Raw genomic sequence first — 72,089 nt, 5'->3', positions numbered from 1 at the left:
GAAACTAGCTCAGCATCGTGCAGATAATCGTTCTGTCAGACGAAGGGAAAATGTCACTGAGACAGTTTTTTGTTTGAATCAGCCCAGTGAATCAGAGATTCTGTTGAAACAACTCCCATTTACAAAGCTGTAGTGCAAATGCTCATATATCCCATTTGCCCATCTTTTTGGGAAGACAGGCTCATGTTACAAGATGCTATCGAAGTGTCTACATTTCTGCATACTGAAACCTGGGAACACATCCTTCCATGACACTGTCTCTCAGTCTTCCCCTCTCTGTCTATACCCCAAGCCCCTCCCATGTGATGATATTTAAACTGATTCCCCCGCCTGGTCTCTCTGACAGTGATGTTCACATACACAGCACGCCCTTGTCAGGGCAACAATGGAGATATGGAGCTGTAAATGGGTGGGAGCTGTACATCCTGTCAGTTCCAGAACGGGCTGCAAGTTTCCCCACACTGGGCAGGGATATAACATAGTGTTGCCGATAAATGCACTGGGGTGGGGTACACAGTCCTACATGCTGGGAGGGGAACTGCTCCTGGGTTACAGATCAATGTACTGGGGTGGGGTACACAATCCTACATGCTGGGAGGGTAACTGCTGCTGGGTTACAGATCAATGCACTGGGGTGGTGTACACTGTTCGACACGGTGGGAGGGTAACTGCTCCTGGGTAACAGATCAATGTACTGGGGTGGTGTACACAGTCCTACATGCTGGGTGGGTAACTGCTCCTGCGATACAGATCCATGCACTGGGGTGGTGTACACAGTCCTACATGCTGGGAGGGGAACTGCTCCTGGTTTACAGATCAATGAACTGGGGTCGGGTACACAGTCCTGCATACTGGGAGGGTAACTGCTCCTGGGTTACAGATCAATGCACTGGGTTGGGGTACACAGTCCTACATGCTGGGAGGGTAACTGCTGCTGGGTTACAGATCAATGCACTGGGGTGGTATACACTGTTCGACATGGTGGGAGGGTAACTGCTCCTGGGTTACAGATCAATGCACTGGGGTGGGGTGCACAGTCCGACATGCTGGGAGGGGAACTGCTCCTGGGTTACAGATCAATGCACTGGGGTGGGGTACACAGTCCCACATGCTGGGAGGGTAACTGCTCCTGGTTTACAGATCAATGTACTCGGGTGGGGTACACAGTCCTACATGCTGGGAGGGTAACTGCTCCTGGGTTACAGATCAATACACTGGGGTGGTGTACACAGACCACATGCTGGGAGGGTAACTGCTCTGGGTTACAGATCAATTCACTGGGGTGGTGTACACAGTCCTACATGCTGGGAGGGGAACTGTTCCTGGGTCACAGATCAACGCACTGTGGTGGTGTACACAGACCTACATGCTGGGAGGGTAACTGCTCCTGGGTTACGGATCAATGTAGTGGCGTGGGGTACACAGTCCTACATGCTGGGAGGGTCACTGCTCCTCGGTTACAGATCAATGTCCTGGGGTGGTGTACACAGTCCTACATGCTGGGAGGGTAACTGCTGCTGGTTTACAGATCAATGTACTGGGGTGGGGTACACAGTCCTACATGGTGGGAAGGTGACTGTTCCTGGGTTACAGATCTTTGTACTGGGTGGTGTACACAGTCCTACATGCTGGGAGGGTAACTGCTGCTGGGTTACAGATCAATGCACTGGGGTGGGGTACACAGTCCTACATGCTGGGAGGGTAACTGCTCCTGGGTTACAGATCAATGTACTGGGTTGGTGTACAATGTCCTACGTGCTGGGATGGTAACTGCTCCTGGGTTACACATCAGTGCACTGGGGTGGTGTATACAGTCCTACATGTTGGAAGGTAACTACTCCGGGTTTACAGATCAATGCACTGGGGTGGTGTACACAGACATACATGCTGGGAGGGTAACTGCTCCTGAGTTACAGATCAATGCACTGGGGTGGTGTACACTGTCCTACATGCTGGGAGGGTAACTACTCCGGGTCTACTGATCAATGCACTGGGGTGGTGTACACAGTCCTACATGCTGGGAGGGTAACTGCTCCTGGGTTACAGATCAATGTACTGGGGTGGTGTACACAGCCCTACATGCTGGGAGGGTAACTGTTCCTGGGCTACAGATCAATGTACTTGGTGGGGTACACAGTCCTACATGCTGGGAGGGTAACTGCTGCTGGGTTACAGATCAATGCACTGGGGTGGTATGCACTGTTCGACATGGTGGGAGGGTAACTGCTCCTGGGTTACAGATCAATGCACTGGGGTGGGGTACACAGTCCTACATGCTGGGAGGGGAACTGCTCCTGGGTAACAGATCAATGCACTGGGGTGGTGTACAAAGTCCTACATGCTGGGAGGGTAACTGCTGCTGGGTTACAGATCAATGCACTGGGGTGGTATGCACTGTTCGACATGGTGGGAGGGTAACTGCTCCTGGGTTACAGATCAATGCACTGGGATGGGGTACACAGTCCTACATGCTGTGAGGGGAACTGCTCCTGGGTTACAGATCAATGCACTGGGGTGGGGTACACAGTCCCACATGCTGGGAGGGTAACTGCTCCTGGTTTACAGATCAATGTACTGGGGTGGGGTACACAGTCCTACATGCTGGGAGGGGAACTGCTCCTGGGTTACAGATCAATACACTGGGGTGGTGTACACAGACCACATGCTGGGAGGGTAACTGCTCTGGGTTACAGATCAATTCATTGGGGTGGTGTACACAGACCTACATGCTGGGAGGGTAACTGTTCCTGGGCTACAGATCAATGTACTTGGTGGGGTACACAGTCCTACATGCTGGGAGGATAACTGCTGCTGGGTTACAGATCAATGTCCTGGGGTGGTGTACACTGTCCTACATGCTGGGAGGGTAACTGCTCCAGGGTTACAGATCAATGCACTGGTGTGGTGTACACAGTCCTACATGCTGAGAGGGTAACTGCTCCTGGATTACAGATCAATGCAATGGGGTGGTGTACACAGTCCGACATGCTGGGAGGCTAACTGCTCCTGGATTACAGATCAATGTACTGGGGTGGGGTACACAGTCCGAAATGCTGGGAGGGTAATTGCTCCTGGTTTACAGATCAATATACTGGGGTGGGGTACACAGTCCTACATGGTGGGAAGGTAACTGTTCCTGGGTTACAGATCAATGCACTGGGGTGGGGTTCACAGTCCTACATGGTGGGAAGGTAACTGCTGCTGGTTTTCAGATCAACGTACTGGATTGGGGTACACAGTCCCACATGCTGGGAGGGTAACTGTTCCTGGGTTACAGATCAATGCACTGGAGTGGTGTATACAGTCCTACATGCTGGGAGGGTAAATGTTTCTGGGTTACAGATCAATGTTCTGGGGTGGGGTACACTGTCCTACATGCTGGGCGTGTAACTGCTCCTGGTTTACAGATCAACGCACTGGGGTGGTGTACACAGACCTACATGCTGGGAGGGTAACTGCTCCTCCGTCACAGATCAACGCACTGGGGTGGTGTACATAGTCCTACATGCTGGGAGGGTCACTGCTCCTGGGTTAATCATCAATGTCCTGGGTTGGTGTACACAGTCCTACATAGTGGGAAGGTAACGGTTCCTGGGTTACAGATCAATGCACTGCGGTGGTGTACACAGTCCGACCTACTGGGAGGGTAACTGATCCTGGTTTGCAGATCAATGTACTGGGGTGGGGTACACAGTTCTACATGCTGGGAGGGTAACTGCTGCTGGGTTACAGATCAATGCACTGGGGTGGGGTACACATTCCCACATTCTGGAGGGAAACTGCTCCTGGTTTACAGATCAATGTACTGTGTTGGTGAACACAGTCCTACATGCTGGGAGGGATACTGTTCCTGGGTTACAGATCAACGTACTGGGGTGGGGTACACAGTCCTACATGGTGGGAATGTAACTGTTCCTGGGTTACAGATCAATGCACTGGGGTAGGGTACACAGTCATTCATGCTGGGAGGGTAACTGCTGCTGAGTTTCAGATCAATGCACTGGGGTGGGTTACACAGTCCCACATGCTGGGAGGGTAACTGCTCCTGGTTGACAGATCAATGCACTGGGTTTGGTGTACACAGTCCTACATGCTGGGAGGGTAACTGCTCCTGGGTTCCAGATCAATGTACTGTGGTGGTGTCCACAGTCCTACATGCTGGGAGGGTAACTGCTCCTGGTTTACAGATCAATGCACTGGGGTGGTGTACACAGTCCTACATGCTGGGAGGGTAACTGCTCCTGGGTTACAGATCAATGTACTGTGGTGGTGTACACAGTCCTACATGCTGGGAGGTCACTGCTCCTGGGTTAATGATCAATGTCCTGGGTTGGTGTACACAGTCCTACATAGTGGGAAGGTAACGGTTCCTGGGTTACAGATCAATGCACTAGGGTGGTGTACACAGTCCCAAATGGTGGGAAGGTAACTGTTCCTGGGTTACAGATCAATGCACTGGGGTGGTGTACACAGTCCTACATGCTGGGAGGGTAACTGCTGCTGGTTTACAGATCAATGCACTGGGGTGGGGTACACCGTCCTACATGCAGGGAGGATAAATGCTCCTGGGATACAGATCAATGCATTGGGGTGGGGTACACAGTTCTACATGCTGGGGGGGTAACTGATCCTGGGTTACAGATCAATGCACTGGGGTGGTGTTAACAGTCCAACATGCTGTGAGGTGAACTGCTCCTGGGTTACACATCAACGTCCTGGGTTGGTGTACAAGGTCCTACATGCTGGGAGAGTAACTGCTCCTGGGTTAAAGATCAATGTACTGTGGTGGTGTACACAGTCCGACATGCTGGTAGGGTAACTGCTTCTGGTTTACAGATCAATGTACTGGGATCGGGTACACAGTCCTGCATGCTGGGAGCGTAACTGCTCCTGGGTTACAGATCAATGCACTGCGGTGGTGTACACAGTCCTACATGCTGGGAGGGTAACTGCTTCTGGTTTTCAGATGAATGCACTGGGGTGGGGTACACAGTCCTACATGCAGGGAGGGTAAATGTTTCTGGGTTACAGATCAATGTTCTGGGGTGGTGTACACAGTCCTACATGCTGGGAGGGTAACTGCTCCTGGGTTACAGATCAATGTACTGTGGTGGTGTACACAGTCCGACATGCTGGGAGGGTAACTGCTTCTGGTTTACAGATCAATGTACTGGGATCGGGTACACAGTCCTGCATGCTGGGAGCGTAACTGCTCCGGGGTTGCAGATCAATGCACTGCGGTGGTGTACACAGTCCTACATGCTGGGAGGGTATCTGCTTCTGGTTTTCAGATGAATGCACTGGGGTGGGGTACACAGTCCTACATGCTGGGAGGGTAAATGTTTCTGGTTTACAGATCAATGCACTGGGGTGGGGTACACAGTCCCACATGCTGGGAGGGAAACTGCTCCTGGTTTACAGATCAATGCTCTGGGCGTGCTTACCCTGTCCTACATGCTGGGAGGGTAAGTACTCCTGAGTTACAGATAAATGCACTGGGGTGGGATACACAGTCCTACATGCTGGGAGGGATACTGTTACTGGGTTACAGATCAATGCACTGGGGTGGGGTACACAGTCCTACATGGTGGGAGGGTAACTGTTCCTGGGTTACAGATCAATGCACTGGGGTGGTGTACACAGTCCTACTTGCTGGGAGGGTAACTGCTGCTGGTTTACAGATCAATGTACTGTGGTGGGGTACACAGTCCTACATGCTGGGAGTGTAACTGCTCCTGGGTTCCAGATCAATGTACTGTGGTGGTGTCCACAGTCCTACATGCTGGGAGGGTAACTGCTCCTGGTTTACAGATCAATGCACTGGGGTGGTGTACACAGTCCTACATGCTGGGAGGGTAACTGCTCCTGGGTTACAGATCAATGTACTGTGGTGGTGTACACAGTCCTACATGCTGGGAGGGTCACTGCTCCTAGGTTAATGATCAATGTCCTGGGTTGGTGTACACAGTCCTACATAGTGGGAAGGTAACGGTTCCTGGGTTACAGATCAATGCACTGGGGTGGTGTACACAGTCCGACCTACTGGGAGGGTAACTGATCCTGGTTTGCAGATCAATGTACTGGGGTGGGGTACACAGTTCTACATGCTGGGAGGGTAACTGCTGCTGGGTTACAGATCAATGCACTGGGGTGGGGTACACATTCCCACATTCTGGAGGGAAACTGCTCCTGGTTTACAGATCAATGTACTGTGTTGGTGAACACAGTCCTACATGCTGGGAGGGATACTGTTCCTGGGTTACAGATCAATGCACAGGGGTGGGGTACACAGTCCCAAATGGTGGGAAGGTAACTGTTCCTGGGTTACAGATCAATGCACTGGGGTGGTGTACACAGTCCTACATGCTGGGAGGGTAACTGCTGCTGGTTTACAGATCAATGCACTGGGGTGGGGTACACAGTCCTACATGCAGGGAGGATAAATGCTCCTGGGATACAGATCAATGCATTGGGGTGGGGTACACAGTTCTACATGCAGGGGGGGGGTAACTGCTCCTGGGGTGGTGTTAACAGTCCAACATGCTGTGAGGTGAACTGCTCCTGGGTTACAGATCAACGTCCTGGGTTGGTGTACAAGGTCCTATATGCTGGGAGAGTAACTGCTCCTGGGTTAAAGATCAATGTACTGTGGTGGTGTACACAGTCCGACATGCTGGGAGGGTAACTGCTTCTGGTTTACAGATCAATGTACTGGGTTCGGGTACACAGTCCTGCATGCTGGGAGCGTAACTGCTCCTGGGTTACAGATCAATGCACTGCGGTGGTGTACACAGTCCTACATGCTGGGAGGGTAACTGCTTCTGGTTTTCAGATGAATGCACTGGGGTGGGGTACACAGTCCTACATGCCGGGAGGGTAAATGTTTCTGGGTTACAGATCAATGTTCTGGGGTGGTGTACACAGTCCTACATGCTGGGAGGGTAACTGCTCCTGGGTTACAGATCCATGTACTGTGGTGGTGTACACAGTCCGACATGCTGGGAGGGTTAATGCTTCTGGTTTACAGATCAATGTACTGGGATCGGGTATACAGTCCTGCATGCTGGGAGCGTAACTGCTCCTGGGTTGCAGATCAATGCACTGCGGTGGTGTACACAGTCCTACATGCTGGGAGGGTAACTGCTTCTGGTTTTCAGATGAATGCACTGGGGTGGGGTACACAGTCCTACATGCTGGGAGGGTAAATGTTTCTGGGTTACAGATCAATGTTCTGGGGTGGGGTACACTGTCCTACATGCTGGGCGGGTAACTGCTCCTGGTTTACAGATCAACGCACTGGGGTGGTGTACACAGACCTACATGCTGGGAGGGTAACTGCTCCTCCGTCACAGATCAACGCACTGGGGTGGTGTACACAGTCCTACATGCTGGGAGGGTAACTGCTGCTGGGTTACAGGTCAATGTAGTGGGGTGGGGTACACAGTCCTACATGCTGGGAGTGTCACTGCTCCTGGGTTACAGATCAATGTACTGGGTTGGTGTACACAGTTCTACATGGTGGGAAGGTAACTGTTCCTGGGTTACAGATCAATGCACTGGGGTGGGGTACACAGTCCTACATGGTGGGAAGGTATCTGTTCCTGGGTTACAGATCAATGTACTGGGGTGGTGTACATAGTCCTACATGCTGGAATGGTAACTGCTGCTGGGTTACAGATCAATGCACTGGGGTGGGGTACACAGTCCCACATGCTGGGAGGGAAACTGCTCCTGGTTTACAGATCAATGCACTGGGCGTGCTTACCCTGTCCTACATGCTGGGAGGGTAAGTGCTCCTGAGTTACAGATAAATGCACTTGGGTGGGATACACAGTCCTACATGCTGGGAGGGATACTGTTACTGGGTTACAGATCAATGCACTGGGGTGGGGTACACAGTCCTACATGGTGGGAGGGTAACTGTTCCTGGGTTACAGATCAATGCACTGGGGTGGTGTACACAGTCCTACTTGCTGGGAGGGTAACTGCTGCTGGTTTACAGATCAATGTACTGTGGTGGGGTACACAGTCCTACATGCTGGGCGGGTAACTGCTCCTCTGTTACAGATAAATATACTGGGGTGGTGTACACAATCCTGCATGCTGGGAGGGTAACTGCTCCTGGTTTACAGAGCAATGCACTGGGGTGGTGTACACAGTCCTACATGCTGGGAGGGTAACTGCTCCTGGATTACAGATCAATGTACTGGGGTGGGGTACACATTCCCACAATCTGCGGGGGGAAATGGCTCCCGGTTTACAGGTGGAGAGGTGATAGGTCACACAGAATGACGAGAACGAGGGTAGGTCCGATCAAGGACAGTGGTGGGAGACTGTGTATTGAGTCGGAAGAGATCGGAGAGATCTTGAACAAGTACTTCTCTTCAGTATTTACGAACCAGAGGGACCGTATTGTTGAAGAGGAGAGTGTGAAACGGACTGATAAGCTACAAGAGATACCTGTCAGGAAGGAAGATGTGTTGGACATTTTGAACAACTTGAGGATAGACAGGTCCCCCGGGCCTGACTGGATATATCCTAGGATTACGTGGGAAGCAAGAGAGGAAATTGCAGTACCGTTGGCAATGATCTTCTCGTCTTCACTTGCAACGGGGGTCGTACCAGGGGACTGGAGAGTAGCGAATGTTGTGCCCCTGTTCAAAAAAGGGAATAGGGATAACCCCGGGAATTACAGGCCAGTTAGTCTTACTTCTGTGGAAGGCAATGTAATGGAAAGGGTACTGAGGGATAGGATTTGCGAGTATCTGGAAAGACACTGCTTGATTAGGGACAGCCAGCACGGATTTGTGAAGGGTAGGTCTTGCCTTACAAGTCTTATTGAATTCTTCGAGGAGGTGACCAAGCATGTGGATGAGGGTAGAGCAGTGGATGTAGTGTACATGGATTTTAGTAAGGCATTTGATAAGGTTCCCCATGGTAGGCTTATACGGAAAGTCAGGAGGCATGGGATACAGGGAAATTTGGCCAATTGGATAGAAAACTGGCTAACCGGTCGAAGTCGTAGAGTGGTGGTAGATGGTAAATATTCAGCATGGAGTCCAGTTACAAGTGGAGTTCCGCAAAGATCAGTTCTGGGTCCTCTGCTGTTTGTAATTTTTATTAATGACTTAGATGAGGGAGTCGAAGGGTGGGTCAGTAATTTTGCAGATGATACAAAGATAGGTGGAGTTGTGGACAGTGAAGAGGGCTGTTGTCGGCTGCAGAGGGACTTAGATATGATGCAGAGCTGGGCTGAGGAGTGGCAGATGGAGTTCAACCCTGCCAAGTGTGAGGTTGTCCATTTTGGAAGAACAAATAAGAATGCGGAATACAGGGTTAATGGTAGGGTTCTTGGTCAGGTGGAGGAACAGAGGGATCTTGGGGTCTATGTACATAGATCTTTGAAGGTTGCCACTCAGGTGGATAGAGTTTGTAAGAAGGCCTATGGAGTATTATCGTTCATTAGCAGAGGGATTGAATTCAAGAGTCGTGATGTGATGTTGCAGCTGTACAGGACTTTGGTTAGGCCACAGTTGGAGTACTGTGTGCAGTTCTGGTCGCCTCACTTTAGGAAAGATGTCGAAGCTTTGGAGAGGGTGCAGAGAAGATTTACCAGGATGTTGCCTGGAATGGAGAGTAGGTCGTACGAGGATAGGTTGAGAGTTCTCGGCCTTTTCTCGTTGGAACGGCGAAGGATGAGGGGTGACTTGATAGAGGTTTATAAGATGATCAGAGGAATAGACAGAGTAGACAGTCAGAAACTTTTCCCCCGGGTACAACAGAGTGTTACAAGGGGACATAAATTTAAGGTGAAGGGTGGAAGGTATAGGGGAGATGTCAGGGGTGGGTTCTTTACCCAGAGAGTGGTGGGGGCATGGAATGCGCTGCCCGTGGGAGTGGTAGAGTCAGAATCATTGGCGACCTTTAAGCGGCATTTGGATAGGTACATGGATGGGTGCTTAATCTAGGATAGAAGTTCGGCACAACATCGTGGGCTGAAGGGCCTGTTCTGAGCTGTATTGTTCTATGTTTCTATGTTAGAGGAGGGTGGGGTGGATAGGGGGGAAGGTCATGGACAGGTCAAGGAGTTCCCCGGAACATTCTGTCCCCGACATTCTATATCTGACTTTCCCCGGAACGTTCTAACCCCGACATTCTATAACTGACAATCCCCGGAACGTTCTGTCCCCGACATTCTATGAACTGCCATTCCCCGGAACGTTCTGTCCCTGACATTCTATAACTGACATTCAATGGAACGTTCTGTCCCTGACATTCTATAACTGCCATTCTCCGGAACCTTCTATCCCTGACATTGTTTGTGAACGGCCGGACATCAGTGAATTGAACAAATGTTAAGATCCCGAGGGAAGAGATCCCGTTCCAGGGAGAAGGAGACACTGTTCCGAAGGCCCCTCAGGCAGTTAAAGGGGGGAATACGTTTTCACTGCGTTTACATTTCTCCACGACACAGGATCGACCACAATTTAGACGAAAATACAGGAATTCCCAAACTCCGTTTGTCTTCAGGAAACTGGGAGAGAATCCTTCAGGACAGCAACGTTCCCACCCTCCGTATTAGGAACTGGGAAGGAGTGACCTGTGTCTTCTCTCGAGGGATCGAGTGTGTGGGAATGTTCTAGAAACCATCTGTCCTTATGGATATGTCTCTCTGTGTTTGGGGAGGGAGGGTTTCTTGTGGTTTATGTCACATTTTTGTCATAATTCCGACCTTCCCATTTGTTATTCCAGCTCCAATTATTTTAATAAATCCCTGAATACAGGGACACATTTGAAAATCTCACTGGGTCCCCGATCAAACGGGTCCCTTTGCCTCCAGGCTGATGGATAATGGGTTTGTTTTCCTTCCTCACAGTTAACGTAGTGACCATCTACGTCCTGCTTTATAAACATTGTGGATTGTCTCCATGTGTCAGACGTTACCTGGGGGCCATGGCAGCGGCGGATCTCCTGGTCATTATCCTCGACCTGATCCTGAGACACATTCCCATTGTTTATTGGGAACAGTTTTATTTCCTGATGGACTCCGTCCCCGTGTGTAATATCCACGCCGTCCTGCTTTATGCAGCCACTGACTGCTCTGTCTGGTTCACCGTCACTTTCACCTTTGATCGGTTTGTGGCCATTTGTTGCCAGAAGCTGAAAAGTAAATATTACAGTGAGAAAACGGCGGCTGTGGTTCTGGGAGCAGTGACTGTGCTGAGCTGTTTAAAGAACATTTCCTGGTATTTTATGCTCAAGGCTCAGTATCGGCTGGTGAACGTCCCCTGGTTTTGTGATGTAACACTCGCTGTTCAATTCTCCAGTGTCTGGGTCACAATCGAGTTCCTCCACCACATTCTAACCCCGTGTGTCCCATTTCTCCTGATTCTGCTGCTCAATGTTCTCACCGTCAGACACATTTTAATGACCAGCAGAGCCCGCAGGAGACTACGCGCTCACACCAATGGGGACGCTCAGTCTGACACTGAAATGAGAAATCGAAAAAAATCCATCATTTTACTGTTTGTGATCTCGGCCAATTTCATTCTGTTATGGTCAATGTTAATGCTGTTTTCTATATGGTACCGGATGTATTGGATTGGGTATAAGTCTGTGTATCTCCCTGACTTTGTGCAGGAATTGGGCTTCATGCTGCAGCTCCTCAGTTGCTGCACAAACACCGCGATTTATGCCGTGACCCAGACTAAGTTCAGGCAGCAGCTGAAGAATGTGCTAAAATATCCCTTCACACAAATCCATCCATCCAATCAAATTCCCTTATTAATCAATCCATCCGGGATTTTCTCATTTCAGTTCAGTGTTTCAGCGATGGAGCAGCCTGTTGCTATGGTAACAGACTGAGGGTAGCGCTGGTTTGTCCATCCTTATCCCACAGGGGGGTTACAGGGAAACATTTCAATGTTTCTCACAACTCAGGGGCCAGTGAGATAAGGCACCATCCCCATGATTGTATCCTTCACTTCCATTTGTAACCAATAAAAATGTTGATTAAAGCGTGCCGAGCAGCAGAGTGACCGATGTTGTTGTGTGTCTGTGTTGGAGAAGCTGAGCTGGAGAGAGACAGACTCAGCCCCAAGTCCTGGTCCTCAGGGAAGGGGAGGGCACTTCGCCCTGAGCTCAGGAGCTGTGTTTAACTCCCTCTGACCCCCCACCCATTCCAACCTGGCCTCCCCATTTCCTCACCCCCACTTTTCCTCCTCAATTCTCTCCATCTCTCCCTTCCTGCACAATCTCTCTTTCTCACCACCTCTCCCTTTCACTCTCTCTGGTCCCCTCTCAGAGCCCCCAACCCCGGTTTCTCCACCTGCCTCCACTATTCTTTCTGCCTCACTCTCCCCCCCTCTCTCTCACACCCCCAACATGAGTTTATCCACCTGCCTCCATTCTTCTTTCTCCCCCTCACCCTCACTCTCTCTCTCTCTCCTGCCGCCTCTATCGCCCTCCCACAATTCAGACTCTACCCCATTTTCCCCACCTCCCACGTCCCACAGCTTTCGATCATCTCACACCCACACGCCCCCCCACCCCCACCCCCCCACAAGCAGCCTCACCACCAACCTGCAGTCTCTGGGTCAGAGGAAGGACCAGGGAGACAGTGTGTGTCAGAGAGAGAGTAAGGGCGGGACAGAAGGGAGAGAGATTCAGTCAGAGAGAAACGGAAGGCGGTGGGGAGAGAGAGAGACCAAGATAGAGGGATCGAGAGTGAGAGAAGATGGAGAGAGAGCGAAAGAGCAGGGAAAAAACAGAGAGATAGAGGGACGGGAGAGATAAGGTGAGGTAGGGAGAGAGAGAGAGATAGGGGAGGATATAATGAGAGACGGGTCAGAGATAGAGAGAGGGACAGAGAGAGAGGGGTCAGAGATAGAGAGGGGGACAGAGAGAGAGGGAGACAAAGAGAGAGGGGAACAGAGAGAGAGGGGGACAGAGAGAGTGGGGGACAGAGAGAGGGGGGCAGAGAGAGAGAGGGACACAGAGAGAGGAGGGACAGAGAAAGAGGGGGACAGAGAGGGAAGGGGAAGAGAGACAGGAGGCAGAGAGAGAGGGGGGCAGAGAGAAGGTGAGAGAGAGAGGGGGCAGAGAGAGAGGGACAGAGAGAGAAGGGGAGAGAGAGAGAGGGGGACAGAGAGAGTGGGGGAAAGAGACAGTGGGGGACAATGAGAGAGGGGGCAGAGAGAGAGGGGGCAGAGAGAGGGGGTCAGAGAGAAGGCGAGAGAGAGACAAGGGCAGAGAGAGAAGGACAGAGAGAGAAGGGGACAGAGAGAGAGGGCAACAGAGAGAGGGGGAACAAAGGGAGTGGGGGACAGGCAGAGAGAGCGCGAGAGAGAGAGAGGGGGGCAGAGAGAGAGAGGGACAGAGAGAGAGGGGGACAGAGAGACAGGGAGACAGAGAGAGGGGAGCAGAGAGAGAGGGGGACAGAGAGAGAGGGAGACAGAGAGAGGGGAACAGAGAGAGAGGGGGTCAGAGAGAGGGGGTGGCAGAGAGAGGGGGGACAGAGAGAGGGAGGACAAAGAGACGGGTGGACAGAGAGTGTGGGGACAGAGAGTGGGGGAAAAAGAGAGGGGTGGACAGAGAGGGGGAGGCAGAGAGAGGAGGGGACAGAGGGGGGGACAGACGGGGCGGAAAGAGGGGGGTACAGAGATGGGGACAGAGTGGGGGACAGACAGCGGGGGACAGAGAGAGATAGGGGTCAGAGAGAAGGCGACGGGGGGGGGCAGTGAGAGAGAGGGGGACTGAGAGAGGGGTGACAGAGAGAGAAGGGGACAGAGAGAGAAGGGGACAGAGAGATAGCGACAGAGAGAGGATGACATAGAGAGGATGACAGAGAGAGTGGGGGACAGAGAGATAGGGGGACAGAGAGAAAGGGGTCAGAGAGAGAGGGGGAGAGAGAGAGAGGGGGAGCGGGGGGGGGGGAGAGAGAGGGGGGGCCGAGAGAGAAGGGGACAGAGAGAGAGGGGGACAGAGAGAGAGGGGGGCAGACAGAGAGGGGGCAGAGAGAGGGGGGGCAGAGAGAGGGCGAGAGAGAGACGGGGGGCAGAGAGAGAGGGACAGAGAGAGAGGGACAGAGAGAGAGGGAGACAGAGAGAGAGGGGAACAGAGGGAGTGGGGTACAGAGAGAGAGGGGCAGAGAGAGGGGGGCAGAGAGAGAGGGTTAGAGAGCGCGAGAAAGGAAGATGGGGGAGAGAGAGGGGGGACAGAGAGAGAGGGAGACAGAGAGTGGAACAGAGAGAGAGGAGTCAGAGAGAGAGGGGGACAGAGAGAGAGGGAGGCAGAGAGAGGAGGTACAGAGAGAGAGGGACACAGAGAGATGTGGGACAGAGAAAGAGGGGGGCAGAGAGAGAGGGAGGCAGAGAGAGAGGGGGGACAGAGAGAGGGCGAGAGAGAGAGGGGGCAGAGAGAGAGGGACAGAGATGGGGGGCAGAGAAAGAGGGGGACAGAGAGAGAGGGAGAGAGAGAGAGAGGGGAACAGAGCGAGTGGCGGACAGAGAGAGAGGGGCTGAGAGAGGGGTCAGAGAAAGAGGGGGACAGAGAGAGAGGGGGCAGAGAGAGAGGGTACAGAGAGAGCGGGACACAGAGAGAGGAGGGACAGAGAAAGAGGGGGGCAGAGAGAGAGGGGGGCAGAGAGAGAGGGTGGACAGAGAGAGGGCGAGAGAGAACGAGAGAAAGAGGGTGCGAGAGAGGGGGTATACAGAGAGAAAGAGAGCGGGAGTGTGAGACAGAGCGTGAGAGGGAAGGGGAATGAGAGAGAGAAAAAGGGAGCGAGAAACAGGAGGGAGTGAGAGAGAGAGGGCGGGGGAGAGAGAGGGTGTAAAGGGGAGAGAGGGTGAGGGATGACAGAGGGAGGGGTGAGAGTGAGAGAGCAGGGTGGAGAGAGAGGGGTGAGAGAGAGTGAGGGAGAGAGAGAGATAACAAGGTGAGAGAGAAAGGGGGTGTGAGAGAGAAAGGGGTGAGAGAGATGGGGGTGCAAGAGAGCGTGGGTGAGAGCAGGAGGGGCTGTGAGAGACGGATGAGAAAGGGAGAGTGTGAGATAGGAGGGATGAGAGTGGGAGGAGGAAAGAGAGAAGGGATGAGAGAGGGAGGGTGAGAGAGAGGGGTGTGAGAGAGAGAGAGGGGTGAGAGACGGGTGAGAGAGGGAGTCTTTAGAGAGTGTCACAGCATTTGGGTTTTAATTCCACCCTAAGAGAGTCCTACCTCTCATATCCTGGGGATTGACAAACTTTAACCCCAGGCTTCAAACCTGTTTTAAAAATGACAGGGCCACAATCTGACAGGAGCCAGTTACCCAGAGGCCCCTAAAACACAGGGTCCCTCAGAGGAGATTAAACCTTGGGGTAAATAAACACACAACTCACGTGGGCCCCCACGGGGTGCAGCCTGTCGACAAGGCCTCAGGCCTCAGGCCCGTGCTCCCCCTCTGGAGGTAGTTCTTTCCTGGCCTCGAACATTTTGGATCTTGACGTTGCAGCTTTCCAAACAAATGTTCTTCAGGATAAAAGAGGGAAAAGATTAGTTGAAAGGGAGAGCAGGAGCATTTTGGAGGCAAGTTACACAGCAAGATCCCAGGTTTAAAAGCACCTCTGCCCAGCTGCAATGTATTAATGTATGTAACACAGTCAGCAGTTGGGATGGAACATGGTGTGGGAGCAGAACTTCCCAGGGATTGGAGGGGGATATTGAGGGAAAGGCATCAGATTCTTACACTCTGCAGTGACCTGGGATCAATTGCCTTTTACTGAAAACAGTTCCCAAATTGTATGTGCCTGTAGCTCCCTCCAGTCTGAAACCCTCATTCCCCTCTATCCTGTCTCCTGTCTCTGAGCCAATGGGGTATTCATTCTGTTACTGACCCTTCAGTCCCACTGGGATCATTTTTTCCCACCTTCTCTCATCCACGTGAAGGAATTGGACCCTGACAATTCCATTTACACTGTCTCCCATCAATCTTCATAGGATCCATATCACAGAGGTTAGACAGTGTTCCCAGCAAACACTCCCAGGGCAGAGGGAGCACAGGGTTCCAGACAACGTAAAGCTCCCATTAAACTGTCTCCATTTAAATCCCCAGGGCAGGTAGCGAATGGGGTCAGATACAGAGTAAATCTCCCTCTACACTGCAGCATTTCAAATTCCCAGGCCATTTTGAGCTTGGCGTTCGGTACTGATTAAATCTCCCACTTCCCCCATCCTGTTCACATCAAACTCAATCAGGAGAGCTCCATCACTGGGTTCGATACAGAGGATGTGTATGTTTGGATTTCAGCCCCAATCCAGTTGGTGATAATCATGGCCTTGTTAAGTGTGTTTGGGAATGGGGAGGGAGCTGCGAGCAGGGTGATGGTGGGATAGTGGGGAGCATAGCTGCCTTCCAAGCAGTTGACCCGGGTCCGATTCCCAGCCATCGCAGTGTTGTGGTTTGTAAACAGCCTTTTAAAGGTAAGGCACTGGGATAAATCGAGGAAATAAATCTTTCATTCTGTGGTAAAACGGATCCGTCAGATTGCTCCTTGCTTTTCCTGGTGATGGTTCCTGTGAATTGCAGTGTGGAACCGGGCAGCATTGCTCGGCATCTCGGAAGCTTTCCCCTCTGCTGCTTCCCATTTCTTATTGAAATATTGGTTGCTGCACAAGGATGGGTTTGTTTTGTTCGAAAAGTGAGAGACTGCTCCCGTCAGGAACCTGAAATAATTACAGAAGCCGCTGGAAACACTGAACAGTTCCAACAGCTTCTGTATTGGTGGGGAGGGAGGATTAATGTGTCAAAACGATACAAAGATAAAATAAACTCCAGCCTCAAAACAATCAGAAATCCTGACTCTGCAAACATTCTTGTAAATCTTTTCTGAATCTTTACAAGTTTCACACCATTCTCCCGATAGCAGAAAGACCAGATTTGTGTGGTTTATGGAATGTTACGATATCCAAACAGTTGCTGTTTATAGTTAAATAATGTTCATTTAGTTCAGGTTTCCAATCGAGTTCGGTTTGTCCAATCTTTCTTCCTTATGTTTGTGTTACAACAATAGTGTGGAGTAAAGTGTGTCTTGATTCAAGCCTGGCAGTTTGACCAATTACATTGTAACGCCTTACACTTGCCTTCAGGAAATCAGGAAAAGGGGTCGAGACCATTTTCTTAAGGCAGAGGAGTTTGGTCTGGTTCATAACATCCTCAATGTCATCAATCCATGTCCCTCCAGCCCAGAGTAATGATGTTTACAGATTAATGGAGGATACACAGACACATTAATCGGGATTATCTTGGACAGGAGTCATTTGGGAATGATATTCCTCAGACCATCAACTCTCAGCTCGGCCAAGGATAAAGGCCAGGAATCCGGCACAATTGGGAAACAGCCCATTTCCCGGGAGAGTGAGAGGTCACTAACAGAGCGGGAGCTGGAGAGTCAGGAACAGAATAACAGGGACAGTCCGCTCTGTTCACTGACCCTTCACCCCTCAGTGAATCCAGTGCCAGGAATGACTGCTATTAGTCAGACTGACAGAATGTGATCAGATACACACACTGTCCTTCCACATCATCAATATCGCCCAGCTCCCATCCTGTCTCAGCTCATCTGCCCCTCTACCATCTTCAATAATTTAATCAGGGCAGCATGAAGTGCCGTGCTTTGAGCTGAGCTGTTTTACCTTCTGTACTCTCTCTATAAACGGCTCCAATTCCCCCGATCCCTCTCCGGTTTAAGATGCTCCTTGACATCTGCCCCAATGAATGAGGTCGACCGTCACGTGACCCACCCAGTGAAGAGCACACTGACCCCACTCTGTAAATGTAACACACCCAGGGAAGAGCAGACTGACCTCACTCTGTCAACGTAACACACCATGGGAAGAGCAGACTGACTCCACTCTGTCAATGTATCACACCCAGTGAAGAGCAGACTGACCCCACTCTGTCAATGGAACACACCCAGGGATGTGCAGACTAACCCCACTCTGTCAATGTAACACACCCAGGGAAGAGCAGACTGACCCCACTTTGTCAATGTAACACACCCATGGAAGAGCAGACTGACCCCACTCTGTCAATGTAACAATTCCAAGGGAAGAGCAGACTGACCTCACTCTGTCAACGTAACACACCCTGGGAAGAGCAGACTGACCCCACTCTGTAAATGTAACACACCCAGTGAAGAGCAGACTAACCCCACGCTGTCAATGGAACACACCCAGGGAAGAGCAGACTGACCCCAATCAGTCAATGTAACACACACAGTCAAGAGCAGACTGACCCCACTTTGTCAATGTAACACACCCAGGAAAGGGCAGACTGACCCCACTCTGTCAATGTAACACACCCAGGGAAGAGCAGACTGACCCCACCCTATCAATGTGACACGCCCTGTGAAGAGTAGACTGACCCCACTCTGTCAACGTAACACACCCTGGGAAGAGCAGACTGACACCACTCTGTCAATGTAACACACCCAGTAAAGAGCAGACTAACCCCACTCTGTCAATGGAACACACCCAGGGAAGAGCAGACTGACCCCACTCTGTCAATGTAACACACCCAGTCAAGAGCAGACTGACCCCACTTTGTCAATGTAACACACCCAGGGAAGTGCACATTGAGCCAACTCTGTCAATGTAACACACCCAGGGAAGAGCAGACTGACCCCCCTCTGTCAATGTAACACACCCACGGAAGTTCAGACTGAACCCACTCTGTCAATGTAATACACCAAGGGAAGAGCAGACTGACCCCACTCTGTCAATGTAACACACCCAGGGAAGTGCACACTGACCCCCTCTGTCAATGTGACACGCCCGGGGAAGAGCAGACTGACCCCAATCAGTCAATGTAACCCACCCAGAGATGAGCAGACTGACCTCACTCTGTCAATGGAACACACCCAGGGATGTGCAGACTAACTCCACTCTGTCAATATAACACACCCAGTGAAGAGCAGACTGACCCCACTCTGTCAATGTAACACACCCAGTCAAGAGCACGGCTGACCCCACTCTGTCAATGTATCACACCCAGTGAAGAGCAGACTGATCCCACTCTGTCAATGGAACACACCCAGGGATGTGCAGACTAACCCCACTCTGTCAATGTAACACACCCAGTGAAGAGCAGACTGACCCCAACTGTTAATGTAACACACCCAGTCAAGAGCAGACTGACCCCACTTTGTCAATGTAACACACCCAGCGAAGAGCAGACTGACCACCCTCTGTCACTGTAACACACCCAGGGAAAAGGAGACTGAAACCACTCTGTCAAAGTAACACACCCAGGGAAGAGCAGATGATCCAACTCTGTCAATGTAACCCACCCAGGGAAGAGCAGACTGAACCCACTCTGTCAATGTAACCCACCCAGTGCAGAGCAGACTGACCCCACTCTGTCAATGGAACACACCCAGAAGAGCAGACTGACCCCACTCTGTCAATGTAACACACCCAGTCAAGAGCAGACTGACCCCACTTTGTCAATGTAACACACCCAGGGAAGTGCACATTGAGCCAACTCTGTCAATGTAACACACCCAGGGAAGAGCAGACTGACCCCCCTCTGTCAATGTAACACACCCACGGAAGTTCAGACTGAACCCACTCTGTCAATGTAATACACCAAGGGAAGAGCAGACTGACCCCACTCTGTCAATGTAACACGCCCAGGGAAGTGCACACTGACCCCCTCTGTCAATGTGACACGCCCGGGGAAGAGCAGACTGACCCCAATCAGTCAATGTAACCCACCCAGAGATGAGCAGACTGACCTCACTCTGTCAATGGAACACACCCAGGGATGTGCAGACTAACTCCACTCTGTCAATATAACACACCCAGTGAAGAGCAGACTGACCCCACTCTGTCAATGTAACACACCCAGTCAAGAGCACGGCTGACCCCACTCTGTCAATGTATCACACCCAGTGAAGAGCAGACTGACCCCACTCTGTCAATGGAACACACCCAGGGATGTGCAGACTAACCCCACTCTGTCAATGTAACACACCCAGTGAAGAGCAGACTGACCCCAATCTGTTAATGTAACACACCCAGTCAAGAGCAGACTGACCCCACTTTGTCAATGTAACACACCCAGGAAAGGGCAGACTGACCCCACTCTGTCAATGTAACACACCCAGGGAAGAGCAGACTGACCCCACTCTGTCAATGTGACACGCCCTGGGAAGAGCAGACTGACCCCCTCTGTCAATGAAACACACCCAGGGAAGTGCACACTGACCCAACCCTGTCAATGTAACACACACAAGAAAGAGCAGACTGACCCCACTCTGTCAATGTAACACACCCAGGGAAGTGCACACTGACCCCACTCTGTCAATGTAACACACCCAGGGAAGTGCAGACTGAACCCACTCTGTCAATGTAACACACCCAGGGAAGAGCAGACTGACCCCACTTTGTCAATGTAACACACCCATGGAAGAGCAGACTGACCCCAATCTGTCAATGTAACAATTCCAAGGGAAGAGCAGACTGACCTCACTCTGTCAACGTAACACACCCTGGGAAGAGCAGACTGACCCCACTTTGTAAATGTAACACACCCAGTGAAGAGCAGACTAACCCCACGCTGTCAATGGAACACACCCAGGGAAGAGCAGACTGACCCCAATCAGTCAATGTAACACACACAGTCAAGAGCAGACTGACCCCACTTTGTCAATGTAACACACCCAGGAAAGGGCAGACTGACCCCACTCTGTCAATGTAACACACCCAGGGAAGAGCAGACTGACCCCACTCTGTCAATGTGACACGCCCTGTGAAGAGCAGACTGACCCCAATCTGTCAACGTAACACACCCTGGGAAGAGCAGACTAACACGACTCTGTCAATGTAACACACCCAGTAAAGAGCAGACTAACCCCACTCTGTCAATGGAACACACCCAGGGAAGAGCAGACTGACCCCACTCTGTCAATGTAACACACCCAGTCAAGAGCAGACTGACCCCACTTTGTCAATGTAACACACCCAGGGAAGTGCACATTGAGCCAACTCTGTCAATGTAACACACCCAGGGAAGAGTAGACTGACACCCCTCTGTCAATGTAACACACCCACGGAAGTTCAGACTGAACCCACTCTGTCAATGTAATACACCAAGGGAAGAGCAGACTGACCCTACTCTGTCAATGTAACACACCCAGGGAAGTGCACACTGACCCCCTCTGTCAATGTGACACGCCCGGGGAAGAGCACACTGACCCCAATCAGTCAATGTAACCCACCCAGAGATGAGCAGACTGACCTCACTCTGTCAATGGAACACACCCAGGGATGTGCAGACTAACCCCACTCTGTCAATATAACACACCCAGTGAAGGGCAGACTGACCCCACACTGTCAATGTAACACACCCAGTCAAGAGCAGGCTGACCCCACTTTGTCAATGTAACACACCCAGGGAAGAGCAGACTGACCCCATCTGTCAATGAAACACACCCAGAGAAGTGCACACTGACCCAACCCTGTCAATGTAACACACCCCGGGAAGAGCAGACTGACCCCACTCTGTCAATGTAACACACCCAAAGAAGTGCAGACTGACCCCACTCTGTCAATGTAACACATCCACGGAAGAGCAGACTGACCCCACTCTGTCAATGTAACACACCCAGGGAAGTGCACACTGACCCCCGCTGTCAATGTGACACGCCCGGGGAAGAGCAGACTGACCCCAATCAGTCAATGTAACCCACCCAGAGATGAGCAGACTGACCTCACTCTGTCAATGGAATACACCCAGGGATGTGCAGACTAACCCCACTCTGTCAATATAACACACCCAGTGAAGAGCAGACTGACCCCACTCTGTCAATGGAACACACCCAGGGATGTGCAGACTAACCCCACTCTGTCAATGTAACACACCCAGTGAAGAGCAGACTGACCCCAATCTGTTAATGTAACACACCCAGTCAAGAGCAGACTGACCCCACTTTGTCAATGTAACACACCCAGGAAAGGGCAGACTGACCCCACTCTGTCAATGTAACACACCCAGGGAAGAGAAGACTGACCCCACTCTGTCAATGTGACACGCCCTGGGAAGAGCAGACTGACCCCCTCTGTCAATGAAACACACCCAGGGAAGTGCACACTGACCCAACCCTGTCAATGTAACACTCACAGGGAAGAGCAGACTGACCCCACTCTGTCAATGTAACACACCCAGGGAAGTGCACACTGACCCCACTCTGTCAATGTAACACACCCAGGGAAGAGCAGACTGACCCCCCTCTGTCAATGTAACACACCCAGGGAAGTTCAGACTGAACCCACTCTGTCAATGTAACACACCCAACGAAGTGCAGACTGACCCCACTCTGTCAATGAAACACACCCAGGGAAGAGCAGACTGACCCCACTCTGTCAATGTAACACACCCAGTCAAGAGCAGACTGACCCCACTTTGTCAATGTAACACACCCAGGGAAGTGCACATTGAGCCAACTCTGTCAATGTAACACACCCAGGGAAGAGCAGACTGACCCCCCTCTGTCAATGTAACACACCCACGGAAGTTCAGACTGAACCCACTCTGTCAATGTAATACACCAAGGGAAGAGCAGACTGACCCCACTCTGTCAATGTAACACACCCAGGGAAGTGCACACTGACCCCCTCTGTCAATGTGACACGCCCGGGGAAGAGCAGACTGACCCCAATCAGTCAATGTAACCCACCCAGAGATGAGCAGACTGACCTCACTCTGTCAATGGAACACACCCAGGGATGTGCAGACTAACTCCACTCTGTCAATATAACACACCCAGTGAAGAGCAGACTGACCCCACTCTGTCAATGTAACACACCCAGTCAAGAGCACGGCTGACCCCACTCTGTCAATGTATCACACCCAGTGAAGAGCAGACTGATCCCACTCTGTCAATGGAACACACCCAGGGATGTGCAGACTAACCCCACTCTGTCAATGTAACACACCCAGTGAAGAGCAGACTGACCCCAACTGTTAATGTAACACACCCAGTCAAGAGCAGACTGACCCCACTTTGTCAATGTAACACACCCAGCGAAGAGCAGACTGACCACCCTCTGTCACTGTAACACACCCAGGGAAAAGGAGACTGAAACCACTCTGTCAAAGTAACACACCCAGGGAAGAGCAGATGATCCAACTCTGTCAATGTAACCCACCCAGGGAAGAGCAGACTGAACCCACTCTGTCAATGTAACCCACCCAGTGCAGAGCAGACTGACCCCACTCTGTCAATGGAACACACCCAGAAGAGCAGACTGACCCCACTCTGTCAATGTAACACACCCAGTCAAGAGCAGACTGACCCCACTTTGTCAATGTAACACACCCAGGGAAGTGCACATTGAGCCAACTCTGTCAATGTAACACACCCAGGGAAGAGCAGACTGACCCCCCTCTGTCAATGTAACACACCCACGGAAGTTCAGACTGAACCCACTCTGTCAATGTAATACACCAAGGGAAGAGCAGACTGACCCCACTCTGTCAATGTAACACGCCCAGGGAAGTGCACACTGACCCCCTCTGTCAATGTGACACGCCCGGGGAAGAGCAGACTGACCCCAATCAGTCAATGTAACCCACCCAGAGATGAGCAGACTGACCTCACTCTGTCAATGGAACACACCCAGGGATGTGCAGACTAACTCCACTCTGTCAATATAACACACCCAGTGAAGAGCAGACTGACCCCACTCTGTCAATGTAACACACCCAGTCAAGAGCACGGCTGACCCCACTCTGTCAATGTATCACACCCAGTGAAGAGCAGACTGACCCCACTCTGTCAATGGAACACACCCAGGGATGTGCAGACTAACCCCACTCTGTCAATGTAACACACCCAGTGAAGAGCAGACTGACCCCAATCTGTTAATGTAACACACCCAGTCAAGAGCAGACTGACCCCACTTTGTCAATGTAACACACCCAGGAAAGGGCAGACTGACCCCACTCTGTCAATGTAACACACCCAGGGAAGAGCAGACTGACCCCACTCTGTCAATGTGACACGCCCTGGGAAGAGCAGACTGACCCCCTCTGTCAATGAAACACACCCAGGGAAGTGCACACTGACCCAACCCTGTCAATGTAACACACACAAGAAAGAGCAGACTGACCCCACTCTGTCAATGTAACACACCCAGGGAAGTGCACACTGACCCCACTCTGTCAATGTAACACACCCAGGGAAGTGCAGACTGAACCCACTCTGTCAATGTAACACACCCAGGGAAGAGCAGACTGACCCCACTTTGTCAATGTAACACACCCATGGAAGAGCAGACTGACCCCAATCTGTCAATGTAACAATTCCAAGGGAAGAGCAGACTGACCTCACTCTGTCAACGTAACACACCCTGGGAAGAGCAGACTGACCCCACTTTGTAAATGTAACACACCCAGTGAAGAGCAGACTAACCCCACGCTGTCAATGGAACACACCCAGGGAAGAGCAGACTGACCCCAATCAGTCAATGTAACACACACAGTCAAGAGCAGACTGACCCCACTTTGTCAATGTAACACACCCAGGAAAGGGCAGACTGACCCCACTCTGTCAATGTAACACACCCAGGGAAGAGCAGACTGACCCCACTCTGTCAATGTGACACGCCCTGTGAAGAGCAGACTGACCCCAATCTGTCAACGTAACACACCCTGGGAAGAGCAGACTAACACGACTCTGTCAATGTAACACACCCAGTAAAGAGCAGACTAACCCCACTCTGTCAATGGAACACACCCAGGGAAGAGCAGACTGACCCCACTCTGTCAATGTAACACACCCAGTCAAGAGCAGACTGACCCCACTTTGTCAATGTAACACACCCAGGGAAGTGCACATTGAGCCAACTCTGTCAATGTAACACACCCAGGGAAGAGTAGACTGACACCCCTCTGTCAATGTAACACACCCACGGAAGTTCAGACTGAACCCACTCTGTCAATGTAATACACCAAGGGAAGAGCAGACTGACCCTACTCTGTCAATGTAACACACCCAGGGAAGTGCACACTGACCCCCTCTGTCAATGTGACACGCCCGGGGAAGAGCACACTGACCCCAATCAGTCAATGTAACCCACCCAGAGATGAGCAGACTGACCTCACTCTGTCAATGGAACACACCCAGGGATGTGCAGACTAACCCCACTCTGTCAATATAACACACCCAGTGAAGGGCAGACTGACCCCACACTGTCAATGTAACACACCCAGTCAAGAGCAGGCTGACCCCACTTTGTCAATGTAACACACCCAGGGAAGAGCAGACTGACCCCATCTGTCAATGAAACACACCCAGAGAAGTGCACACTGACCCAACCCTGTCAATGTAACACACCCCGGGAAGAGCAGACTGACCCCACTCTGTCAATGTAACACACCCAAAGAAGTGCAGACTGACCCCACTCTGTCAATGTAACACATCCACGGAAGAGCAGACTGACCCCACTCTGTCAATGTAACACACCCAGGGAAGTGCACACTGACCCCCGCTGTCAATGTGACACGCCCGGGGAAGAGCAGACTGACCCCAATCAGTCAATGTAACCCACCCAGAGATGAGCAGACTGACCTCACTCTGTCAATGGAATACACCCAGGGATGTGCAGACTAACCCCACTCTGTCAATATAACACACCCAGTGAAGAGCAGACTGACCCCACTCTGTCAATGGAACACACCCAGGGATGTGCAGACTAACCCCACTCTGTCAATGTAACACACCCAGTGAAGAGCAGACTGACCCCAATCTGTTAATGTAACACACCCAGTCAAGAGCAGACTGACCCCACTTTGTCAATGTAACACACCCAGGAAAGGGCAGACTGACCCCACTCTGTCAATGTAACACACCCAGGGAAGAGAAGACTGACCCCACTCTGTCAATGTGACACGCCCTGGGAAGAGCAGACTGACCCCCTCTGTCAATGAAACACACCCAGGGAAGTGCACACTGACCCAACCCTGTCAATGTAACACTCACAGGGAAGAGCAGACTGACCCCACTCTGTCAATGTAACACACCCAGGGAAGTGCACACTGACCCCACTCTGTCAATGTAACACACCCAGGGAAGAGCAGACTGACCCCCCTCTGTCAATGTAACACACCCAGGGAAGTTCAGACTGAACCCACTCTGTCAATGTAACACACCCAACGAAGTGCAGACTGACCCCACTCTGTCAATGAAACACACCCAGGGAAGAGCAGACTGACCCCACTCTGTCAATGTAACACACCCAACGAAATGCAGACTGACCCCACTCTGTCAATGTAACACACCCAGTGAAGAGCAGACTGACCCCCCTCTGTCAATGTAACACACCCAGGGAAGTTCAGACTGAACCCACTCTGTCAATGTAATACACCAAGGGAAGAGCAGACTGACCCCACTCTGTCAATGTAACACACCCAGGGAAGTGCACACTGACCTCCTCTGTCAATGTGACACTCCCTGGGAAGAGCAGACTGACCCCAATCAGTCAATGAAACCCACCCAGAGAAGAGCAGACTGACCTCACTCTGTCAATGGAACACACCCAGGGATGTGCAGACTAACCCCACTCTGTCAATGGAACACACCCAGTGAAGAGCAGTCTGACCCCACTCTGTCAATGTAACACACCCAGTCAAGAGCAGACTGACCCCACTTTGTCTATGTAACACACCCAGGGAAGAGCAGACTGACACCACTCTGTCAATGTGACACGCCCTGGGAAGAGCAGACTGACCCCCTCTGTCAATGAAACACACCCAGGGAAGTGCACACAGACCCAACCCTGTCAATGTATCACACCCAGGGAAGAGCAGACTGACCCCACTCTGTCAATGTAACACACCCAAAGAAGTGCAGACTGACCCCACTCTGTCAATGTAACACACCCAGGGAAGAGCAGACTGACCCCCCTCTGTCAATGTAACACACCCAGGGAAGTTCAGACTGAACCCACTCTGTCAATGTAATACACCAAGGGAAGAGCAGACTGACCCCACTCTGTAAATGTAACACACCCAGGGAAGTGCACACTGACCTCCTCTGTCAATGTGACACGCCCTGGGAAGAGCAGACTGACCCCAATCAGTCAATGTAACCCACCCAGAGAAGAGCAGACTGACCTCACTCTGTCAATGGAACACACCCAGGGATGTGCAGACTAACCCCACTCTGTCAATGTAACACACCCAGTGAAGAGCAGTCTGACCCCACTCTGTCAATGTAACACACCCCGTCAAGAGCAGAATGACCCCACTTTGTCAAATTAACACACCCAGGGAAGAGCAGACTGACCCCACTCTGTCAATGTGACACGCCCTGGGAAGAGCAGACTGACCCCCTCTGTCAATGAAACACACCCAGGGAAGTGCACACTGACCCAACCCTGTCAATGTATCACACCCAGGGAAGAGCAGACTGACCCCACTCTGTCAATGTAACACACCAAAAGAAGTGCAGACTGACCCCACTCTGTCAATGTAACACACCCAGGGAAGAGCAGACTGACCGCACTCTGTCAATGTGACACGCCCTGGGAAGAGCAGACTGACCCCCTCTGTCAATGAAACACACCCAGCGAAGTGCAAACTGACCCAACCCTGTCAATGTATCACACCCAGGGAAGAGCAGACTGACCCCACTCTGTCAATGTAACACACCCAAAGAGGTGCAGACTGACCCCACTCTATCAATGTAACACACCCAGGGAAGAGCAGACTGACCCCACTCTATCAATGTAACACACCCAGGGAAGTGCAGACTGAACCCACTCTGTCAATGTAACACACCCAGGGAAGAGCAGACTGACCCCACTCTGTCAATGTAACACACCCAGGGAAGAGCAGACTGACCCCACTCTGTCAGTGTAACAATTCCAAGGGAAGAGCAGACTGACCTCACTCTGTCAACGTAACACACCCTGGGAAGAGCAGACTGACCCCACTCTGTCAATGTAACACACCCAGTGAAGAGCAGACTAACCCCCCTCTGTCAATGGAACACACCGAGGGAAGAGCAGACTGACCCCACTCTGTCAATGCAACACACCCAGTCAAGAGCAGACTGACCCCACTTTGTCAATGTAACACACCCAGGAAAGGGCAGACTGACCCCACGCTCTCAATATAACACACCCAGGGAAGAGCAGACTGAACCCACTCTGTCAATGTGACACGCCCTGGGAAGAGCAGACTGACCCCACTCTGTCAATGTAACACACCCAGGGAAGTGCACATTGAGCCAACTCTGTCAATGTAACACACCCAGGGAAGAGCAGAATGACCCCACTCTGTCAATGTAACACACCCAACGAAGTGCAGACTGACCCCACTCTGTCAATGTAACATACCCAGGGAAGAGCAGACTGACCCCCCTCTGTCAATGTAACACACCCAGGGAATTTCAGACTGAACCCACTCTGTCAATGTAATACACCAAGGGAAGAGCAGACTGACCCCACTCTGTCAATGTAACACACCCAGGGAAGAGCAGACTGACCCCAATCTGTAAATGTAACGCACCCAGGGAAGTGCACACTGACCCCCTCTGACAATGTGACACGCCCTGGGAAGAGCAGACTGACCCCAATCAGTCAATGTAACCCACCCAGAGAAGAGCAGACTGACCTCACTCTGCAAACTTACTCACACTGTCAACTGCAGACTTAACCCACTCTGTCAATGTAACCCACCCAGGAAAGTGCAGACTGACCGCACTCTGTCAATGTGACACGCCCTGGGAAGAGCAGACTGATCCCACTCTGTCAATGTGACACGCCCTGGGAAGAGCAGACTGACCCCACTCTGTCAATGTAACACACCTTGGGAAGAGCAGACTGACTCCCACTTTGTGAAAGTAACACACCCAGGGAAATGCACACTGACCCCACTCTGTCAATGTAACACACCCACGGAAAAGCAGACACAACCCACTCTGTCAATGTAACACACCCAGGGAAGAGCAGACTGACCCCACTTTGTCAATGTAACACACCCAGGGAAGGGCAGACTGACCCCACCGTGTCACTGTAACACACCCAGGGAAGAGGAGACTGAAACCACTCTGTCAAAGTAACACACCCAGTGAAGAGCAGATGATCCAACTCTGTCAATGTAACCCACCCAGGGAAGAGCAGACTGAACCCACTCTGTCAATGTAACCCACCCAGTGCAGAGCAGACTGACCCCACTCTGTAAATATAACCCACCCAGGGAAGAGCAGACTGACCCCACTCAGTCAATGTAACACACCCTGGGAGAGCAGACTGACCCCACTCTGTCAGTGCAACACACCCAGGGAAGAGCAGACTGACCGCATTCTGTCAACGTAACACATCCGGGGAAGAGCAGACTGATCCCACTCTGTCTATGTAACACGCCCAGGGAAGAGCAGACTGACCGCATTCTGTCAACGTAACACACCCAGGGAAGAACAGACTGACCCCACTCTGTAAATGTAACTCACTCAGATAAAAACAGACTAACCCGACTCTGTCAATGCAACACACCCAGGGAAAGGCAGACACAACCCACTCTGTCCATGTAACACACCCAGGGAGGAGCAGACTGACCCCACTCTGTCAATGTGACACGCCCTGGGAAGAGCAGACTGACCCCACTCTGTCAATGTAACACACCCAGGGAAGTGCACATTGAGCCAACTCTGTCAATGTAACACACCCAGGGAAGAGCAGAATGACCCCACTCTGTCAATGTAACACACCCAACGAAGCGCAGACTGACCCCACTCTGTCAATGTAACACACCCAGCGAAGAGCAGACTGACCCCCCTCTGTCAATGTAACACACCCAGGGAAGTTCAGACTGAACCCACTCTGTCAATGTAATACACCAAGGGAAGAGCAGACTGACCCCACTCTGTAAATGTAACACACCCAGGGAAGTGCACACTGACCTCCTCTGTCAATGTGACACGCCCTGGGAAGAGCAGACTGACCCCAATCAGTCAATGTAACCCACCCAGAGAAGAGCAGACTGACCTCACTCTGTCAATGGAACACACCCAGGGATGTGCAGACTAACCCCACTCTGTCAATGTAACACACCCAGTGAAGAGCAGTCTGACCCCACTCTGTCAATGTAACACACCCCGTCAAGAGCAGAATGACCCCACTTTGTCAAATTAACACACCCAGGGAAGAGCAGACTGACCCCACTCTGTCAATGTGACACGCCCTGGGAAGAGCAGACTGACCCCCTCTGTCAATGAAACACACCCAGGGAAGTGCACACTGACCCAACCCTGTCAATGTATCACACCCAGGGAAGAGCAGACTGACCCCACTCTGTCAATGTAACACACCAAAAGAAGTGCAGACTGACCCCACTCTGTCAATGTAACACACCCAGGGAAGAGCAGACTGACCGCACTCTGTCAATGTGACACGCCCTGGGAAGAGCAGACTGACCCCCTCTGTCAATGAAACACACCCAGCGAAGTGCAAACTGACCCAACCCTGTCAATGTATCACACCCAGGGAAGAGCAGACTGACCCCACTCTGTCAATGTAACACACCCAAAGAGGTGCAGACTGACCCCACTCTATCAATGTAACACACCCAGGGAAGAGCAGACTGACCCCACTCTATCAATGTAACACACCCAGGGAAGTGCAGACTGAACCCACTCTGTCAATGTAACACACCCAGGGAAGAGCAGACTGACCCCACTCTGTCAATGTAACACACCCAGGGAAGAGCAGACTGACCCCACTCTGTCAGTGTAACAATTCCAAGGGAAGAGCAGACTGACCTCACTCTGTCAACGTAACACACCCTGGGAAGAGCAGACTGACCCCACTCTGTCAATGTAACACACCCAGTGAAGAGCAGACTAACCCCCCTCTGTCAATGGAACACACCGAGGGAAGAGCAGACTGACCCCACTCTGTCAATGCAACACACCCAGTCAAGAGCAGACTGACCCCACTTTGTCAATGTAACACACCCAGGAAAGGGCAGACTGACCCCACGCTCTCAATATAACACACCCAGGGAAGAGCAGACTGAACCCACTCTGTCAATGTGACACGCCCTGGGAAGAGCAGACTGACCCCACTCTGTCAATGTAACACACCCAGGGAAGTGCACATTGAGCCAACTCTGTCAATGTAACACACCCAGGGAAGAGCAGAATGACCCCACTCTGTCAATGTAACACACCCAACGAAGTGCAGACTGACCCCACTCTGTCAATGTAACATACCCAGGGAAGAGCAGACTGACCCCCCTCTGTCAATGTAACACACCCAGGGAATTTCAGACTGAACCCACTCTGTCAATGTAATACACCAAGGGAAGAGCAGACTGACCCCACTCTGTCAATGTAACACACCCAGGGAAGAGCAGACTGACCCCAATCTGTAAATGTAACGCACCCAGGGAAGTGCACACTGACCCCCTCTGACAATGTGACACGCCCTGGGAAGAGCAGACTGACCCCAATCAGTCAATGTAACCCACCCAGAGAAGAGCAGACTGACCTCACTCTGCAAACTTACTCACACTGTCAACTGCAGACTTAACCCACTCTGTCAATGTAACCCACCCAGGAAAGTGCAGACTGACCGCACTCTGTCAATGTGACACGCCCTGGGAAGAGCAGACTGATCCCACTCTGTCAATGTGACACGCCCTGGGAAGAGCAGACTGACCCCACTCTGTCAATGTAACACACCTTGGGAAGAGCAGACTGACTCCCACTTTGTGAAAGTAACACACCCAGGGAAATGCACACTGACCCCACTCTGTCAATGTAACACACCCACGGAAAAGCAGACACAACCCACTCTGTCAATGTAACACACCCAGGGAAGAGCAGACTGACCCCACTTTGTCAATGTAACACACCCAGGGAAGGGCAGACTGACCCCACCGTGTCACTGTAACACACCCAGGGAAGAGGAGACTGAAACCACTCTGTCAAAGTAACACACCCAGTGAAGAGCAGATGATCCAACTCTGTCAATGTAACCCACCCAGGGAAGAGCAGACTGAACCCACTCTGTCAATGTAACCCACCCAGTGCAGAGCAGACTGACCCCACTCTGTCAATATAACCCACCCAGGGAAGAGCAGACTGACCCCACTCAGTCAATGTAACACACCCTGGGAGAGCAGACTGACCCCACTCTGTCAGTGCAACACACCCAGGGAAGAGCAGACTGACCGCATTCTGTCAACGTAACACATCCGGGGAAGAGCAGACTGATCCCACTCTGTCTATGTAACACGCCCAGGGAAGAGCAGACTGACCGCATTCTGTCAACGTAACACACCCAGGGAAGAACAGACTGACCCCACTCTGTAAATGTAACTCACTCAGATAAAAACAGACTAACCCGACTCTGTCAATGCAACACACCCAGGGAAAGGCAGACACAACCCACTCTGTCCATGTAACACACCCAGGGAGGAGCAGACTGACCCCACTCTGTCAATGTGACACGCCCTGGGAAGAGCAGACTGACCCCACTCTGTCAATGTAACACACCCAGGGAAGTGCACATTGAGCCAACTCTGTCAATGTAACACACCCAGGGAAGAGCAGAATGACCCCACTCTGTCAATGTAACACACCCAACGAAGCGCAGACTGACCCCACTCTGTCAATGTAACACACCCAGCGAAGAGCAGACTGACCCCCCTCTGTCACTGTAACACACCCAGGGAAAAGGAGACTGAAACCACTCTGTCAAAGTAACACACCCAGGGAAGAGCAGATGATCCAACTCTGTCAATGTAACCCACCCAGGGAAGAGCAGACTGAACCCACTCTGTCAATGTAACCCACCCAGTGCAGAGCAGACTGACCCCACTCTGTCAATGGAACACACCCAGGGAAGAGCAGACGGACCCCACTCAGTCAATGTGACACACCCAGTCAAGAGCAGACTGACCACACTTTGTCAATGCAACACACCCAGGAAAGGGCAGACTGACCCCACTCTGTCAATGTAACACACCCAGTGAAGAGCAGACTAACCCCACTCTGTCAATGTGTCACGCCCTGGAAAGAGCAGACTGACCCCACTCTGTCAATGTAACACACCCAGGGAAGTGCACATTGAGCCAACTCTGTCAATGTAACACACCCAGGGAAGAGCAGAATGACACCACTCTGTCAATGTAACACACCCAACGAAGTGCAGACTGACCCCACTTTGTCAATGTAACACACCCAGGAAAGGGCAGACTGACCCCACTCTGTCAATGTAACACACCCAGGGAAGAGCAGACTGACCGCACTCTGTCAATGTGACACGCCCTGGGAAGAGCAGACTGACCCCCTCTGTCAATGAAACACAACCAGGGAAGTGCAAACTGACCCAACCCTGTCAATGTATCACACCCAGGGAAGAGCAGACTGACCGCACTCTGTCAATGAAACACACCCAGGAAAGGGCAGACTGACCCCATTCTGTCAATGTAACACACCCAGGGAAGAGCAGACTGACCCCAATCTGTAAATGTAACGCACCCAGGGAAGTGCACACTGACCCCCTCTGACAATGTGACACGCCCTGGGAAGAGCAGACTGACCCCAATCAGTCAATGTAACCCACCCAGAGAAGAGCAGACTGACCTCACTCTGCAAACTTACTCACACTGTCAACTGCAAACTTAACCCACTCTGTCAATGTAACCCACCCAGGAAAGTGCAGACTGACCGCACTCTGTCAATGTGACACGCCCTGGGAAGAGCAGACTGATCCCACTCTGTCAATGTGACACGCCCTGGGAAGAGCAGACTGACCCCACTCTGTCAATGTAACACACCTTGGGAAGAGCAGACTGACTCCCACTTTGTGAAAGTAACACACCCAGGGAAATGCACACTGACCCCACTCTGTCAATGTAACACACCCACGGAAAAGCAGACACAACCCACTCTGTCAATGTAACACACCCAGGGAAGAGCAGACTGACCCCACTTTGTCAATGTAACACACCCAGGGAAGGGCAGACTGACCCCACCGTGTCACTGTAACACACCCAGGGAAGAGGAGACTGAAACCACTCTGTCAAAGTAACACACCCAGTGAAGAGCAGATGATCCAACTCTGTCAATGTAACCCACCCAGGGAAGAGCAGACTGAACCCACTCTGTCAATGTAACCCACCCAGTGCAGAGCAGACTGACCCCACTCTCTCAATATAACGCACCCAGGGAAGAGCAGACTGACCCCACTCAGTCAATGTAACACACCCTGGGAGAGCAGACAGACCCCACTCTGTCAGTGCAACACACCCAGGGAAGAGCAGACTGACCGCATTCTGTCAACGTAACACATCCGGGGAAGAGCAGACTGATCCCACTCTGTCTATGTAACACGCCCAGGGAAGAGCAGACTGACCGCATTCTGTCAACGTAACACACCCAGGGAAGAACAGACTGACCCCACTCTGTAAATGTAACTCACTCAGATAAAAACAGACTAACCCGACTCTGTCAATGCAACACACCCAGGGAAAGGCAGACACAACCCACTCTGTCCATGTAACACACCCAGGGAGGAGCAGACTGACCCCACTCTGTCAATGTGACACGCCCTGGGAAGAGCAGACTGACCCCACTCTGTCAATGTAACACACCCAGGGAAGTGCACATTGAGCCAACTCTGTCAATGTAACACACCCAGGGAAGAGCAGAATGACCCCACTCTGTCAATGTAACACACCCAACGAAGCGCAGACTGACCCCACTCTGTCAATGTAACACACCCAGCGAAGAGCAGACTGACCCCCCTCTGTCACTGTAACACACCCAGGGAAAAGGAGACTGAAACCACTCTGTCAAAGTAACACACCCAGGGAAGAGCAGATGATCCAACTCTGTCAATGTAACCCACCCAGGGAAGAGCAGACTGAACCCACTCTGTCAATGTAACCCACCCAGTGCAGAGCAGACTGACCCCACTCTGTCAATGGAACACACCCAGGGAAGAGCAGACGGACCCCACTCAGTCAATGTGACACACCCAGTCAAGAGCAGACTGACCACACTTTGTCAATGCAACACACCCAGGAAAGGGCAGACTGACCCCACTCTGTCAATGTAACACACCCAGTGAAGAGCAGACTAACCCCACTCTGTCAATGGAACACACCCAGGAAAGAGCAGACGGACCCCACTCAGTCAATGTGACACACCCAGTCAAGAGCAGACTGACCACACTTTGTCAATGCAACACACCCAGGAAAGGGCAGACTGACCCCACTCTGTCAATGTAACACACCCAGGGAGGAGCAGACTGACCCCACTCTGTCAATGTGTCACGCCCTGGAAAGAGCAGACTGACCCCACTCTGTCAATGTAACACACCCAGGGAAGTGCACATTGAGCCAACTCTGTCAATGTAACACACCCAGGGAAGAGCAGAATGACACCACTCTGTCAATGTAACACACCCAACGAAGTGCAGACTGACCCCACTTTGTCAATGTAACACACCCAGGAAAGGGCAGACTGACCCCACTCTGTCAATGTAACACACCCAGGGAAGAGCAGACTGACCGCACTCTGTCAATGTGACACGCCCTGGGAAGAGCAGACTGACCCCCTCTGTCAATGAAACACAACCAGGGAAGTGCAAACTGACCCAACCCTGTCAATGTATCACACCCAGGGAAGAGCAGACTGACCGCACTCTGTCAATGAAACACAACCAAGAAAGGGCAGACTGACCCCACTCTGTCAATGTAACACACCCAGTGAAGAGCAGACTAACCCCACTCTGTCAATGGAACACACCCAGGGAAGAGCAGACTGACCCCACTCTGTCAATGTAACACACCCAGTCAAGAGCAGACTGACCCCACTTTGTCAATGCAACACACCCAGGAATGGGCAGACTGACCCCACTCTGTCAATGTAACACACCCAGGGAGGAGCTGACTGACCCCACTCTGTCAATGTGACTCGCCCTGGAAAGAGCAGACTGACCCCACTCTGTCAATGTAACACACACAGGGAAGTGCACATTGAGCCAACTCTGTCAATGTAACACACCCAGGGAAGAGCAGAATGACCCCACTCTGTCAATGTAACACACCCAACGAAGTGCAGACTGACCCCACTTTGTCAATGTAACACACCCAGGAAAGGGCAGACTGACCCGACTCTGTCAATGTAACACACCCAGGGAAGAGCAGACTGACCGCACTCTGTCAATGTGACACGCCCTGGGAAGAGCAGACTGACCCCATCTGTCAATGAAACACACCCAGGGAAGTGCAAACTGACCCAACCCTGTCAATGTATCACACCCAGGGAAGAGCAGACTGACCCCACTCTGTCAATGTAACACACCCAAAGAGGTGCAGACTGACCCCACTCTGCAAACTTACTCACACAGTCAACTGCAGACTTAACCCACTCTGTCAATGTAACCCACCCAGGAAAGTGCAGACTGACCGCACTCTGTCAATGTGACACGCCCTTGGAAGAGCAGACTGATCCCACTCTGTGAATGTAACACACCCAGGGAAATGCACACTGACCCCACTCTGTCAATGTAACACACCCACGGAAAAATAGACACAACCCACTCTGTCAATGTAACACACCCAGGGAAGAGCAGACTGACCCCACTTTGTCAATGTAACACACCCAGGGAAGGGCAGACGGACCCCACCGTGTCACTGTAACACACCCAGGGAAGAGGAGACTGAAACCACTCTGTCAAAGTAACACACCCAGGGAAGAGCAGATGATCCAACTCTGTCAATGTAACCCACCCAGGGAAGAGCAGACTGAACCCACTCTGTCAATGTAACCCACCCAGTGCAGAGCAGACTGACCCCACTCTGTCAATATAACCCACCCAGGGAAGAGCAGCCTGACCCCACTCAGTCAATGTAACACACCCTGGGAGAGCAGACTGACCCCACTCTGTCAGTGCAACACACCCAGGGAAGAGCAGACTGACCGCATTCTGTCAACGTAACACATCCGGGGAAGAGCAGACTGACCCCACTCTGTCAATGTAACACGCCCAGGGAAGAGCAGACAGACCCCACTCTGTCAATGTAACACACCCAGTGAAGAGCAGACTAACCCCACTCTGTCAATGGAACACACCCAGGGAAGAGCAGACTGACCCCACTCTGTCAATGTAACACACCCAGTCAAGAGCAGACTGACCCAACTTTGTCAATGCAACACACCCAGGAAAGGGCAGACTGACCCCACTCTGTCAATGTAACACACCCAGGGAGGAGCAGACTGACCCCACTCTGTCAATGTGACACGCCCTGGAAAGTGCCGACTGACCCCCTCTGTCAATGAAACACACCCAGGGAAGTGCACATTGAGCCAACTCTGTCAATGTAACACACCCAGGGAAGAGCAGAATGACCCCACTCTGTCAATGTAACATACCCAACGAAGTGCAGACTGACCCCACTTTGTCAATGTAACACACCCAGGAAAGGGCAGACTGACCCCACTCTGTCAATGTAACACACCCCGGGAAGAGCAGACTGACCGCACTCTGTCAATGTGACACGCCCTGGGAAGAGCAGACTGACCCCCTCTGTCAATGAAACACACCCAGGGAAGTGCAAACTGACCCAACCCTGTCAATGTATCACACCCAGGGAAGAGCAGACTGACCCCACTCTGTCAATGTAACACACCCAAAGAGGTGCAGACTGACCCCACTCTATCAATGTAACACACACAGGGAAGAGCAGACTGACCCCACTCTATCAATGTAACACACCCAGGGAAGTGCAGACTGAACCCACTCTGTCAATGTAACACACCCAGGGAAGAGCAGACTGACCCCACTCTGTCAATGTAACACACCCAGGGAAGAGCAGACTGACCCCACTCTGTCAGTGGAACAATTCCAACGGAAGAGCAGACTGACCTCAATCTGTCAACGTAACACACCCTGGGAAGAGCAGACTGACCCCACTCTGTCAATGTAACACACCCAGTGAAGAGCAGACTAACCCCCCTCTGTCAATGGAACACACCCAGGGAAGAGCAGACTGACCCCACTCTGTCAATGTAACACACCCAGTCAAGAGCAGACTGACCCCACTTTGTCAATGTAACACACCCAGGAAAGGGCAGACTGACCCGACGCTGTCAATGTAACACACCCAGGGAAGAGCAGACTGAACCCACTCTGTCAATGTGACACGCCCTGGGAAGAGCAGACTGACCCCACTCTGTCAATGTAACACACCCAGGGAAGTGCACATTGAGCCAACTCTGTCAATGTAACACACCCAGGGAAGAGCAGAATGACCCCACTCTGTCAATGTAACACACCCAACGAAGTGCAGACTGACCCCACTCTGTCAATGTAACATACCCAGGGAAGAGCAGACTGACCACCCTCTGTCAATGTAACACACCCAGGGAATTTCAGACTGAACCCACTCTGTCAATGTAATACACCAAGGGAAGAGCAGACTGACCCCACTCTGTCAATGTAACACACCCAGGGAAGAGCAGACTGACCCCAATCTGTAAATGTAACGCACCCAGGGAAGTGCACACTGACCCCCTCTGACAATGTGACACGCCCTGGGAAGAGCAGACTGACCCCAATCAGTCAATGTAACCCACCCAGAGAAGAGCAGACTGACCTCACTCTGCAAACTTACTCACACAGTCAACTGCAGACTTAACCCACTCTGTCAATGTAACCCACCCAGGAAAGTGCAGACTGACCGCACTCTGTCAATGTGACACGCCCTGGGAAGAGCAGACTGATACCACTCTGTCAATGTGACACGCCCTGGGAAGAGCAGACTGACCCCACTCTGTCAATGTAACACACCTTGGGAAGAGCAGACTGACTCCCACTTTGTGAAAGTAACACACCCAGGGAAATGCACACTGACCCCACTCTGTCAATGTAACACACCCACGGAAAAGCAGACACAACCCACTCTGTCAATGTAACACACCCAGGGAAGAGCAGACTGACCCCACTTTGTCAATGTAACACACCCAGGGAAGGGCAGACTGACCCCACCGTGTCACTGTAACACACCCAGGGAAGAGGAGACTGAAACCACTCTGTCAAAGTAACACACCCAGTGAAGAGCAGATGATCCAACTCTGTCAATGTAACCCACCCAGGGAAGAGCAGACTGAACCCACTCTGTCAATGTAACCAACCCAGTGCAGAGCAGACTGACCCCACTCTGTCAATATAACCCACCCAGGGAAGAGCAGACTGACCCCACTCAGTCAATGTAACACACCCTGGGAGAGCAGACTGACCCCACTCTGTCAGTGCATCACACCCAGGGAAGAGCAGACTGACCGCATTCTGTCAACGTAACACATCCGGGGAAGAGCAGACTGATCCCACTCTGTCTATGTAACACGCCCAGGGAAGAGCAGACTGACCGCATTCTGTCAACGTAACACACCCAGGGAAGAACAGACTGACCCCACTCTGTAAATGTAACTCACTCAGATAAAAACAGACTAACCCGACTCTGTCAATGCAACACACCCAGGGAAAGGCAGAAACAACCCACTCTGTCAATGTAACACACACAGGAAAGGGCAGACTGACCCCACTCTTTCAATGTATCACACCCAGGGAAGAGCAGACTGACCCCACTCTGTCAATGTAACACACCCAGTGAAGAGCAGACTGACCCCACTCTGTCAATGTAACACACCCAGTCAAGAGCAGACTGACCCCACTTTGTCAATGTAACACACCCAGGAAAGGGCAGACTGACCCCACTCTGTCAATGTAACACACCCAGTGAAGAGCAGACTAACCCCACTCTGTCAATGGAACACACCCAGGGAAGAGCAGACTGACCCCACTCTGTCAATGTAACACACTCAGTCAAGAGCAGACTGACCCCACTTTGTCAATGTAACACAACCAGGAAAGGGCAGACTGACCCCACTCTGTCCATGTAACACACCCAGGGAGGAGCAGACTGACCCCACTCTGTCAATGTGACACGCCCTGGGAAGAGCAGACTGACCCCACTCCGTCAATGTAACACACCCAGGGAAGTGCACATTGAGCCAACTCTGTCAATGTAACACACCCAGGGAAGAGCAGAATGACCCCACTCTGTCAATGTAACACACCCAACGAAGTGCAGACTGACCCCACTCTGTCAATGTAACACACCCAGCGAAGAGCAGACTGACCCCCCTCTGTCACTGTAACACACCCAGGGAAGAGGAGACTGAAACCACTCTGTCAAAGTAACACACCCAGGGAAGAGCAGATGATCCAACTCTGTCAATGTAACCCACCCAGGGAAGAGCAGACTGAACCCACCCTGTCAATGTAACCCACCCAGTGCAGAGCAGACTGACCCCACTCTGTCAATATAACCCACCCAGGGAAGAGCAGACTGACCCCACTCAGTCAATGTAACACACCCTGGGAGAGCAGACTGACCCCACTCTGTCAGTGCAACACACCCAGGGAAGAGCAGACTGACCGCATTCTGTCAACGTAACACATCCGGGGAAGAGCTGACTGACCCCACTCTGTCAATGTAACACGCCCAGGGAAGAGCAGTCTGACCGCATTCTGTCAACGTAACACACCCAGGGAAGAACAGACTGACCCCACTCTGTAAATGTAACTCACTCAGATAAAAACAGACTAACCCGACTCTGTCAATGTATCACACCCAGGGCAGAGCAGAGTGACCCCACTCTGTCCATGTAACACACCCAGGGAGGAGCAGACTGACCCCACTCTGTCAATGGAACACACCCAGGGAAGAGCAGACGGACCCCACTCAGTCAATGTAAGACACCCAGTCAAGAGCAGACTGACCACACTTTGTCAATGCAACACACCCAGGAAAGGGCAGACTGACCCCACTCTGTCAATGTAACACACCCAGGGAGGAGCAGACTGACCACACTCTGTCAATGTGTCACGCCCTGGAAAGAGCAGACTGACCCCACTCTGTCAATGTAACACACCCAGGGAAGTGCACATTGAGCCAACTCTGCCAATGTAACACACCCAGGGAAGAGCAGAATGAAACCACTCTGTCAATGTAACACACCCAATGAAGTGCAGACTGACCCCACTTTGTCAATGTAACACACCCAGGAAAGGGCAGACTGACCCCACTCTGTCAATGTAACACACCCAGGGAAGAGCAGACTGACCGCACTCTGTCAATGTGACACGCCCTGGGAAGAGCAGACTGACCCCCTCTGTCAATGAAACACAACCAGGGAAGTGCAAACTGACCCAACCCTGTCAATGTATCACACCCAGGGAAGAGCAGACTGACCCCACTCTGTCAATGTAACACACCCAGGAAAGGGCAGACTGACCCCACTCTGTCAATGTAACACACCCAGTGAAGAGCAGACTAACCCCACTCTGTCAATGGAACACACCCAGGGAAGAGCAGACTGACCCCACTCTGTCAATGTAACACACCCAGTCAAGAGCAGACTGACCCCACTTTGTCAATGGAACACACCCAGGAAAGGGCAGACTGACCCCACTCTGTCAATGTAACACACTCAGGGAGGAGCAGACTGACCCCACTCTGTCAATGTGACTCGCCCTGGAAAGAGCAGACTGACCCCACTTTGTCAATGTAACACACCCAGGGAAGTGCACATTGAGCCAACTCTGTCAATGTAACACACCCAGGGAAGAGTAGACTGACCCCCCTCTGTCAATGTAACACACCCACGGAAGTTCAGACTGAACCCACTCTGTCAATGTAATACACCAAGGGAAGAGCAGACTGACCCTACTCTGTCAATGTAACACACCCAGGGAAGTGCACACTGACCCCCTCTGTCAATGTGACACGCCCGGGGAAGAGCACACTGACCCCAATCAGTCAATGTAACCCACCCAGAGATGAGCAGACTGACCTCACTCTGTCAATGGAACACACCCAGGGATGTGCAGACTAACCCCACTCTGTCAATATAACACACCCAGTGAAGGGCAGACTGACCCCACACTGTCAATGTAACACACCCAGTCAAGAGCAGGCTGACCCCACTTTGTCAATGTAACACACCCAGGGAAGAGCAGACTGACCCCATCTGTCAATGAAACACACCCAGAGAAGTGCACACTGACCCAACCCTGTCAATGTAACACACCCCGGGAAGAGCAGACTGACCCCACTCTGTCAATGTAACACACCCAAAGAAGTGCAGACTGACCCCACTCTGTCAATGTAACACATCCACGGAAGAGCAGACTGACCCCACTCTGTCAATGTAACACACCCAGGGAAGTGCACACTGACCCCCTCTGTCAATGTGACACGCCCGGGGAAGAGCAGACTGACCCCAATCAGTCAATGTAACCCACCCAGAGATGAGCAGACTGACCTCACTCTGTCAATGGAACACACCCAGGGATGTGCAGACTAACCCCACTCTGTCAATATAACACACCCAGTGAAGAGCAGACTGACCCCACTCTGTCAATGGAACACACCCAGGGATGTGCAGACTAACCCCACTCTGTCAATGTAACACACCCAGTGAAGAGCAGACTGACCCCAATCTGTTAATGTAACACACCCAGTCAAGAGCAGACTGACCCCACTTTGTCAATGTAACACACCCAGGAAAGGGCAGACTGACCCCACTCTGTCAATGTAACACACCCAGGGAAGAGCAGACTGACCCCACTCTGTCAATGTGACACGCCCTGGGAAGAGCAGACTGACCCCCTCTGTCAATGAAACACACCCAGGGAAGTGCACACTGACCCAACCCTGTCAATGTAACACTCACAGGGAAGAGCAGACTGACCCCACTCTGTCAATGTAACACACCCAGGGAAGTGCACACTGACCCCACTCTGTCAATGTAACACACCCAGGGAAGTGCACATTCAGCCAACTCTGTCAATGTAACACACCCAGGGAAGAGCAGACTGACCCCCCTCTGTCAATGTAACACACCCAGGGAAGTTCAGACTGAACCCACTCTGTCAATGTAACACACCCAACGAAGTGCAGACTGACCCCACTCTGTCAATGAAACACACCCAGGGAAGAGCAGACTGACCCCACTCTGTCAATGTAACACACCCAACGAAATGCAGACTGACCCCACTCTGTCAATGTAACACACCCAGGGAAGAGCAGACTGACCCCCCTCTGTCAATGTAACACACCCAGGGAAGTTCAGACTGAACCCACTCTGTCAATGTAATACACCAAGGGAAGAGCAGACTGACCCCACTCTGTCAATGTAACACACTCAGTCAAGAGCAGACTGACCCCACTTTGTCAATGTAACACAACCAGGAAAGGGCAGACTGACCCCACTCTGTCCATGTAACACACCCAGGGAGGAGCAGACTGACCCCACTCTGTCAATGTGACACGCCCTGGGAAGAGCAGACTGACCCCACTCTGTCAATGTAACACACCCAGGGAAGTGCACATTGAGCCAACTCTGTCAATGTAACACACCCAGGGAAGAGCAGAATGACCCCACTCTGTCAATGTAACACACCCAACGAAGTGCAGACTGACCCCACTCTGTCAATGTAACACACCCAGCGAAGAGCAGACTGACCCCCCTCTGTCACTGTAACACACCCAGGGAAGAGGAGACTGAAACCACTCTGTCAAAGTAACACACCCAGGGAAGAGCAGATGATCCAACTCTGTCAATGTAACCCACCCAGGGAAGAGCAGACTGAACCCACCCTGTCAATGTAACCCACCCAGTGCAGAGCAGACTGACCCCACTCTGTCAATATAACCCACCCAGGGAAGAGCAGACTGACCCCACTCAGTCAATGTAACACACCCTGGGAGAGCAGACTGACCCCACTCTGTCAGTGCAACACACCCAGGGAAGAGCAGACTGACCGCATTCTGTCAACGTAACACATCCGGGGAAGAGCTGACTGACCCCACTCTGTCAATGTAACACGCCCAGGGAAGAGCAGTCTGACCGCATTCTGTCAACGTAACACACCCAGGGAAGAACAGACTGACCCCACTCTGTAAATGTAACTCACTCAGATAAAAACAGACTAACCCGACTCTGTCAATGTATCACACCCAGGGCAGAGCAGAGTGACCCCACTCTGTCCATGTAACACACCCAGGGAGGAGCAGACTGACCCCACTCTGTCAATGGAACACACCCAGGGAAGAGCAGACGGACCCCACTCAGTCAATGTAAGACACCCAGTCAAGAGCAGACTGACCACACTTTGTCAATGCAACACACCCAGGAAAGGGCAGACTGACCCCACTCTGTCAATGTAACACACCCAGGGAGGAGCAGACTGACCACACTCTGTCAATGTGTCACGCCCTGGAAAGAGCAGACTGACCCCACTCTGTCAATGTAACACACCCAGGGAAGTGCACATTGAGCCAACTCTGCCAATGTAACACACCCAGGGAAGAGCAGAATGAAACCACTCTGTCAATGTAACACACCCAATGAAGTGCAGACTGACCCCACTTTGTCAATGTAACACACCCAGGAATGGGCAGACTGACCCCACTCTGTCAATGTAACACACCCAGGGAAGAGCAGACTGACCGCACTCTGTCAATGTGACACGCCCTGGGAAGAGCAGACTGACCCCCTCTGTCAATGAAACACAACCAGGGAAGTGCAAACTGACCCAACCCTGTCAATGTATCACACCCAGGGAAGAGCAGACTGACCCCACTCTGTCAATGTAACACACCCAGGAAAGGGCAGACTGACCCCACTCTGTCAATGTAACACACCCAGTGAAGAGCAGACTAACCCCACTCTGTCAATGGAACACACCCAGGGAAGAGCAGACTGACCCCACTCTGTCAATGTAACACACCCAGTCAAGAGCAGACTGACCCCACTTTGTCAATGGAACACACCCAGGAAAGGGCAGACTGACCCCACTCTGTCAATGTAACACACTCAGGGAGGAGCAGACTGACCCCACTCTGTCAATGTGACTCGCCCTGGAAAGAGCAGACTGACCCCACTTTGTCAATGTAACACACCCAGGGAAGTGCACATTGAGCCAACTCTGTCAATGTAACACACCCAGGGAAGAGTAGACTGACCCCCCTCTGTCAATGTAACACACCCACGGAAGTTCAGACTGAACCCACTCTGTCAATGTAATACACCAAGGGAAGAGCAGACTGACCCTACTCTGTCAATGTAACACACCCAGGGAAGTGCACACTGACCCCCTCTGTCAATGTGACACGCCCGGGGAAGAGCAGACTGACCCCAATCAGTCAATGTAACCCACCCAGAGATGAGCAGACTGACCTCACTCTGTCAATGGAACACACCCAGGGATGTGCAGACTAACCCCACTCTGTCAATATAACACACCCAGTGAAGGGCAGACTGACCCCACACTGTCAATGTAACACACCCAGTCAAGAGCAGGCTGACCCCACTTTGTCAATGTAACACACCCAGGGAAGAGCAGACTGACCCCATCTGTCAATGAAACACACCCAGAGAAGTGCACACTGACCCAACCCTGTCAATGTAACACACCCCGGGAAGAGCAGACTGACCCCACTCTGTCAATGTAACACACCCAAAGAAGTGCAGACTGACCCCACTCTGTCAATGTAACACATCCACGGAAGAGCAGACTGACCCCACTCTGTCAATGTAACACACCCAGGGAAGTGCACACTGACCCCCTCTGTCAATGTGACACGCCCGGGGAAGAGCAGACTGACCCCAATCAGTCAATGTAACCCACCCAGAGATGAGCAGACTGACCTCACTCTGTCAATGGAACACACCCAGGGATGTGCAGACTAACCCCACTCTGTCAATATAACACACCCAGTGAAGAGCAGACTGACCCCACTCTGTCAATGGAACACACCCAGGGATGTGCAGACTAACCCCACTCTGTCAATGTAACACACCCAGTGAAGAGCAGACTGACCCCAATCTGTTAATGTAACACACCCAGTCAAGAGCAGACTGACCCCACTTTGTCAATGTAACACACCCAGGGAAGAGCAGACTGACCCCACTCTGTCAATGTGACACGCCCTGGGAAGAGCAGACTGACCCCCTCTGTCAATGAAACACACCCAGGGAAGTGCACACTGACCCAACCCTGTCAATGTAACACTCACAGGGAAGAGCAGACTGACCCCACTCTGTCAATGTAACACACCCAGGGAAGTGCACACTGACCCCACTTTGTCAATGTAACACACCCAGGGAAGTGCACATTCAGCCAACTCTGTCAATGTAACACACCCAGGGAAGAGCAGACTGACCCCCCTCTGTCAATGTAACACACCCAGGGAGGTTCAGACTGAACCCACTCTGTCAATGTAACACACCCAACGAAGTGCAGACTGACCCCACTCTGTCAATGAAACACACCCAGGGAAGAGCAGACTGACCCCACTCTGTCAATGTAACACACCCAACGAAATGCAGACTGACCCCACTCTGTCAATGTAACACACCCAGGGAAGAGCAGACTGACCCCCCTCTGTCAATGTAACACACCCAGGGAAGTTCAGACAGAACCCACTCTGTCAATGTAATACACCAAGGGAAGAGCAGACTGACCCCACTCTGTCAATGTAACACACCCAGGGAAGTGCACACTGACCTCCTCTGTCAATGTGACACTCCCTGGGAAGAGCAGACTGACCCCAATCAGTCAATGTAACCCACCCAGAGAAGAGCAGACTGACCTCACTCTGTCAATGGAACACACCCAGGGATGTGCAGACTAACCCCACTCTGTCAATGTAACACACCCAGTGAAGAGCAGTCTGACCCCACTCTGTCAATGTAACACACCCAGTCAAGAGCAGACTGACCCCACTTTGTCTATGTAACACACCCAGGGAAGAGCAGACTGACACCACTCTGTCAATGTGACACGCCCTGGGAAGAGCAGACTGACCCCCTCTGTCAATGAAACACACCCAGGGAAGTGCACACTGACCCAACCCTGTCAATGTATCACACCCAGGGAAGAGCAGACTGACCCCACTCTGTCAATGTAACACACCCAAAGAAGTGCAGACTGACCCCACTCTGTCAATGTAACACACCCAGGGAAGAGCAGACTGACCCCCCTCTGTCAATGTAACACACCCAGGGAAGTTCAGACTGAACCCACTCTGTCAATGTAATACACCAAGGGAAGAGCAGACTGACCCCACTCTGTCAATGTAACACACCCAGGGAAGTGCACACTGACCTCCTCTGTCAATGTGACACGCCCTGGGAAGAGTAGACTGACCCCAATCAGTCAATGTAACCCACCCAGAGAAGAGCAGACTGACCTCACTCTGTCAATGGAACACACCCAGGGATGTGCAGACTAACCCCACTCTGTCAATGTAACACACCCAGTGAAGAGCAGTCTGACCCCACTCTGTCAATGTAACACACCCCGTCAAGAGCAGACTGACCCCACTTTGTCAAATTAACACACCCAGGGAAGAGCAGACTGACCCCACTCTGTCAATGTGACACGCCCTGGGAAGAGCAGACTGACCCCCTCTGTCAATAAAACACACCCAGGGAAGTGCACACTGACCCAACCCTGTCAATGTATCACACCCAGGGAAGAGCAGACTGACCCCACTCTGTCAATGTAACACACCAAAAGAAGTGCAGACTGACCCCACTCTGTCAATGTAACACACCCAGGGAAGAGCAGACTGACCGCACTCTGTCAATGTGACACGCCCTGGGAAGAGCAGACTGACCCCCTCTGTCAATGAAACACACCCAGCGAAGTGCAAACTGACCCAACCCTGTCAATGTATCACACCCAGGGAAGAGCAGACTGACCCCACTCTGTCAATGTAACACACCCAAAGAGGTGCAGACTGACCCCACTCTATCAATGTAACACACCCAGGGAAGAGCAGACTGACCCCACTCTATCAATGTAACACACCCAGGGAAGTGCAGACTGAACCCACTCTGTCAATGTAACACACCCAGGGAAGAGCAGACTGACCCCACTCTGTCAATGTAACACAGCCAGGGAAGAGCAGACTGACCCCACTCTGTCAGTGTAACAATTCCAAGGGAAGAGCAGACTGACCTCACTCTGTCAACGTAACACACCCTGGGAAGAGCAGACTGACCCCACTCTGTCAATGTAACACACCCAGTGAAGAGCAGACTAACCCCCCTCTGTCAATGGAACACACCCAGGGAAGAGCAGACTGACCCCACTCTGTCAATGTAACACACCCAGTCAAGAGCAGACTGACCCCACTTTGTCAATGTAACACACCCAGGAAAGGGCAGACTGACCCCACGCTCTCAATATAACACACCCAGGGAAGAGCAGACTGAACCCACTCTGTCAATGTGACACGCCCTGGGAAGAGCAGACTGACCCCACTCTGTCAATGTAACACACCCAGGGAAGTGCACATTGAGCCAACTCTGTCAATGTAACACACCCAGGGAAGAGCAGAATGACCCCACTCTGTCAATGTAACACACCCAACGAAGTGCAGACTGACCCCACTCTGTCAATGTAACATACCCAGGGAAGAGCAGACTGACCCCCCTCTGTCAATGTAACACACCCAGGGAATTTCAGACTGAACCCACTCTGTCAATGTAATACACCAAGGGAAGAGCAGACTGACCCCACTCTGTCAATGTAACACACCCAGGGAAGAGCAGACTGACCCCAATCTGTAAATGTAACGCACCCAGGGAAGTGCACACTGACCCCCTCTGACAATGTGACACGCCCTGGGAAGAGCAGACTGACCCCAATCAGTCAATGTAACCCACCCAGAGAAGAGCAGACTGACCTCACTCTGCAAACTTACTCACACTGTCAACTGCAGACTTAACCCACTCTGTCAATGTAACCCACCCAGGAAAGTGCAGACTGACCGCACTCTGTCAATGTGACACGCCCTGGGAAGAGCAGACTGATCCCACTCTGTCAATGTGACACGCCCTGGGAAGAGCAGACTGACCCCACTCTGTCAATGTAACACACCTTGGGAAGAGCAGACTGACTCCCACTTTGTGAAAGTAACACACCCAGGGAAATGCACACTGACCCCACTCTGTCAATGTAACACACCCACGGAAAAGCAGACACAACCCACTCTGTCAATGTAACACACCCAGGGAAGAGCAGACTGACCCCACTTTGTCAATGTAACACACCCAGGGAAGGGCAGACTGACCCCACCGTGTCACTGTAACACACCCAGGGAAGAGGAGACTGAAACCACTCTGTCAAAGTAACACACCCAGTGAAGAGCAGATGATCCAACTCTGTCAATGTAACCCACCCAGGGAAGAGCAGACTGAACCCACTCTGTCAATGTAACCCACCCAGTGCAGAGCAGACTGACCCCACTCTGTCAATATAACCCACCCAGGGAAGAGCAGACTGACCCCACTCAGTCAATGTAACACACCCTGGGAGAGCAGACTGACCCCACTCTGTCAGTGCAACACACCCAGGGAAGAGCAGACTGACCGCATTCTGTCAACGTAACACATCCGGGGAAGAGCAGACTGATCCCACTCTGTCTATGTAACACGCCCAGGGAAGAGCAGACTGACCGCATTCTGTCAACGTAACACACCCAGGGAAGAACAGACTGACCCCACTCTGTAAATGTAACTCACTCAGATAAAAACAGACTAACCCGACTCTGTCAATGCAACACACCCAGGGAAAGGCAGACACAACCCACTCTGTCCATGTAACACACCCAGGGAGGAGCAGACTGACCCCACTCTGTCAATGTGACACGCCCTGGGAAGAGCAGACTGACCCCACTCTGTCAATGTAACACACCCAGGGAAGTGCACATTGAGCCAACTCTGTCAATGTAACACACCCAGGGAAGAGCAGACTGACCCCACTCTGTCAATGTAACACACCCAACGAAGCGCAGACTGACCCCACTCTGTCAATGTAACACACCCAGCGAAGAGCAGACTGACCCCCCTCTGTCACTGTAACACACCCAGGGAAAAGGAGACTGAAACCACTCTGTCAAAGTAACACACCCAGGGAAGAGCAGATGATCCAACTCTGTCAATGTAACCCACCCAGGGAAGAGCAGACTGACCCCACTCTGTCAATGTAACACACCCAGGAAAGGGCAGACTGACCCCACTCTGTCAATGTAACACACCCAGTGAAGAGCAGACTAACCCCACTCTGTCAATGGAACACACCCAGGAAAGAGCAGACGGACCCCACTCAGTCAATGTGACACACCCAGTCAAGAGCAGACTGACCACACTTTGTCAATGCAACACACCCAGGAAAGGGCAGACTGACCCCACTCTGTCAATGTAACACACCCAGGGAGGAGCAGACTGACCCCACTCTGTCAATGTGTCACGCCCTGGAAAGAGCAGACTGACCCCACTCTGTCAATGTAACACACCCAGGGAAGTGCACATTGAGCCAACTCTGTCAATGTAACACACCCAGGGAAGAGCAGAATGACACCACTCTGTCAATGTAACACACCCAACGAAGTGCAGACTGACCCCACTTTGTCAATGTAACACACCCAGGAAAGGGCAGACTGACCCCACTCTGTCAATGTAACACACCCAGGGAAGAGCAGACTGACCGCACTCTGTCAATGTGACACGCCCTGGGAAGAGCAGACTGACCCCCTCTGTCAATGAAACACAACCAGGGAAGTGCAAACTGACCCAACCCTGTCAATGTATCACATCCAGGGAAGAGCAGACTGACCGCACTCTGTCAATGAAACACACCCAGGAAAGGGCAGACTGACCCCACTCTGTCAATGTAACACACCCAGGGAAGAGCAGACTGACCCCAATCTGTAAATGTAACGCACCCAGGGAAGTGCACACTGACCCCCTCTGACAATGTGACACGCCCTGGGAAGAGCAGACTGACCCCAATCAGTCAATGTAACCCACCCAGAGAAGAGCAGACTGACCTCACTCTGCAAACTTACTCACACTGTCAACTGCAGACTTAACCCACTCTGTCAATGTAACCCACCCAGGAAAGTGCAGACTGACCGCACTCTGTCAATGTGACACGCCCTGGGAAGAGCAGACTGATCCCACTCTGTCAATGTGACACGCCCTGGGAAGAGCAGACTGACCCCACTCTGTCAATGTAACACACCTTGGGAAGAGCAGACTGACTCCCACTTTGTGAAAGTAACACACCCAGGGAAATGCACACTGACCCCACTCTGTCAATGTAACACACCCACGGAAAAGCAGACACAACCCACTCTGTCAATGTAACACACCCAGGGAAGAGCAGACTGACCCCACTTTGTCAATGTAACACACCAGGGAAGGGCAGACTGACCCCACCGTGTCACTGTAACACACCCAGGGAAGAGGAGACTGAAACCACTCTGTCAAAGTAACACACCCAGTGAAGAGCAGATGATCCAACTCTGTCAATGTAACCCACCCAGGGAAGAGCAGACTGAACCCACTCTGTCAATGTAACCCACCCAGTGCAGAGCAGACTGACCCCACTCTGTCAATATAAACCACCCAGGGAAGAGCAGACTGACCCCACTCAGTCAATGTAACACACCCTGGGAGAGCAGACTGACCCCACTCTGTCAGTGCAACACACCCAGGGAAGAGCAGACTGACCGCATTCTGTCAACGTAACACATCCGGGGAAGAGCAGACTGATCCCACTCTGTCTATGTAACACGCCCAGGGAAGAGCAGACTGACCGCATTCTGTCAACGTAACACACCCAGGGAAGAACAGACTGACCCCACTCTGTAAATGTAACTCACTCAGATAAAAACAGACTAACCCGACTCTGTCAATGCAACACACCCAGGGAAAGGCAGACACAACCCACTCTGTCCATGTAACACACCCAGGGAGGAGCAGACTGACCCCACTCTGTCAATGTGACACGCCCTGGGAAGAGCAGACTGACCCCACTCTGTCAATGTAACACACCCAGGGAAGTGCACATTGAGCCAACTCTGTCAATGTAACACACCCAGGGAAGAGCAGAATGACCCCACTCTGTCAATGTAACACACCCAACGAAGCGCAGACTGACCCCACTCTGTCAATGTAACACACCCAGCGAAGAGCAGACTGACCCCCCTCTGTCACTGTAACACACCCAGGGAAAAGGAGACTGAAACCACTCTGTCAAAGTAACACACCAAGGGAAGAGCAGATGATCCAACTCTGTCAATGTAACCCACCCAGGGAAGAGCAGACTGAACCCACTCTGTCAATGTAACCCACCCAGTGCAGAGCAGACTGACCCCACTCTGTCAATGGAACACACCCAGGGAAGAGCAGACGGACCCCACTCAGTCAATGTGACACACCCAGTCAAGAGCAGACTGACCACACTTTGTCAATGCAACACACCCAGGAAAGGGCAGACTGACCCCACTCTGTCAATGTAACACACCCAGTGAAGAGCAGACTAACCCCACTCTGTCAATGGAACACACCCAGGAAAGAGCAGACGGACCCCACTCAGTCAATGTGACACACCCAGTCAAGAGCAGACTGACCACACTTTGTCAATGCAACACACCCAGGAAAGGGCAGACTGACCCCACTCTGTCAATGTAACACACCCAGGGAGGAGCAGACTGACCCCACTCTGTCAATGTGACACGCCCTGGGAAGAGCAGACTGACCCCACTCTGTCAATGTAACACACCCAGGGAAGTGCACATTGAGCCAACTCTGTCAATGTAACACACCCAGGGAAGAGCAGAATGACCCCACTCTGTCAATGTAACACACCCAACGAAGCGCAGACTGACCCCACTCTGTCAATGTAACACACCCAGCGAAGAGCAGACTGACCCCCCTCTGTCACTGTAACACACCCAGGGAAAAGGAGACTGAAACCACTCTGTCAAAGTAACACACCAAGGGAAGAGCAGATGATCCAACTCTGTCAATGTAACCCACCCAGGGAAGAGCAGACTGAACCCACTCTGTCAATGTAACCCACCCAGTGCAGAGCAGACTGACCCCACTCTGTCAATGGAACACACCCAGGGAAGAGCAGACGGACCCCACTCAGTCAATGTGACACACCCAGTCAAGAGCAGACTGACCACACTTTGTCAATGCAACACACCCAGGAAAGGGCAGACTGACCCCACTCTGTCAATGTAACACACCCAGTGAAGAGCAGACTAACCCCACTCTGTCAATGGAACACACCCAGGAAAGAGCAGACGGACCCCACTCAGTCAATGTGACACACCCAGTCAAGAGCAGACTGACCACACTTTGTCAATGCAACACACCCAGGAAAGGGCAGACTGACCCCACTCTGTCAATGTAACACACCCAGGGAGGAGCAGACTGACCCCACTCTGTCAATGTGTCACGCCCTGGAAAGAGCAGACTGACCCCACTCTGTCAATGTAACACACCCAGGGAAGTGCACATTGAGCCAACTCTGTCAATGTAACACACCCAGGGAAGAGCAGAATGACACCACTCTGTCAATGTAACACACCCAACGAAGTGCAGACTGACCCCACTTTGTCAATGTAACACACCCAGGAAAGGGCAGACTGACCCCACTCTGTCAATGTAACACACCCAGGGAAGAGCAGACTGACCGCACTCTGTCAATGTGACACGCCCTGGGAAGAGCAGACTGACCCCCTCTGTCAATGAAACACAACCAGGGAAGTGCAAACTGACCCAACCCTGTCAATGTATCACACCCAGGGAAGAGCAGACTGACCGCACTCTGTCAATGAAACACACCCAGGAAAGGGCAGACTGACCCCACTCTGTCAATGTAACACACCCAGTGAAGAGCAGACTAACCCCACTCTGTCAATGGAACACACCCAGGGAAGAGCAGACTGACCCCACTCTGTCAATGTAACACACCCAGTCAAGAGCAGACTGACCCCACTTTGTCAATGCAACACACCCAGGAATGGGCAGACTGACCCCACTCTGTCAATGTAACACACCCAGGGAGGAGCTGACTGACCCCACTCTGTCAATGTGACTCGCCCTGGAAAGAGCAGACTGACCCCACTCTGTCAATGTAACACACACAGGGAAGTGCACATTGAGCCAACTCTGTCAATGTAACACACCCAGGGAAGAGCAGAATGACCCCACTCTGTCAATGTAACACACCCAACGAAGTGCAGACTGACCCCACTTTGTCAATGTAACACACCCAGGAAAGGGCAGACTGACCCGACTCTGTCAATGTAACACACCCAGGGAAGAGCAGACTGACCGCACTCTGTCAATGTGACACGCCCTGGGAAGAGCAGACTGACCCCATCTGTCAATGAAACACACCTAGGGAAGTGCAAACTGACCCAACCCTGTCAATGTATCACACCCAGGGAAGAGCAGACTGACCCCACTCTGTCAATGTAACACACCCAAAGAGGTGCAGACTGACCCCACTCTGCAAACTTACTCACACAGTCAACTGCAGACTTAACCCACTCTGTCAATGTAACCCACCCAGGAAAGTGCAGACTGACCGCACTCTGTCAATGTGACACGCCCTTGGAAGAGCAGACTGATCCCACTCTGTGAATGTAACACACCCAGGGAAATGCACACTGACCCCACTCTGTCAATGTAACACACCCACGGAAAAGCAGACACAACCCACTCTGTCAATGTAACACACCCAGGGAAGAGCAGACTGACCCCACTTTGTCAATGTAACACACCCAGGGAAGGGCAGACGGACCCCACCGTGTCACTGTAACACACCCAGGGAAGAGCAGATGATCCAACTCTGTCAATGTAACCCACCCAGGGAAGAGCAGACTGAACCCACTCTGTCAATGTAACCCACCCAGTGCAGAGCAGACTGACCCCACTCTGTCAATATAACCCACCCAGGGAAGAGCAGCCTGACCCCACTCAGTCAATGTAACACACCCTGGGAGAGCAGACTGACCCCACTCTGTCAGTGCAACACACCCAGGGAAGAGCAGACTGACCGCATTCTGTCAACGTAACACATCCGGGGAAGAGCAGACTGACCCCACTCTGTCAATGTAACACGCCCAGGGAAGAGCAGACTGACCCCACTCTGTCAATATAACACACCCAGTGAAGAGCAGACTAACCCCACTCTGTCAATGGAACACACCCAGGGAAGAGCAGACTGACCCCACTTTGTCAATGCAACACACCCAGGAAAGGGCAGACTGACCCCACTCTGTCAATGTAACACACCCAGGGAGGAGCAGACTGACCCCACTCTGTCAATGTGACACGCCCTGGAAAGTGCCGACTGACCCCCTCTGTCAATGAAACACACCCAGGGAAGTGCACATTGAGCCAACTCTGTCAATGTAACACACCCAGGGAAGAGCAGAATGACCCCACTCTGTCAATGTAACATACCCAACGAAGTGCAGACTGACCCCACTTTGTCAATGTAACACACCCAGGAAAGGGCAGACTGACCGCACTCTGTCAATGTGACACGCCCTGGGAAGAGCAGACTGACCCCCTCTGTCAATGAAACACACCCAGGGAAGTGCAAACTGACCCAACGCTGTCAATGTATCACACCCAGGGAAGAGCAGACTGACCCCACTCTGTCAATGTAACACACCCAAAGAGGTGCAGACTGACCCCACTCTATCAATGTAACACACCCAGGGAAGAGCAGACTGACCCCACTCTATCAATGTAACACACCCAGGGAAGTGCAGACTGAACCCACTCTGTCAATGTAACACACCCAGGGAAGAGCAGACTGACCCCACTCTGTCAATGTAACACACCCAGGGAAGAGCAGACTGACCCCACTCTGTCAGTGGAACAATTCCAACGGAAGAGCAGACTGACCTCACTCTGTCAACGTAACACACCCTGGGAAGAGCAGACTGACCCCACTCTGTCAATGTAACACACCCAGGGAAGAGCAGACTGACCCCACTCTGTCAATGTAACACACCCAGTCAAGAGCAGACTGACCCCACTTTGTCAATGTAACACACCCAGGAAAGGGCAGACTGACCCCACGCTGTCAATGTAACACACCCAGGGAAGAGCAGATTGAACCCACTCTGTCAATGTGACACGCCCTGGGAAGAGCAGACTGACCCCACTCTGTCAATGTAACACACCCAGGGAAGTGCACATTGAGCCATATCTGTCAATGTAACACACCCAGGGAAGAGCAGAATGACCCCACTCTGTCAATGTAACACACCCAACGAAGTGCAGACTGACCCCACTCTGTCAATGTAACATACCCAGGGAAGAGCAGACTGACCACCCTCTGTCAATGTAACACACCCAGGGAATTTCAGACTGAACCCACTCTGTCAATGTAATACACCAAGGGAAGAGCAGACTGACCCCACTCTGTCAATGTAACACACCCAGGGAAGAGCAGACTGACCCCAATCTGTAAATGTAACGCACCCAGGGAAGTGCACACTGACCCCCTCTGACAATGTGACACGCCCTGGGAAGAGCAGACTGACCCCAATCAGTCAATGTAACCCACCCAGAGAAGAGCAGACTGACCTCACTCTGCAAACTTACTCACACAGTCAACTGCAGACTTAACCCACTCTGTCAATGTAACCCACCCAGGAAAGTGCAGACTGACCGCACTCTGTCAATGTGACACGCCCTGGGAAGAGCAGACTGATACCACTCTGTCAATGTGACACGCCCTGGGAAGAGCAGACTGACCCCACTCTGTCAATGTAACACACCTTGGGAAGAGCAGACTGACTCCCACTTTGTGAAAGTAACACACCCAGGGAAATGCACACTGACCCCACTCTGTCAATGTAACACACCCACGGAAAAGCAGACACAACCCACTCTGTCAATGTAACACACCCAGGGAAGAGCAGACTGACCCCACTTTGTCAATGTAACACACCCAGGGAAGGGCAGACTGACCCCACCGTGTCACTGTAACACACCCAGGGAAGAGGAGACTGAAACCACTCTGTCAAAGTAACACACCCAGTGAAGAGCAGATGATCCAACTCTGTCAATGTAACCCACCCAGGGAAGAGCAGACTGAACCCACTCTGTCAATGTAACCAACCCAGTGCAGAGCAGACTGACCCCACTCTGTCAATATAACCCACCCAGGGAAGAGCAGACTGACCCCACTCAGTCAATGTAACACACCCTGGGAGAGCAGACTGACCCCACTCTGTCAGTGCAACACACCCAGGGAAGAGCAGACTGACCGCATTCTGTCAACGTAACACATCCGGGGAAGAGCAGACTGATCCCACTCTGTCTATGTAACACGCCCAGGGAAGAGCAGACTGACCGCATTCTGTCAACGTAACACACCCAGGGAAGAACAGACTGACCCCACTCTGTAAATGTAACTCACTCAGATAAAAACAGACTAACCCGACTCTGTCAATGCAACACACCCAGGGAAAGGCAGACACAACCCACTCTGTCAATGTAACACACACAGGAAAGGGCAGACTGACCCCACTCTGTTAATGTATCACACCCAGGGAAGAGCAGACTGACCCCACTCTGTCAATGTAACACACCCAGTGAAGAGCAGACTGACCCCACTCTGTCAATGTAACACACCCAGTCAAGAGCAGACTGACCCCACTTTGTCAATGTAACACACCCAGGAAAGGGCAGACTGACCCCACTCTGTCAATGTAACACACCCAGTGAAGAGCAGACTAACCCCACTCTGTCAATGGAACACACCCAGGGAAGAGCAGGCTGACCCCACTCTGTCAATGTAACACACTCAGTCAAGAGCAGACTGACCCCACTTTGTCAATGTAACACAACCAGGAAAGGGCAGACTGACCCCACTCTGTCCATGTAACACACCCAGGGAGGAGCAGACTGACCCCACTCTGTCAATGTGACACGCCCTGGGAAGAGCAGACTGACCCCACTCTGTCAATGTAACACACCCAGGGAAGTGCACATTGAGCCAACTCTGTCAATGTAACACACCCAGGGAAGAGCAGAATGACCCCACTCTGTCAATGTAACACACCCAACGAAGTGCAGACTGACCCCACTCTGTCAATGTAACACACCCAGCGAAGAGCAGACTGACCCCCCTCTGTCACTGTAACACACCCAGGGAAGAGGAGACTGAAACCACTCTGTCAAAGTAACACACCCAGGGAAGAGCAGATGATCCAACTCTGTCAATGTAACCCACCCAGGGAAGAGCAGACTGAACCCACCCTGTCAATGTAACCCACCCAGTGCAGAGCAGACTGACCCCACTCTGTCAATATAACCCACCCAGGGAAGAGCAGACTGACCCCACTCAGTCAATGTAACACACCCTGGGGGAGCAGACTGACCCCACTCTGTCAGTGCAACACACCCAGGGAAGAGCAGACTGACCGCATTCTGTCAACGTAACACATCCGGGGAAGAGCTGACTGACCCCACTCTGTCAATGTAACACGCCCAGGGAAGAGCAGTCTGACCGCATTCTGTCAACGTAACACACCCAGGGAAGAACAGACTGACCCCACTCTGTAAATGTAACTCACTCAGATAAAAACAGACTAACCCGACTCTGTCAATGTATCACACCCAGGGCAGAGCAGAGTGACCCCACTCTGTCAATGTAACACACCCAGTGAAGAGCAGACTAACCCCACTCTGTCAATGGAACACACCCAGGGAAGAGCAGACGGACCCCACTCAGTCAATGTAAGACACCCAGTCAAGAGCAGACTGACCACACTTTGTCAATGCAACACACCCAGGAAAGGGCAGACTGACCCCACTCTGTCAATGTAACACACCCAGGGAGGAGCAGACTGACCACACTCTGTCAATGTGTCACGCCCTGGAAAGAGCAGACTGACCCCACTCTGTCAATGTAACACACCCAGGGAAGTGCACATTGAGCCAACTCTGCCAATGTAACACACCCAGGGAAGAGCAGAATGAAACCACTCTGTCAATGTAACACACCCAACGAAGTGCAGACTGACCCCACTTTGTCAATGTAACACACCCAGGAAAGGGCAGACTGACCCCACTCTGTCAATGTAACACACCCAGGGAAGAGCAGACTGACCGCACTCTGTCAATGTGACACGCCCTGGGAAGAGCAGACTGACCCCCTCTGTCAATGAAACACAACCAGGGAAGTGCAAACTGACCCAACCCTGTCAATGTATCACACCCAGGGAAGAGCAGACTGACCCCACTCTGTCAATGTAACACACCCAGGAAAGGGCAGACTGACCCCACTCTGTCAATGTAACACACCCAGTGAAGAGCAGACTAACCCCACTCTGTCAATGGAACACACCCAGGGAAGAGCAGACTGACCCCACTCTGTCAATGTAACACACCCAGTCAAGAGCAGACTGACCCCACTTTGTCAATGGAACACACCCAGGAAAGGGCAGACTGACCCCACTCTGTCAATGTAACACACCCAGGGAGGAGCAGACTGACCCCACTCTGTCAATGTGACTCGCCCTGGAAAGAGCAGACTGACCCCACTCTGTCAATGAAACACACCCAGGGAAGTGCACATTGAGCCAACTCTGTCAATGTAACACACCCAGGGAAGAGCAGAATGACCCCACTCTGTCAATGTAACACACCCAACGAAGTGCAGACTGACCCCACTTTGTCAATGTAACACACCCAGGAAAGGGCAGACTGACCCCACTCTGTCAATGTAACACACCCAGGGAAGACCAGACTGACGGCACTCTGTCAATGTGACACCCCCTGGGAAGAGCAGACTGACCCCCTCTGTCAATGAAACACACCCAGGGAAGTGCAAACTGACCGAACCCTGTCAATGCATCACACCCAGGGAAGAGCAGACTGACCCCACTCTGTCAATGTAACACACCCAAAGAGGTGCAGACTGACCCCACTCTATCAATGTAACACACCCAGGGAAGAGCAGAATGACCCCACTCTATCAATGTAACACACCCAGGGAAGTGCAGACTGAACCCACTCTGTCAATGTAACACACCCAGGGAAGAGCAGACTGACCCCACTCTGTCAATGTAACACACCCAGGGAAGAGCAGACTGACCCCACTCTGTCAGTGTAACAATTCCAAGGGAAGAGCAGACTGACCTCACTCTGTCAACGTAACACACCCTGGGAAGAGCAGACTGACCCCACTCTGTCAATGTAACACACCCAGTGAAGAGCAGACTAACCCCCCTCTGTCAATGGAACACACCCAGGGAAGAGCAGACTGACCCCACTCTGTCAATGTAACACACCCAGTCAAGAGCAGACTGACCCCACTTTGTCAATGTAACACACCCAGGAAAGGGCAGACTGACCCCACGCTGTCAATGTAACACACCCAGGGAAGAGCAGACTGACCCCACTCTGTCAATGTGACACGCCCTGGGAAGAGCAGACTGAACCCACTCTGTCAATGTAACACACCCAGGGAAGTGCACATTGAGCCAACTCTGTCAATGTAACACACCCAGGGAAGAGCAGAATGACCCCACTCTGTCAATGTACCACACCCAACGAAGTGCAGACTGACCCCACTCTGTCAATGTAACATACCCAGGGAAGAGCAGACTGACCCCCCTCTGTCAATGTAACACACCCAGGGAATTTCAGACTGAACCCACTCTGTCAATGTAATACACCAAGGGAAGAGCAGACTGACCCCACTCTGTCAATGTAACACACCCAGGGAAGAGCAGACTGACCCCAATCTGTAAATGTAACGCACCCAGGGAAGTGCACACTGACCCCCTCTGACAATGTGACACGCCCTGGGAAGAGCAGACTGACCCCAATCAGTCAATGTAACCCACCCAGAGAAGAGCAGACTGACCTCACTCTGCAAACTTACTCACACAGTCAACTGCAGACTTAACCCACTCTGTCAATGTAACCCACCCAGGAAAGTGCAGACTGACCGCACTCTGTCAATGTGACACGCCCTGGGAAGAGCAGACTGACCCCACTCTGTCAATGTGACACGCCCTGGGAAGAGCAGACTGACTCCCACTCTGTGAAAGTAACACACCCAGGGAAATGCACACTGACCCCACTCTGTCAATGTAACACACCCACGGAAAAGCAGACACAACCCACTCTGTCAATGTAACACACCTTGGGAAGAGCAGACTGACTCCCACTCTGTGAAAGTAACCCACCCAGGGAAGAACAGACTGACCCCACTCTGTCAATGTAACACACCCACGGAAAAGCAGACACAACCCACTCTGTCAATGTAACACACCCAGGGAAGAGCAGACTGACCCCACTTTGTCAATGTAACACACCCAGGGAAGGGCAGACTGACCCCACCGTGTCACTGTAACACACCCAGGGAAGAGGAGACTGAAACCACTCTGTCAAAGTAACACACCCAGGGAAGAGCAGATGATCCAACTCTGTCAATGTAACCCACCCAGGGAAGAGCAGACTGAAACAACTCTGTCAATGTAACCCACCCAGTGCAGAGCAGACTGACCCCACTTTGTCAATATAACCCACCCAGGGAAGAGCAGACTGACCCCACTCAGTCAATGTAACACACCCTGGGAGAACAGACTGACCCCACTCTGTCAGTGCAACACATCCAGGGAAGAGCAGACTGACCGCATTCTGTCAACGTAACACATCCGGGGAAGAGCAGACTGGCCCCACTCTGTCAATGTAACACGCCCAGGGAAGAGCAGACTGACCGCATTCTGTCAACGTAACACACCCAGGGAAGAACAGACTGACCCCACTCTGTAAATGTAACTCACTCAGATAAAAACAGACTAACCCCACTCTGTCAATGCAACACACCCAGGGAAAGGCAGACACAACCCACTCTGTCAATGTAACACACCCAGGAAAGGGCAGACTGACCCCACTCTGTCAATGTATCACACCCAGGGAAGAGCAGACTGACCCCACTCTGTCAATGTAACACACCCAGTCAAGAGCAGACTGACCCCACTTTGTCAATGTAACACACCCAGGAAAGGGCAGACTGATCCCACTCTGTCAATGTAACACACCCAGTGAAGAGCAGACTAACCCCACTCTGTCAATGGAACACACCCAGGGAAGAGCAGACTGACCCCACTCTGTCAATGTAACACACTCAGTCAAGAGCAGACTGACCCCACTTTGTCAATGTAACACAACCAGGAAAGGGCAGACTGACCCCACTCTGTCCATGTAACACACCCAGGGAGGAGCAGACTGACCCCACTCTGTCAATGTGACACGCCCTGGGAAGAGCAGACTGACCCCACTCTGTCAATGTAACACACCCAGGGAAAAGCACATTGAGCCAACTCTGTCAATGTAACACACCCAGGGAAGAGCAGAATGACACCACTCTGTCAATGTAACACACCCAACGAAGTGCAGACTGACCCCACTCTGTCAATGTCACACACCCAGCGAAGAGCAGACTGACCCCCCTCTGTCAATGTAATACACCAAGGGAAGAGCTAACTGACCCCACTCTGTCAATGTAACACACCCAGTGAAGAGCAGACTGACCCCACTCTGTCAATGTAACACACCCAGTCAAGAGGAGACTGACCCCACTTTGTCAATGTAACACACCCAGGAAAGGGCAGACTTACCCCACTCTGTCAATGTAACACACCCAGTGAAGAGCAGACTGACCCCACTCTGTCAATGTGACACGCCCTGGGAAGAGCAGACTGTCCCCCTCTGTCAATGAACCATATCCCGTCAGGCCCGGGGGACTTGTCTATCCTCAAGTTGTTCAAAATGTCCAACACATCTTCCTTCCTAACAGGTATCTCTTCTAGCTTATCAGTCCGTTTCACACTCTCCTCTTCAACAATACGGTCCCTCTCATTCGTAAATACTGAAGAGAAGTACTTGTTCAAGACCTCTCCTATCTCTTCCGACTCAATACACAGTCTCCCACCACTGTCCTTGATCGGACCTACCCTCGTTCTCGTCATTCTCAGGTTTCTCACATACGCATAGAATGCCTTGGGGTTATCCTTGATCCTATCCGCCAAGGATTTTTCATGCCCTCTCTTAGCTCTCCTCATCCCTTTCTTCAGGTCCCTTCTGGCTATCCTGTATCCCTCCACTGCTCTGTCAGAGGGGTGGTACGGTGGCTCAGTGGTTAGCACTGCTGCCTCACAGCTCCAGGGATCCGGGTTCGATTCCAGCCTCGGGCAACTGTCTGTGTCGAGTTGCATATTTTTGGGCAGCACGGTGGCACAGTGGTTAGCACTGCTGCCTCACAGCACCGGACACCCGGGTTCAATTCCCGCCTCAGGCGACTGACTGGAGTTTGCACGTTCTCCCTGTGTCTGCGTGGGTTTCCTCCGGGTGCTCCGGTTTCCTCTCACAGTCCAAAAATGTGCATTTCAGGTGAATTGGCCATGCTAAATTGCCTGTAGTGTTAGGTAAGGTGTAGACGTAGGGGTATGGGTTGGTAACGCTTCGGCGGGGCGGTGTGGACTTGTTGGGCCGAAGGGCCTGTTTCCGCACTGTAAAAGTAATCTAATTATATCTAAGTAATCTCATCCCCTATCTCCTTCCGCCTTCCTTCACCCCCATCTCACACTGTAAAAGTAATCTAATCTAATCTAAGTAATCTAATCCCCTATCTCCTTCCCCCTCCCTTCACCCCCATCTCCTTCCCCCCTCTCCTTCCCCCCTCTCCTTCCCCATCTCCTTCTCCCTTCCTTACCCCCACTCTCCTACCCCCCCGATCTCCTTGCACCATCTCCTTCCGCCCTGTCCTTCCCATATCTCCTTCCCACTCCTCCCCCATACCTCCTTCCCACCCTTCCTCCCCCTCCTTCCACCCTTCTCCTTCCCACCCCCTTCCTTTACCTCCCCTCTCTGTCCCCCCTTCCCCCATCTCCTTCCCCCTTTCTTCGCCCCTCTTCCTTCCCTCATCTCCTTTCCCCCCTCTCCTTCGCCGCCCTATCATTCGCCCCTTTCTCCTTCACCCGCCTCTCCTTCACCCCCTCTCCTTTGCCCCCTCTCCTTCGCCTCCTCTCCTTCATCCCCTATCCTTCCCCCAATCTCCTTCCCCCTCTCCTTCCCCCATCTCCTTCCACCTCTCCTTCTCCCATTCCCCCCTCCTTCCCCTCTCCTTAACCACTCTCCTTCCCCTTATCTCCTTCCCGCTTCCTTCACCCATCTACTTTCCCCTATCTCCTTCCTCCCCTATCTCCTTCCCCATTCCTTCGTGCCCCCTCCCCTATCTCCTTCCCCACCTTCTTCCCCCATCTTCTTCCCTCTTCCTTCCCCCACCTCTCCTTGGCCCCTATCTCCTTCCCCCTTCCTTCTCCCACCTCTCCTTCCACCCCAATCTTCTTCCCCCATTTCCTTCCCCCTTCCTTATCCCCATCTTCTTCCCCCTATCTCCTTACCCCTTCCTTCCCCCCTCTACTTCCCAACTATCTCCTACCCCCTTCCTTTCCCCCTATCTCCTTCCCCCTTCCTACCCCCCTATCTCCTTCCCCTTCCTTCCCCCATCTCCTTCCCACTTCCTTCCCCCATATCCTTCCCCCTTCCTCCCCCAAAATCCTTCTCCCCTATCTCCTTCCCCCTTCCTTCCTCCCTATCTCCTTCTCCCCATCTCCTTCCCACTTTCTTCCCCATCTCCTTCCACCATCTCCTTCCCCTTCCTTCCCCACATCTCGTTTCCCCCTTCCTTCCCCCATCTCCTTCCACCTTCCTTCCCCCATCTCCTTCTCCCCAATCTCTTGCCCCCTTCCTTCCCCCATGTCCTTCTCCCCATCTCCTTCCCTCTTTCTTCCCCCATCTCCTTCACCCAACTCCTTCCCCCATCCTTCCCCCCATCTCCATCCCCCCATCTCCTCCCACCTTCCATCCCCCGATCTCATTTCCCCAATCACCTTCCCCCCTCCTCCTTCACCCCCATCTCCTTCCCCAATTTCCTTCCCCATCTCCTTCCCCCTTACTTCCCCCCCCATGTTCTTCCCCCTATCTCCTTCCCCCTTCCTTCCCCATCTCGTTTCGCCCTATCTCCTTACTCCTTCCTTCCCCCATCTCCTTCCGCCTTCCTCCCCCATCTCCTTTCACACTATCTCCTTACTCCTTCCTTCCCCCATCTCCTTCCGCCTTCCTCCCCCATCTCCTTCACCCTTCCTTCCCCCCTCTCCTTCCCCCCTTTGTTCCGTCCTCTCCTTCCCCCATTTCTTTCTCCCTTCCTTCGCCACTATCTCCTACACCCTTCCTTCACCCCATCTCTGAACCCTTCCTTCCACCGTATCTACGTCCCCATTCCTTCCCCCACTATCACCTTCCCCCCCTTCCTTCCCACATCTCCTTCCCCGTTCCGTCCCCCATCTCTTTCCCCTTCCTTTACCCCATCTCCATACCCCCTCCTTCCCCCCTCTCCTTCCCCCTCTCTGCTTCCCACCTCTCCTTACCCCTCTCCTTCACCACCTCTCCTTCCCCACCTCTCCTTCCCCACCATCCCCTTCAACCATCTACTTCCCCCATCTCCTTCCCCCTTCCTTCCACCCCTCCTTACCCACTACCTCCTTCCCCCCACTCTTTACCCACCCTCACCTTTCTCCCCATCTCCTTCCCCCATCTCCTTCCCCCTCTTCTCCTCTCCTCTCCTTCCCCCACCTCCTTCCCCCATCTCCTTCCCCCCTTCCTCCCCTGTCCTTCCCCCCTCTGCCTCCCCTTCCTTCCTCCCCCACTCCTTCCCCCATCTCCATCCCCCTTCCTTCGCCCCCGCCCCATCCCCTTCCTTCCCCCTTACTTCCCACCCTCTACTTCCCCATCTCCTTCCTTCCCCCTTCTTTCCCCTTCGCCTTCCCCCCTCTCCTTCCCTGTCCTTTCCTTCACCCCCACTCATTCCCCCATCTCCTTCCCCCATCTCCTTCCCCCTCTCCCCCTCTCCTTCACCCCCTTCCTTCCCCCATGTCCTTCTCCCTATCTCCTTCCCCCTTCTTCCCCCCTATCTCCTTCCCCCCATCTCCTTCCACCTTCCTTCCCCCATCTCATTTCCCCATCTCCTTCCCACTTCCTTCACCCCCATTTCCTTACCTTCCTATTTCCATCCCCCTTCTTTCCTGCATCTCCTTCCCCCTTCATTCCCCCATCTTCTTCCCCTATCTCCTTCCCCTTCCTTCCCCCATCTCCTTCCTCCCTATCGTCTTCCCCTTCATTCCCCCAACTCCTTCCATCTCCTTTCCCCTTCGTTCCCCCATCTCCTTCCCCCTTTCTTCCCTCCTCTCCTTCCTCCCCTTCGTTCCCCACTCTCCTTCCCCTATCTCCTTCCCCCCTTCCTTCGCCCCTATCCCCTAACCCCTTCCTTCCCCCCATCTACTTCCCCCTTCGTTCCCCCGCTATCTCCATCCCCCCTTCCTTTCCCCAATCTCCCTTCTCCCCAATCTCCTTCCCCCTTCCTTCACCCCCATCTCCTTCCCCTCCGATCTCCATCCCCGTTCTTTCCCCCCATCTCCTTCCCCCTTCCTTCCCCCATCTTCTTCCCCTATCTTCTTCCCATTTCCATCCCCCATCTCCTTCCCCCTTCTTTCCCCATATCTCCTTCCCCCTTTCTTTCCCCGTCTCCTTCCCCCTTCCTTCGCCCCTATCCCCTACGCCCTTCCTTCCCCCATCTCCTTCCCCCTTCCTTCCCCTCTATCTACTTCCCCCTTCCTTCCCCCACTATCTCCATCCCCCTTCATTCCCCCGTCTCCTTCTCCCCTATCTCCCTCCCCTTCCTTCCCCCACTATCTCCTTTCCCCCTATCTCCTTCCCCCTTCCTTCCCCCACTATCTCCATCCCCCTTCATTCCCCCATCTCTTTCTCCCCTATCTCCTTCCCCATCTCCTTCCCCATCTCCTTCCCCATCTCCTTCCCCCACTATCTCCTTCCCCCCTAACTCCTTCCCCCTTCCTTCCCCCTCTCCTTGCCCCCTTCCTTCCCCCTCTCCTTCCCCACTATCTCCTTCCCCCTTCCTTCCCCACTATCTCTTCCCACATCCTACCCCCATCTCCTTCCCCCTTCCTACCCCATCTCCTTCCCACTTCCTGCCCGCTATGGCCTTCCCCCTTCCTTCCCCTACATCTCCTTCTCCCCTATCTCCTTCCACCTTCCTTCACCCCCTTTCTCCTTCTCCCCAATCTCCTTCCCACTTCCTTCCCTCATCTCCTTCCCCCATCTCCTTTCCCCTTCTTTCACCCCATCTCCTTCTCCCCTATCTCCTTCCCCCTTCCTTCCCCCAACTCCTGCCCCCTTCCTTCCCCCCATGTCCTTCTCCCCATCTCCTTCCACCTTCCTTCCCCCATCTCCTTCCGCATTCCTTCCCCCATATCTCCTTCCCCATCTCCTTTCCCCTTCTTTCACCCCATCTCCTTCTCCCCTATCTCCTTCCCCCTTCCTTCCCAATCTCCTGCCCCCTTCCTTCCCCCCATGTCCTTCTCCCCATCTCCTTCCCTCTTCCTTCCCCCATCTCCTTCACCCCAACTCCTTCCCCCATCCTTCCCCCCAACTCCATTCCCCCATCTCCTCCCACCTTCCATCCCCCGATCTCCTTTCCCCCAGCTCCTTCCCCCCTCCTTCACCCCATCTCCTTCCCCAACTTCCTTCCCTCATCTCCTTCCCCCTTACCTCCCCCCCATCTTCTTCCCCTATCTCCTTCCCCCTTCCTTCCCCCATCTCCTTTCACCCTACCTCCTTCCTCCTTCCTTCCCCATCTCCTTCCGCCTTCCTCCCCATCTCCTTCACCCTTCCTTCCCCCCTATCCTTCCCCCCTTAGTTCCCTCCTCTCCTTCCCCATCTCTTTCCCCCTTCCTTCGCCACTATCTCCTACACCCTTCCTTCACCCCATCTCTGAACCCTTCCATCCCCCCTATCTACTTCCCCATTTCTTCCCCCACTATCACCATCCCCCCTTCCTTCCCACATCTCCTTCCCCCATCTGCTTCCCCCTTCCGTCTCCCATCTCCTTCCCCCTTCCTTTACCCCATCTCCTTCCCCCTTCCTTCGCCGCTATCTACTTCCACATTTCTTCACCCACTATCACCTAACCCCCTTTCTTCCCCCATCTCCTTCTCCCCAATCACCTTCCACATTCCTTCCCCATATCCTTCTCCCCATCTCCTTAACCCTTCCTTCCCCCATCTCCTTCCCCTATCTCCATCCCTCTTCTTTCCCCATCTCCTTCCGCCTTCCTTCCCCATCTCCTTCTCCCTATCTCCTTCGCCTTCCTTCCCCACTCTCCTTCCCCCATCTCCTTCCCCCTTCCATCCAACATCTCCTTCCCCCTATCTCCTTCCACCTTCCTTCCCCCCATCTCTTTCAACCTTTCTTGCCCGCTCCTTCCCACCCGTCGTTCCCCCTCTCCTTCCCCCTATCTCCTTCCCCCTTCCTTCGCCCCATCCCCTACGTCCTTCCTTCCCCCATCTACTTCCCCTTCCTTCCCCCACTGTCTCCATTCCCCCTTCCTTCCCCATCTCCTTCTCCCCAATCTCCTTCCCCATCCTTCACACCCATCTCCTTCCCCTCCTGTCTCCATTCCACTTCTTTCCCCATCTCCTTCCCCTTCCTTACCCCCATCTTCTTCCCCTATCTCCTTCCCCCTTCCTTCCCCACTCTCCTTCCCTCATCTCCTTCCCACTTCCATCACCCTATCTCCTTCCCCAGTCCTTTCCCCCTCTCGCCTTCCCCCTTCCTTCCCCCGTCTCATTCCCCAATTTGTTCCCCCTTCTCCTTCCCCCATCTCCTTCCCCCTTCCTTCACCCCTATCCCCTACCTCCTTCGTTCCCAACATCTCCTTCCCCCTTCCTTCCCCCCATCTACTTCAGCCTTCCTTCCCCATCTATCTCCATCCCCCCCTCCTTCCCCCATCTCCTTCTCCCTAATCTCCTTCCCCCTTCCTTCCCCCATCTCCTTCTCCCCTATCTGCTTCCCCCATATCTCCTTCCCCGTTCATTTCCCCCTATCGCCTTCCCCAGTCCTTTTTCCCCTATCGCCTTCCCCCTTCCTTCCCCGGTCTCATTCCCCCCTTTGTTCCCCCTTCTCCTTCGCCCCCATCTCCTTCCCCCTTCCTTCACCCCTATCCCCTACCTCCTTCGTTCCCAACATCTCCTTCCCACTTCCTTCCCCCATCTACTTCAGCCTTCCTTCCCCCACTATCTCCATCCCCCCTTCCTTCCCCCATTATCTCCTTCCCCCTTATCTCCTTCCCCCTTCCTTCCCCCTCTGCTCCCCCTTCCTTCCCCCTTCCTTCCCCCCTCTCCTTCCCCACTATCTTATTCCCTCTTCCTTCCCCACTATCTCTTCCCCTTCCTACCCCCTATCTCCTTCCCCCACCTCCTTCCCCCATGTCCTTCACCCTTCCTTCCCCCCCTCTCCTTCCCCCCTTCGTTCCCTCCTCTCCTTACCCCATCTCTTTCCCCTTCCTTGGCACCTATCTCCTACACCCTTCCTCCACCCCATCTCCGACCCCTTCCTTCCCCCCATCTACTTCCCCATTCCTTCCCCCACTATCACCTTCCCCCTTCCTTCCCACATCTCCTTTCCCCATCTCCTTCCCCCTTCCTTCCCCCTTCCTTCCACCCTCTCCTTTCTCCCTTCGTTCCCTCCTCTCCTTCCCCTATCTCCTTCCCCCTTCCTTCGCCCCGATCTCCTACACCCTTCCTTCACCCCATCTCCTTCCCCCTTCCTTCCCCCCCAACTACTTCCACATTCCTTCACCCACTATCACCTAACCCCCTTCCTTCCCCCACCTCCTTCTCCCCAATCACCTTCCACATTGCTTCCCCCATGTCATTCTCCCCATCTCCTTAATCCTTCCTTCCCCCATCTCCTTCCCCCTATCTCCTTCCACCTTCCTTCCCCCATCTCATTTCCACAATCTCCTTCCCCCTTCCTCCACCCCCATCTCCTTCCCTTCCTATATCCATCCCACTTCTTTCCCCCATCTCCATCCCACTTCCTTCCCCATCTCCTTCTCCCTATCTCCTTCCCCTTCCTTCCCTGCTCTCCTTCCCCCATCTCCTTCCCCCTTCCTTCCCCATCTCCTTTCGCCCTATCTCCTTACTCCTCCCTTCCCCCTATCCCCTTCCGCCTTCCTCCCCCATCTCCTTCACCCTTCCTTCCCCCCTCTCCTTCCCGCCATCGTTCCCTCCTCTCCTTCCCCCATCTCTTTCTCCCTTCCTTCGCCACTATCTCCTACACCCTTCCTTCACCACATCTCTGAACCCTTCCTTTCCCCCTATCTACTTCCCCATTCCTTCCCCCACTATCACCTTCCCCCTTCATTCCCACATCTCCTTCCCCCCATCTCCTTCCCCCTTCCGTCCCCCATCTCCTTCCCCCTTCCTTTACCCCATCTCCTTCCCCCTTCCTTCTCCGCTATCTACTTCCACATTCCTTCACCCACTATCACCTTACCCCCTTCCTTCCCCCATCTCCTTCTCCCCAATCACCTTCCACATTCCTTCCCCATATCCTTCTCCCCATCTCCTTAACCCTTCCTTCCCCCCATCTCCTTCCCTTATCTCCTTCCACCTTCCTTCCCCCCATCGCATTTCCCCATCTCCTTCCTCCTTCCTCCACCCCATCTCCTTCCCATCCTATGTCCATCCCTCTTCTTTCCCCCATCTCCTTCCCCCTTCCATCCACAATCTCTTTCCCTCCTATCTCCTTCCACCTTCCTTCCCCCCATCTCTTTCAACCTTTCTTGCCCCCTCCTCCCCACCCTTCGTTCCACCCTGTCCTTCCCCCTATCTCCTTCCCCCTTCCTTCGCTGCATCCCCTACATCTTTCCTTCCCCCACCTACTTCCCCTTCCTTCCCCCACTGTCTCCATTCCCCCCTTCCTTCCCCCATCGCATTTCCCCATCTCCTTCCTCCTTCCTCCACCCCATCTCCTTCCCATCCTATGTCCATCCCTCTTCTTTCCCCCATCTCCTTCCCCCTTCCATCCACCATCTCTTTCCCTCCTATCTCCTTCCACCTTCCTTCCCCCCATCTCTTTCAACCTTTCTTGCCCCTCCTTCCCACCCTTCGTTCCACCCTCTCCTTCTCACCAATCTCCTTCCCCTTCCTTCACCCCCATCTCCTTCCCCTCCTGTCTCCATCCCACTTCTTTCCCCCATCTCCTTCCCCCTTCATTACCCCCATCTTCTTCCCCTATCTCCTTCCCCCTTCCTTCCCCACTCTGCTTCCCTCATCTCCTTCCCCCTTCCATCACCCTATCTACTTCCCCAGTCCTTTCCCCCTCTCGCCTTCCCCCTTCCTTCCCCCGTCTCATTCCCCAATTTGTTCCCCCTTCTCCTTCCCCCATCTCCTTCACCCCTATCCCCTACCTCCTTCGTTCCCAACATCGCCTTCCCACTTCCTTCCCCCATCTACTTCAGCCTTCCTTCCCCCACTATCTCCATCCCCCCCTGCCTTCCCCCATCTCCTTCTACCGAATCTCCTTCACCCTTCCTTCCCCCATCTCCTTCCCCACTATCTCCTTCCCCCTTCCTTCCCCATCTCTTCTCCATCCTACCCCTTGTCTCCTTCCCCCTTCCTTCCACCCCATCTCCTTCCTACTTCCTTCCTTCCCCCATTTCCTTCCCCTTCCTTACCCCACTTCTCCTTCTCCCCTATCTCCTTCCCACTTCCTTCCCCCCATCTCCATCCCCTATCTCCTTCCCCCTTCCTTCCCCCCATCTCGTTCCCCCATCCTTCCCCCCTCTCCTTCCCCCCACTCCTTCCCCCTTCATTCTCCCCTTTCCTTCCCCAATCTCCTTCCCCCTTCCCTCGCCTCTATCTCCTACACCCTTCCTTCACCCCATCTCCTTCCCCCTTCCTTCCCCCCTCTCCTTCCCCACTATCTCCTTCCCCCTTCCTTCCCCCATATCTTCCCCTTCCTACCCCTTGTCTCCTTCCCCCTTCCTTCCCCCATCTCCTTCCTACTTCCGTCCCCCTATCTCCTTACCCCTTCTTTCCCCCACTTCCCCTTCTCCTCTATCTCCTTTCCCCTTCCTTCCCTCCAGCTCCTTCTCCCCATCTCCTTCTCACTTCCTTCCCCATCTCCTTCCCCCATCTCCTTCCCCCTTCCTTCCCCCCATTTCGTTCCCACATCCTTCCCCAC

The sequence above is a fragment of the Chiloscyllium punctatum genome, chromosome 23 (assembly GCF_047496795.1).
Source record: "Chiloscyllium punctatum isolate Juve2018m chromosome 23, sChiPun1.3, whole genome shotgun sequence".
NCBI lineage: Eukaryota > Metazoa > Chordata > Chondrichthyes > Orectolobiformes > Hemiscylliidae > Chiloscyllium > Chiloscyllium punctatum.
This window is presented reverse-complemented; position numbering follows the sequence as displayed.